Here is a 72,089-nt window from a genome sequence, read left to right as displayed (position 1 = left end):
CAATCCATTCTTGCAATCTATGAACACTCACTTTGATTCATAGTACGCCCAATAACTGCTTTTATAGCCTCCTTTTACGGCGCGACGTTTATCTAGTATCAAAGCAAAGTAATTCTCAGATGAGCAGACATAATTACTCATGTTCCAAGGAATGGTTCTAATCACCATTAATGAGAACTACTTATGACATGACTTTAATCTCTTAAATTTTTCTCATGGCCAATCCGATACAAGATCCAATAAGTATCTATGCAAAAGATTCTGACATCCAATCAATCTAGTTCAAGAAACCGAACTACAAATCTACTTGCAATCTAATCTTCATTAGTCATTGGTCGTCTACCTTTCAATGACCCGGATTAGGGATCCTTTGTGACTTTAATATTCAAGTTCACTTATGGGTGTTTATTTGTCGAAGAATCTATCTTGACATCCCATTTGAATTTTTTGAATCACATGGACTTATCATTTAATACTAAACCAAATTAAATGAATATGAAATAATAAATTTCATAAATATGAAATGGTTAAATCAATTATTTTAAACATAGATCTAACAGATGTTCTAAAACAAAACTTAGAAAATTGAAGCAATTCTCCAATATGCTTGATTCCCATGGTTGCTACATGTGCGTTGTGCTTCGCTTGTGGCAACGGTTTAGTCAATGGATCCGTGACGTTGTCGTCAGTTCCAACCTTGCAAATCTCGATTTCTTTCCTTTCAACGATTTCTCGATGTATATGAAATCGCCGCAGTACGTGCTTGGACTTCTGGTGGCTCCTAGGCTCCTTTATTGGAGGGGACAACCCCAAGTTCTTCGATGAACTTTCGAATCCAAACAGCTTCCTTTGCTGCTTCCGAGGCAGCAATGTACTCGGCTTCAGTTGTAGAATCCGCAACAATGCTTTGCTTAGCACTTTACCAACTTACTGCTCCGCCATTAAGGCAGAACACAAACCCAGACCGTGATGTGAAATCATCTATGTCGGTTTGAAAGCTTGCGTCCGTATAGCCCTTAACAATCAACTCATATGTACCACCATAGACCAGGAATTGATCCTTAGTCCTTTTCAGGTACTTTAAGATATTATTGGCAGTAGTCCAATGTGCTTCGCCTGGTTCTGACTGGTACCTGATCGTTGCACTGAGTGCGAACGAAACATCTGGCCTTGTACAAATCATAGCATACATGATGGATCCAATAGCCGAAGCGTATGAAATTCCACTCATCTTTCTACGCTCATCAGATGTCTTGGGACACCGAGTCTTTCTTAGATATGTGCCATGTGACATGGGTAGATGGCCTCTCTTGGCTTCCATCATATTGAACCTAGCTAGCACTTTGTCAATGTAAGTGCTTTGGCTTAGTCCAATCATCCTCTTAGATTTATCCCTATAGATCCTGATTCCCAATATGTACTGTGCCTCTCCTAAGTCCTTCATTTAGAAACACTTTCCAAGCCAAGTCTTTACAGACTCCAACATAGGAATGTCGTTTCGAATAAGTAATATGTCATCTACATACAAGACTAGGAATGCAATTTTGCTCCCACTGACCTTCTTGTATACATAAGATTTGACCTGATTCTTGATGAAGCCAAACGTATTGACTGCTTCATCAAATCTTTTATTCCAACTCCTTGATGCCTGCTTTAATCCATAAATGGAATTCTTAAGCTTGCATACCTTTCCTTGGTTCTTTTGATCGACAAAACCCTCCGGCTGTGTCATCAACACAGTCTCTTCAAGAACACCATTCAAGAAGGCAGTTTTGACATCCATTTGCCATATTTCATAGTCATGAAACGCGGCAATCGCAAGGATTATCCGAATAGACTTAAGCATCGCGACTGGAGAAAAGGTTTCATCGTAGTTAACGTCGTGAACTTGCCTGTAACCTTTTGCTACCAATCTAGCTTTGTATATGTATACAATTCCATCTTTGTCTTTCTTCAATTTGAAGAACCATTTGCATCCGATAGGTGTTAACCCATCCGGTGAATCTACCAAATCCCAGACTTGATTTTCAGACATGGAGTCTATCTCGGATTTCATGGCCTCTAACCAATTAGTGGAGCTTGGGCTCGTCATAGCTTGCTTGTAAATCATAGATTCATCACTATCTAATATGAGAACGTCTAAGTTTTCAGTCAAGAAGACGATTGTCCATCTGTCCGGCTGAACCTTTGTTCTATTTGACTTACGAGGGGCAACAATGTTTTGAGGAACTACTCCCACTGGCACTTCTAAAGACCTTGGAGGTTCTTCACCCTGAACTGCTTCTAAAGAGTTCTTGGTTCGTTGTTCGTCTCGAATCTCTTCGAGGTCTATTATTCTCCCACAAGTCAATTTGGAAATATGATTTCTTTCCAAAAAGACACCGTCACGAGCAACGAATACCTTGTTGTCTAACTTGTTGTAGAAGTAATACCCCTTTGTTTCTTTTGGATACCCAACGAAGAAAAATTTGTCAGATTTTGGTTCAAGCTTGTCCGAAATTAATCGCTTGACATATGCTTCGTAACCCCAAATCTTTAGAAAATACAACTTTGGAAGTTTCCCAGTGAAAGAAATAATGCCCTTGGTCCAAGTATGCATTTAATGTTAAGTCTAATAAATGCGGTTCAGTATTAATTAACAAGTTAATAATTCAGTGAGATCAAGTGAGCTGAATGCCTAGCTAGAGTCCGCTTCAGTTCAAGTGGAATTAATGATATTAATCCACAGCTTACTCTTGATTGAACCCGTAGGGTCACACAAATAGTACGTAAACGGATCAAGTATTTAATGGCATTAAATACTCCATCTATGGATATTCGGAATCGACGGATCTTGGTTTCAGTGGGAGCTAAGATCGTCAAAGGCAAACAAATGAATACTCCGATAACGATGATATTGCCGGAAACGGAAATATGGATCCTATCGGAAAAATATAAATATTATTCAAGTCGTAGATGTTGCCGGAAACGGAAACATGGTACGTATCGGAAAATATTATCGGAAAAGGAAATATTGCCGGAATCTGAAATATTGTCAGAAACGGAAATATTGTCGGAATCGGAAATATTATTGGAATCGGAAAAGAATTCCGGAAACGGAAATATTAAATATTTGTTCGAAACGGAAATTAATTCCGGAATCGGAAATGTTAAATATTGTTCGTATCGGAAATGAATTTCGGAATCGGGAAATTAATTGGAAGCGCATCGTACGAATTATCATCGGATAAGACTTGCTGGACGAAGGCCCAGCACGAAGTCAGGCCCGCGTCCAGCAAGCCAAGCGCCCAACACAAAGCTGCCAAGGCCACGCCAGGCCCAGCAAGGCCAAGGCGCGCGCGCGCGGGTGGGCTGACGCTCGTGGGCTGCGAACTGCGCCTGCTCGTGTGGGCCGCAAGGCTTGCGCGGGCTGTGCGGCATGCTCGTGGTCGTGCAACGTTTGTGTTCGATACGAATCCTAAAGCTAATGGAATTCGTTCTATGATTAATTCCTAATCCTAATAGATATAATTAGTTTAAAAGAGTTTTAATGAAATTCTAATTAAACTAATTAGTATCCTGTGAGGGGGTCGAAAAAGCACGAGGCTAATGCATGACCTCGTCCCTCGTGGGCGTGACGTTGTCAGATCAAGTGTAGTTAGATTTCCTGTGAGTTTACACCCAATCGACTAATGAGAAAAACTGACAAAACCCGGTTATCGTGACATAAAGGGAGTGCAATTATGTTCGACCACGACGGCCATAGGTTCCCTTGTGATCCCTGGTGTGGGGATCGCTCAACGTACACCTGCAGGGCAGAGATTGAGAGTTCGGGGGACTGTAACTACCGAGAGGAGTGCTCATCGATAACTCCAGAGGCAGGTTATCCTTACTAGCTCAGCATAAATAATTGAAGGGACATGCGTTAAACTATTAAACTATTCTGAATTGATTTTAGCAATATGCAACACATAATACTAAATCGATCGTGATTATCTTATTTAGATTGATTTAAGGTACCTAGCATGATAATTCAATTGTCCAAGGTATTATCTTATTAGGCGTGATAGATCAATCAAGTTAATAGTTTGACAATTTTATAAAAGGGTGATGAAAGCGATTAAATCATATGAGGGACACATTACGACGCACCCTTGAGAGGTGCGTCACAGTTCTCAGAAAACTAACCACTTGGCTTTGCTATTTCTCCTTTTATTTAAAGAATCTCGGGTTTCTAAGTAGTGTTCCAGTATTTAGGCGTAATTCATCAGCTACAAGGGACAGGATACGTTCTGTTCGACTTTTGGGTCGATTGCGACAGAACGTGGGATCAATTTCGCAGCGTGAGGCTTAGGCTTAGGGTTGGAGTCAATACTCAGATTATAAATTGTGTGTTCACTTCACGTCGGTTTTTAGGCTATATTTATAGGGAAAGAGTTTGTGGAAAGATAGATCTTTAGAATACGAATCCAAAAAGAATTCGGAGACGACACGGCCCCAGGTATTTTCAGCGCCCAGGGCTGGGCGCCGAAGATTTCGGCGCCTAGACCCAGGCGTTGAAAATAGGATCTGAGCCGAGCCTTCTTGTCAGATTTGGACTCTTAAACACGGAGCTTTTGAGACTTATCCGAGTTTCTTAGTGCGTATCAACTTATGACAAAATGCGTCTGGGCCCGTTACGAACTCTAGGTTCGTTAGGAATTTAATTAATACGTAACTCTTATTTTCGAATTATAGCAGGAATAGAATTCCTTTTGCCAATTCTATCTCTTTTAGGACTTATGTTGGAGTGCAACACCTAATTCTGACAGATTTTTATCTTTTATGACTTTGCCACTTTTAACAACTACTTCTTACGGCAGTTACTATTGTTAGCAGGTTTCTATAAATAGCAGTTTTGGCTGAAATGAAAGGGTGACCGAGATTCGTTATTTTATAGGAGATCCGTTGCCAAATGGAGATTTATGTTCTCATCATCGAACCTTCCCTTTCGGGAATGGGGACAAAAGTAGGTGTCTACATATCCTAATAGGATTCTAAATCTCTTTCCATAGCCCTATAAATATGTGCCTAGGTTCACAATTTATGGACGAGTTTTCAAGTATTCAGAGTGACATTTTGAGAGCAAAATTTAGTCATAAAATTGCCCATATTAAACGAAAATCTTAAGTACCTTAAGGGTGATTCTAGTTGGTCAATCTTAAGGCGGATCCGGATGTTGTAGACACCTACTTTTGTCCCCATTCCCGCAAGGGAAAGGTTCGATGATGAAAGCATAAAAACTCCACTTGACAACGCATCTCCTATAAAATAAACGAATCTCGATTCCCTATTTGATTTCACCCGAAACCTACTATTTATGGAAACCTGCTAAGAATAGTAACTGCCGTAAAAGGTAGCTTCTAAAAGTGGCAAATCATAAAAGATAGAAACTTGTCAGAATTAGGTGTTGCATTCCAACATAAATCCTAAATGAGATAGAAAACTGCGAGAATCCTATTCCTAATAGGATTCGGAAATAAGAGTTACGTATTAATTTAAATCCTAACGAGCCTAGAGTTCGTAACGGGCCCAGACGCATTCCGTCACAAATTGATACGCGCTAAAAGACTCAAATTAATCTCAAACTCTACGGATTTTAGAATCCGAATCTGACTAAACAAAAACTGCCCAGACCCTATTTTCAACGCCTGGCTCTGGGCGCCGAAATCTTCGGCGCCCAGGCCTGGGCGCTGAAAATACCTGGGTACGTCTCTTTTCCTAATTCTTTGCGGATTAGAAACTCTGCAATTCTATCTTTCCACAAACTCTTCCCTATAAATAGGCCCCTAGTTTCGACGTGAAAGAACACACAACAACACATAATATATTCTGAGTATTGACTCTAAACCCCTTAGCCTAAGCCTCTCGCTGCGAAACTGTTCACGCGTTCTGTCGCAATCGATCCATAAATCGAACAGAACGTATCCTGTCCCATAATCGAGATTCGTTAAATAAAAAGGAGAAATAGCAAAGTCAAAGTGGTTAGTTTTCTGAGAACCGTGACGCACCTCTCAAGGGTGCGCCGTAATGTGCCCCTTTTCGATGATTTAACTGCTTTCCTCGCCCTTTTTATGAACTGTTAAACTAACCTAATATGATTGTTCTATCACGCCTAATAAATATAATATTTTTGGGAAATCGGATTATCATGCTAGGTCCCTTAATGCTATTTAAATCAGATAATCACGATCGAATTAGTATTATATGTTGCATATTGCTAAAATCAATTCAGATTAGTTTAATAGTTAACGCATGTCCCTTCAATTATTTATGCTGAGCTAGTAAGGATATCCTGCCTCTGGAGTTATCGACGAGCGAATCACTCCTCTCGGTAGTTACAGTCCCCCGAACCCTCAATCTCTACCTTGCGGGTGTATATTGAGAGATCCCCACACCAGGGATCACAAGGGAACCTACGGCCGTCGTGGTCAAACATAATTGCACTCCCTTTATGTCACGATAACCGGGTTTTGTCAGTTTTTCTCATTGTTGTTAAAAACTGAATGGCGACTCCTATATTACTAGTCAATTGGGTGTATACTCACAGGAAATCCAATTACACTTGATTGAATAAAAAGAATCGTCACACCCACGAGGGACAAGGTCACGCATTAGCCTCGCGCTTTTTCGACCCCCTCACAGACGTGCTGTGGACTTTCTACGGAGGGACGACACTTGGAGTCCTAAAGACTTGTTCTTGTTCAGTTCGGGCGCAGCTAGGGAGGGCACGCTACAAAGTGTATGCATTCTAGACTAATTATTTGATTATGTACAATTAATATGAATCCTGGCATATAGGTTTTTCCGCATGATTTATGTTGTTCATATGTATCATAACCTAACAGTGGTATCATGAGCCTCTAATTAATTCCATAATAATTGCTTAACATGGTTAAATTTTGCAAATTTGGAAAGAATTAAAAAGGGGTGATTAATTTTCGTAATTATTAATTAATTGCAAATTGCATTTATTTAATTATATGTACGCAGTTTTTCGGCAGTTTCTTCGTTACTCAACCAAATCGAGTGATTTTTGTGTCAATTCCGCATGTAAAAGGCATTCTAAAATTTTGACAAAAATACTTATTTTTCGGCCGAACCCATAATTCCCAAATTCGAAGCCTAACTATGACTTTTCGGAGGTTTTAGTTTTTCGAACGCAAAAGTTTGTAATTTTAAGATGTTAAATTGAATATTTGCGATTCTTGTTGTTAAATCTTGAATTTTTAATTGACCTACTGTATATGTTTAACAAATTTGAATGCCTAAGCTTGTTAATTATACAACCTAATTTGTAATTGTAATTAATTTGTTGAAATTCGATTAATTTAGAATTTGATTTGATTTTCATAATTAATTGACGATTTAATTAGGTATCAATGATTAAAAACCACCATAAAAATTGTTAATTTGTGATAAATTTTAAATTTTTATGACCTAGATTTGAATCCATGTTAATCGGAAATTAATTGATTAATAAATTTTCGATTTTTCGCCTTAAAATTATGAAATTAATATGATTTATTAATTTGTCGTTAATTTTGAATTAAAAATTTTAAATTTTTATGAAAATCGCTCATACATGTTGCACGCACAAAGCAATGGACGCTACGTGTTACCCTTAAGGGGTGTTGTATAGTGCGGGCACGCGACGACGAGCAAGGGAGCTCGTCGCCCGTGCGGTACGAATGCAGCGAGCAACATAGCATGGCGCGCGTGCGAGGCATTGGTGTTGGCCGTGTGTACTATGCGATGGGCGAGGGCGACGAGGCAAGGCACAAGCGACGAGCAAGACGCGTGTGGGCACCGATGGTGCTGCGCCACAACGCGCCTGGCTCGCCCAAGCAAAGCAGCAGCAGACGCGACACAGCACAGGGGCTGCGCGCAGCGTAGCCAGCAATGGCTGCGTGTGCGTGTGGCGTGTGGTTGTGTGTGCCTTGTGCAGCGATCGATCGAGCGGGGCGCAACAGCCTCGTGGCTTGATGGGGCTTGGGCGCAAGCCCAAGTGCCTCGTCTTGCGACTATTGATACGTTTTATTTTTAATTTGAGATTTTCAGTTCGGAAATAATTTTGATTAACTTTAAAATTAATAATTTAAATTGTTTTCTCAGAATTTAATTTTGATTATTATAATTATTATAAATTTTAATTTATACTAATTATTTTACTAAAATTAAACCTTGAATTAATTTAAATTCGTTTAATTCAACTGAAAGTAAATTAAATGGATTCGATTATAATTTTATATGAGTTTTAAATTTTAATTAAACTTGTATGTTTCCGGTTAGACTAGAAATACATTTTTATGTTTAAAATTAGTAAAGCATATAAAGTTATTGGTTTAAGTGGGAGCCTTTAGTCATAAACTCTTGATTAGGTCTACAATCCTTTAATGTTAAACAACTTGATTAGAATTAACAAGGACTGAATAATTGGTAAATTATTGGTGCCCTTGATTAATTGCTGCAAATATTTATGTGATGCATTACAATGTGTTTTTACTAACCAACTATGTGGGCCATTCATGATAATGAATGGGTGAATGGTATATATTGTATATGTACTGTTTTGCAGGTTATTGAAAGTGACTAGTATGGGCCAAATAGGATAGTAAATATGGTCTGCGTACCATTAATTTGAATGTAATATTGGTCTAAAGTACCAAATTTTATTGCTTTTAAATATGGTCTGCGTACCATCAAATAGTTGTAATTAGTTCAATTATAGTTGATCCTATTTGAAGAAAATGGCGCCTCCCATGGTGAAATTCAAGACGGAGTTTCCAATCGTTTTTCAAGACGGACTTTGAAGTTGAGGCTTCAAGATGAAGTCGGGCCATACTAGATCACATTTATATCTTATGCATGTTTAAGTTATTTATTGCTTTTAAATATGTCTTAATTATGCATGAGATTATAGCTTGATTATGTTGCATGATTAAGGATTTTAGTTCACTTAAAATCTAACCAACATAGTAAGAGCCTTAAGTTCCAAACTTAAAAAAATTGAGTTAAAAGGAGCCATACCAAAATAACACTTACTTGGATAACCTTTACATCAATCTTAGTAATAGTTTTCCGCCATAGCGAGGTGTTACTTATTGATTCTAAAGGGGTAAGGTACACAAATAATTGTGAGTACATGTTAGTTTTGGTGAAACTCAACGATATAAGTAAGTAGTCATTTTATGTCGTGGCAAATTCGATAGGTTTTCCTAATAAGTTCTTAGACGTACCTATCAACCAAGAGTAGTTTCTAGACTATTAGCAAAAGGCTTTTGCTTACCTAAAATATTTTAGAATTGAGTCAGAATACATAATGTTCTTAATTCTTCAATGGTTTTAGGGTCTTGGAATCATTTTATTCACACCTGCCGGAACAATAAATTCGATTAAAATGCTAATGACTTGTTTAAATCGCATGATTGCTTTAATTTTCAAGTTAGTACTCATGATAAATGTTTAGACTTTGCATGCTTCAATGTATGTTTTAATTATTGTTTATAATTAAATATCTTGCACTGCAGTAAATCCTTTTAAAAAGGTAACAGTAAATTTCCTCGATTGGTAGTGAATCCAAGAACGATTCACGAAAATGAGAGAAAATGAGCAATTTAAAATATACGTTTCTTATAGCGACTTTTATGGTTGTTTTCGAGTATCAAAGTCGAATGGCAAACCAATTGGTGCTTGTGAATTCAAAATACAATGTAGTTTTGAGATCATAAAGCATTGAGTTTACACGCTCAGCTTTACCAATGGTTAACAACCTAATATCTTTTTCCATTTAATTCTCGAATGAATCTAGTCCCTAGACATTCGAATAGATCGATGCTTAGAGAACTTTAGAAGCTTCTGGTAAGATCATCTAGTTGAAACAGAATATTCAACATAAATTAAATGGTAAGAACTTTGATAAAATGACATTGGACATGTCTAACAAAGTATAAAAGTCAACACTACAGAAGTCAATTCTTAAGACTATAAGAAAGGATACAAGAAATAGGAAAACAAGGAACAAATGAAAGAAAGTTTACGATTTCGTTTCTACCCATAAGTTTGTGTTTAAAGAAAAGTAACCTAGCAATCAAACTTCCTTGGTATCATATACCGCTTGAGGTTCTTACTTCAGTAATAACTCAAACAATGGAAGCTAGGCTACACTAATGACCTACAAGTGGGAAATGAAGCATGGCAATGCTACATTAGTTGTAGGGTCATCTAGTTTGTTTTAAGTCCTTTCAAGGCTTGAACTTAATGGCTATTTTGTTCCATAATCAGCATACCTAAATTTCTGTTTCAAACACAGAAAGACTCACATTCAAGAAAAACAAAAACAATGTTTGTTTGTTTATTTGAATGAAATGGTCATTTACGGGTTGAGTCAATATGCTTGATTAAAACAAACAACTCTTTAACAATAAAAACTTTACTAGGTTCAAATCAATCACTTGATTTGAGTTCCACTAATCTTTGGCATTGTCAACAAAAGGTATGAACTATTGTTAGAACGCCTAGACAATAGAGTTCAAAGTTAAAGAAAGATTTTATGACTTTATTATTTCACCTATATTTGAGTGAATATTGGTTTATTTACTCAATGTGATATAAGTTTGAATCTGTTTGGCTAGTTCAAAGATTCAGAAGTATAAAATCCACTTGGCAAGAAATCATAAAGATCTAGGTTAGATCATGGCGATGATAACTTTAAGACCAAAATGATCATCAAATGATTGTGTGTTGTAATTTCACGATCTAGCTCTATAAGATATGGCATATCTAAGTTGGAATGATCGAAGTCAATTAGTACTTGATTCGATCAATGATGAATCATAAAGACTTTTCCTATAATTTCTAAAACAAAATGCTCAACTACCACTAAACTAAACCAAATTCGTCAAAGCTATTGAAAAATAATTTTAGAATACTTTTTCAATTCTATCTAAAGAGTTGCTAAACTCAGTGGGAGCTTAGTGTTTGTCATTCGATAAACTAAGGCCCAAGTATAGATATATGTTTCATTGTGATTTATTCAAATGAGACGCACGGGTATTGTTTCTACCACGAATTTTTGAGAACATAATGTTTGTTTGCTTGAAATAATGTCCTTTTGGAGATTCGTTTCCAAAATGACAAGTGGGAGAAAATAGACCTCGAAAGTCTTCGAGGCGAACAACAAACATAAACGAACATTCCGGAGGATTTTCGAAGTTCTTCAGAAAATCCGAACACTTATTCTTTAAGGATTAGAAGTGGCTTTTAAGAATAGACATCTCTTAGAAGACTTTACAAGTGCTTCAAGGAGAACGGAATATTCAAAGGACTTTCAAGTGGCTATTGATATTCTATTGTTTGATGTTCTATACCCAAATAGGCATAGAGTTCAAGTCACTGAAACTATGAGATTCTTCTATTAGATAGTGAAGAAACATATAGTTCAAGTCAATGAAACTATGAGATTCTTCTATTAGACAGTAAAGAAACCTACAACTTGCAGTCAAACTATTATATTGATTAATGAGTTTGTGACTTGTAAGAAAGCTATGATGAAACCTAGATTCCCTAAAATGGTTAGAGGCCAATATATAGACTCAATGTTTTAGACGGTTAAAGGCCATAAAACATACTTAATGTTTTGATGACAAAATTGAAATTTTGTTGATTTGCAAGAATAGATTAAACACCTATTGGTTGCAAATTGGTTTTAATGATAAAAACCATCAAACATGGACGTAGTTAGATTAGTTGCTAAAAGGTTACAAGCAAATTCATGGCATGGATTGTGTTGAAACCTCATGCATAATCATAATGCTCAAGTATATAAATCAAGCAATGATTGCATATTGGTACATATGGAAATTGGATGACAAAACGTATTCCTCAATCAAATGTTGGAAGAAACTATGTACATGGCATGTCATAGGATTTGTGGATCCAAATAAATGCTTGAAAAGGAAAGCTAGCTTATGAAATCTAAGTACAGATTTAAGCAAGCAATTGGGAATCAGAATTGTATTTTAGTGAAGCTAATAAGCATTTTAGTTTCATAAAATGTACATGATTCTTATAGATATATAAGAAATTTAGTGGGAGTACGTAAAAATTAATTGGTCCTATGTGTATCACACAAATATCTCTCTATTGTGAAATAACATTCAAATGCTAATAACTTAGGTTTGAAATTATTCATCAATGATGGACCAAGGAGAAACTTAGTACATACTGGGTATTAAGATCTATTTACAAAGATCTTATGATATTGTTTTGGATTAAGTAATGACATTTACTAAATCAAACACGAAAGACTCCATTGGAGAGATTCGACCCATGTGAATAAATCTAAGTAATGAATGTTTGAACTATGAATAAGCATTTACTAAGTTAAACATCAAAGAGTCTAAATGAGATTCTTAACCTATATTATATGTCAAATAATTTAGCTGGAATTAGTATCTACTGAAACTAGATGAGCTAAAGTTACATGAATAGAATTCAATTGGGAATTATTCTGCAAAAGAATTTATCATGTATGATATAATATGAGGATCGCCAAAAACGTATCGTATGGCTTTAGGCGTGACGAACATATACCAATCTCTATTGATCAAAGTGAAGATCAACTAGACGGTCAAAGTACTGGACGGAGTGCATCACACAAGCCATAGTGTAGGTGACTTGTTTTGCTCGGGTCTCACGAGCCCCCGAGTGATAACATTTGACTTAAGGGTCATCACTTGAAGTGTCGACATATCCCTCACGTGTCATTGGGATTTGTCAACGGATAGTATAGAAACTCCCTCACTTTGTCATTGGAAGTATCTAAAGAGGCGTAGAAACTCCCTCACTTTGTCATTGGGAGTAGCTACAGATGTTTTCGAAATCAAAGCTATAAAGTGTAATTGGGCCTGGCCAAGCCCAATCACGAGGTAAAAATGTTTTTAAAGATTCTCATTTTCAGGGTTAGCTAAACGAGAAAACCCCGTTGCTTTTATGGCACGTAAAACGAAGGAAAATCCAGCACATCGTTCTTTTTTGGAAAAAACAGAAAACCAATCCTTTAATTTTTGGAAAAAAGGAAAACTACTCACATCGCTCTTTTTTGGAAAAAATGGAAAACCAATCCTTTAATTTTTGGAAAAAAGGAAAACTACTCACATCGCTCTATTTTGGAAAACGGAAAACCAATCCTTTAATTTTTGGAAAAGGGAAAACCAGAAAAAGTTATCGCTGCATCGACTAAGGACCTGCGCGGTTAGTGGCGCAGACCCCGCCGGCTAAAGATGGCTAGCCTGTCCGCTAAGGGTGGACGCCCCGTCTGAAAGAAGTGGACGAATCTGTTTTGAAGTTTGTTTGCTTTTTTTGAAAATAAAGACCTACGCGGTTTGTGACGTAGACCCCGCCGGCTAAAGATGGCGAGCCTATTTTGAATTTGAAGATTTTATTTTTTGAAAACTGAGGACCTGCGCGGCTAGTGACGCTGACCCCCGCCCGCTGAAGGTGGGCGAGCCCTGTCCGCTGAGGGTGGACGTCCCTGAATTCGTTTTTTTTTTATTTGGAACTCGCGTGGTTCGTGGCGCGATCTTGCCCGATTGAGGTGGGCAAGTCCCTATCGTGATTTTTTTTCGAGAATTTCTTTTATTCATTCTTGTAAGAGCGAATTCTTTCGAGGGATGCTCGGATTTAGTTGTAACCTGAATGTGGGTTGACAACGTGCTTAGACGGACCGTTGTTTTGTGGTCATCTTCCTTCATGGTTTTGAGTTAGTTTTTACGGCTCGATTTTGCCACCACTTGGTTTTTGATCAGAGGACCATGTACAAATATCAACGGCCACCTTTACTCTGAGGTCGAAATCCGTTTTTTCTTTGAGATTGTCCAAACATGGGACCGTGTATAGCGTAGTCCGGGAATATGATTTTAACTTCGCACACTCTTCGTTGGAGCATATATTTTCTTTCGAGCCCCCAAGCACTCGTGCTCGACGGTCATTTCTTGCCAAGAAAGGTACGTATTTTATAACGTCTTTTAATCATGTTTGGGATCGTGCTCGTATGTGCGAGCGACCTTTATAGCGGTATGCTATTTTGACGAAGTCGTGGAGTGCGACTTCGTTTTCCGGGCGACAAAGTTTATTTTTCAATAATATTAGATTTAGCTTGGCCCGGAATAATCTTTTGACAAACAAACACTTTTTATTTGAGAAACCAACGACTTAATAATATTTTTTGGTGTTTCGAAGAATGACCTTGATATTTATTTTGCTTATATTTGTTTTGAAAAATGTACACATATATATTCCTTGAGACGAGTCTAAGTTTCGACAAGTTTTATTCATTTTCACTATTTGGGTGCTAATGGTACTTTTGGGCTTGATCTTGATTTCAATAGGGCCCCGTGTCTACCAACACGGTTTTAAGTCCTTTCCTGTTCTGCGTTTTGCGAGATCCGGGCGTTGGGCTGCATTTTCGGCGCCCAAGGCTAGGCGTTAATCATTTAGGGGCCCAGCCATGGGCGCTGAAAGTCTTATACTGGCAATTTTTGGTTTTCGGATTTCTTAACGCGTTTCCGAATGGGATCAGGATGTCACTTGATGTCTTCAGGTATATATAGGGGTTAGATACGTCCTTCTTTTCCACCACTCTCAATCTTCCGTTCTCTCGTAATTACTTAGCTTTAATTCTTCCTTGCTTTTGTCATGTCGATTCCTCCCTTCTCCCTCCAACGAGCTGTCAGGCGTTGGCTAAGAGCCCTTACTTCTACAGAAAAGGCTTTGTTGAAAGAATACCACTTAGAGGCACTTTTAGGCTTACAACAAATTAATATTGATTATAACTTTCTGTGTGCAGCCCTGAGCTTTTGGGATTCTGATCACCATGTTTTTGTCTTTCGGGGCAATGAAATATGTCCTTTGCCAGATGAGTTTGCTGCGATCCTTGGTTATCCTACTAATGCTACTCCTGCCACCCCTGGCACCATTGAAGAGGGTAAAACAACCATAGGGGCTTTCCTAGGACTAGATGCTAACATGCTTGCTGAGATTGTCGTGGGTGATGAGGTTAATTTGGCAAAGCTTGTAAAACATCACTTTAGACCTAGTAAAAATATGACCGAACAGAAATTGAACATTCGAGCCCTTGTATTTTGCTTGTTGAATCATTATTTGCTGTCGAATAACAATGGTGAGTTCGGTGACATAAGGTTGATCCACTTGATTAGCCAGATGGAAAGTTGCTATTCTATTATGCCGTTGGTTGTTGCCGAGACTTTGCTGAGTGCGGATGAGTTGAAGAAGAATGCCAAATCTGAATATTTTAAGGGGAGCCCCCTATTGCTGCAGGTAATCGACCTTTCTTTTGCGCACATATATATTTTTTTCATATTTTTACTCGTCCTGCCTGGAGCTGAGTTTCAGCGCCCAGGGTTGGGCGTTAGAATTTTCGGCGCCTGGTCCTGGACGTTGAAACTGAGCCCCAAGTTTCGTTTGCTTTTTTTTTTTATCGTACCCGTTTTTTGCAAATTTGGCTCATAGAACGACTTAGGATCTTAGAAACTCCTGCCGATCCTAAACATTATCGCCCTATAGCCTTGGGTAACCGGAAGTATTTGCACCGAGGCCAGGACGAGGCCGAGTGGACTTCCTTTTTTACTCATGGTATATGTTTTATTAAGTGGGTGGTACCGTGGTGGGGTTTGACTACTATGACGGGGGGCTCTGATGTGTCGGTTTATGTTTCTTTGTTGGGGCTATCTCGGCCCATTTATATCTTTCCTTACCGAGTCATGCGTCAATACGGCTTAAGGCAGACTATCCCCTTTTCTGATACAGTACCACCTAAATTAGCGACCTTTTCACAAGCACGGGTTCAAGCATGGGCTAAGTATTATGATGGTCTCCCGCGTTGGGCCGTGGCTACAAATGGCTTTGTGGGTCTTTCTGAAAACTACAAGTTGTGGATGAGTTTCGATAATAAAGTTGTGAGGACCGAGGCTCGAAATGGGGAGCCGGCTGAGCTTTTGATACCTCATATTCAGGTTAGATATGAGGGCCGTGATTCTGACAATCCTCGCACCCATGGTATTAAGACTGTGAAAGCTCGTCCTGATCGAAAGCGAAAGGAAGTTCCTCCCCATTCCAGTTCTAGGCCTAAGAAGATGCCTAACATGAAGGGGCCTGCCGTTGCTAAAAGAAATGCAAGCTCTCGCGGAGATCGTCGCCGGAACAATGTATGGGTTAGGAAAGCTCAGCCGCCAGTAGAAACAGTGACTGATCCAGTTGATGTTGATAATCCTTCCCCCACCATTGTCTGTGCCCTTGAGGCTGAGCGGGCTATAACTGTTCAAACTGAGAATGTTTCTGAAGCCTTGGCATCTTTGGAAGTTAGTGTCCAGGAACCGTTTCTTATGGAGATTGATATAGGGGCAGTGCAGAAACCTGTGGTGGTAGACCCCGCGAACATTGCCCTCTACAAGACTTTATTTGATGATCCGGAAGAACTAGAGTAGTGTAGTTCTTGCTAGGGTGTAGGTGCCCTTTATTTATTTCAGTTGTGTTTGTTTTTCATTCCTTAGCACTTTTGTTTTCCTTCTTATCATTTTTTAATAAAGGCGTATTTTGTTTTTACTTTCATTTTTTTGCTTCTCCTCTTTTTTCATTTTATATATGTCTAACACTTTCGCACAACGTATATATGTTTTACTTGATTGGACCGAATCTATAAATAGGATTGCCTACGTATCTTTGTTAAATTATCTTAACTTAGAATCAGGTCGCGCGTAGTTCTAGCTAGAATAAATTCTAGGATGCCGAATTTTAATAGATATGCTCTGAGGTGGAAACATATTATTTAATCGGTGAAATGAGTGAAGTATTATCATTATTTTGATCTGATGTTTTATTTTTTTGCCGTAAGCCGCGTATCTGTACATAAAAATGAAATTCCATGTGTTTTTTGTACGGCTATATTTTTTGGTACGCATATCTGAATACGTGTTGTACCCCCCAAGTGTTCGTTATTTTTCCGTTATGTGCGGATAAAATGACGAGCACTTCTGGAAAAAAATTAGGCAGGCAGAGAGTTTCAACGCCCAGGCTGGGGCGTCAAAGATTTCGGCGCCCAGCCCTGGGCGCTGAAAATGATTTCTGGGCGGTTTATTTCGACGCTTTGCTTCACATGTTCTTGCATTTATTTCTTTTCTCTTTTTTTTGTGTTTTACTTTTTTACTCGTATTGAAATCAATTTTGACGCTATTTCGGAGGCTTTTTTTACTGTTAGCGTGAGACGCATTTTTGTCCGGATTAATTTTTTCTATTCGTGACTCGAAACGGTTTTGAGAATGGGGTTAGTGTGTGGAAGATATGAAGATCTTTGTTTAGGCTTTTTGAGTGGGCTGAGGTGCGTGTCGATGCGGGGGGCGGTGTTTATTTTTTATGAGTTTTTTTTTTTTTTTGAGCAACATTTGCATTATTTTGATTTCTTTTTTGATTTTTTTAGGTTGCATGGGTTAGACCCTCATGTTGTGGCAATATGATAGTGTGGCTTATTTTGGGGATTCTCTCTTTTATTTTTTGATGAGTTTCGGTGTCACGATTCAAGACCGAGTGGGCCTTGTTTATTGGGCCTAGAGTGTTGTTTTTGTGTTTGCAAGTACGTTTGGTGCTTATTTAGTGTTAGAATAAAAGTTTTTAGGAGAAATCTTACGCCTTTATTAATTTGGAAAGTAAGGAAAACATACTGAAATAAAATTTGCCTATATTCTAAGGGGTTTTAGGACCATCTAATGTCTTTATTTTTTTCTATCAATCTAAAGAATTACTAGGCGTTTTTTTTTTACTAAGGTGCTCTCTATGGCTCAAGCCTTGGGTTTAGTCTCGTAAAACTTTGGTCCTTCACCGGTACTCATCTTGAATTCTATTCCCTTTGTGTTGACCCACTGATATGTCTTCACCCATCCGTTCTCGGCCTCTTCTAGTGTTGATGCAGGAGAGATTAACCGGGTTGGATCGAAACCTTCATCTTGTAAAGCTAGGGTAGTCATCACAGTCTCGTCCTCCATAGGCCTCGAGTCGTTAAACAATTTCCATAGAGCCTGGTTGTCCAATATTTCAGCTGTTTTGGTCTTGGTGAGGTGAGGTGCCTCATCCAAAGTATGACAGTCATGGGAAATTCCAGATCTGGGCCAAGTTTCAGTAAAGAGGTCCTGGCCCGATACTTGAGACAGGTAGACATCTTCAACATCATCATCCCACACACTGCACACTTCTCTCTCGATTTGATCCATAGGGACCATGGCGAGTGGTGCACCTTGGGGCGTAATATACGCCGCAGGGTCGAAGTTCATATTTTCTGGTTGGTCAAGAGAGATGTGACAAGAACCGAGTGGGCTCTTGTTGTTGTTGGGTTTGCCAACGTTGGGGAGAGGTGTTATTTCATCCTCTATCATGTCCTGGATTGTGTTTTTTAGACTCCAGCGGTTTTCAGTGTCATGCCCATTTCCTTGATGGAACTTGCAGTAAGTACCTTCGACCCAATATTTACTTTTGACAGGAGGGTCACGGGTGGGGCCTATAGGCCTCAACCTTCCTTGATTGGTTAGTCTTTCGAAGGCTTGCACCAAAGTCGACCCGAGTGGGGCAAACTTTTGATCTCGGACCCATCTTCCAGGGCTTCTCCGGGCTGGGGTTTCTTCCACAACATGGACCTCTTGGGCTTGGGGCGTGGGGCCCCTGTAGTAAGTGCTACTCTTGTATGCAAGTTTGCTTTGTACTGTTTGTGTGAGGTCATCCTCGATCTTTATTCCTACATCATAAACCCTCTTGAAGGTATCAAGGCCCAAGTATCTAAGATGTTGTTTGTAAATTGGGTCCAGGTTGTCAATGAATTTTTGGACTAATTCGGTTTTAGGAGGCCAAATGACCAGTAATGCAAAATGTTTGGCTTGCGCAGCCGCTAAGGATTCGTTTTCCATTTTCAGTTGGTTCATGAGTAGGGTCATTTGGGCCATTTGGTTATGTAGCTCTTCTATAGACATGTTTGAGGGTGCGAATCGAGGTTGGGGAAGCGGAGATCCTTGAAATGAGGGATGACGGACGGAACCTGGAGTTACTAAACCTTGTATGGGTGATGTAGCTTCGAGACGCACTAACCTTTGATTTTCATATCGGCACCGAGTGCCAGGACCAGCCCTATGCATAAGATAAGCTAAAGTTTAGGCCCCAAAGTTTTAAGCGTTACTTAGTCTAGACTTTTGACTCTCTCTATTGGGTTTTTTTTTTTTATTCTCTCCTTTGTTGGTACGCTTTTTGGGTTTTTTTTTTTTCTTGGTCATTCTTTGGATTTTCGAAACACTTGCCCGTGTGACATTCATAGTTATTAGCACGCTCAGTTTTGGTGCCGAACATTGTCGTCGTAGGAGGCCCAACAATGACACGAAGAGTTATTTATTACTATTATTTTTTATTCGCTTTTAGAATCGAGTACCTTTTCATACGCCCTCGCAGCAAATTTTTTTACGAAAAGTTTTTTTTGCTACGTATTTTCTTTATGCGCGGGCACCGAGGCTGCTGTGCCTGACCAAAAGGCCAGGCAGCAACTTCGGCGCCCAGCGAAGGGCGTTAGAAATATTGGCGCCCAGCCAGGGGCGTTGAAAATGCGTCCCTGGCTGGTGCTCGTTTTCTGTTTACGTATATTTTTTGTTTATGCGACTTTGATTTTGCGTGCTTACCTAATAACGTCCTTTACGCGTTGTGCAGCGTTTGTGGGATTCATTACGGGCCATCCCGAGCGTCGCTCATTTTTGTGGCGATCGTTCGGGTTTGCGGAACACGTGTTTTGGTATAACTCTTTGGCCAATTGGTTTATGAATGTTTGGGCAATTTTTTAAGGTCGTTGGTTTTCTAGCATTATTTGTCACACACAATCACATAATTCGCTACACATAACTAACATTACATCATGAGGCAAAATAATAATATGTCATGTAGTTTATGATAGGCTTCTATGGGTAGTATTTGCGCCGGCTTGGTACCGCTTCTATCGCAGATCCAACACATGCCCCGGTCGAGGTAGTGCCTTCAACAGACGAATTTCGCCCAGGAGGCCAATCACGATGTAAGCCAAGGGGGTATGCACCAATGAGAGGGACCTAGTGGGCGAGCGATTGGGTTTGGGACGGATGTACTACTAGCGAAAGTGCCGAGTGGACAACATTCGAAGCATATGCAGTTCCAACTCCCTAAGGGAGCCAAGATTCGCTATGCGGTTCTGCCCGTTCACATTAATATGCTGATTTTCAGGTCGTCCCAACTTGATGGGGAAATAAACGGGGGGTAGGATCGTTTCACCCTTCGGCTATTTTGATTACCTACGAGCACGAGTATTTCCTTCACTATCCCCAGTGGAGTCGCCACTGTGAGGGGGTCGAAAAAGCACGAGGCTAATGCGTGACCTCGTCCCTCGTGGGCGTGACGTTTCTTTTTGTCAAATCAAGTGTAATTGGATTTCCTGTGAGTTTACACCCAATTGACTAGTAATATAGGGGTCGCCATTCAGTTTTTAACGACAATGAGAAAAACTGACAAAACCCGGTTATCGTGACATAAAGGGAGTGCAATTATGTTTGCCCACGACGGCCGTAGGTTCCCTTGTGATCCCTGGTGTGGGGATCTCTCAACGTACACCCGCAAGGTAGAGATTGAGGGTTCGGGGGACTGTAACTACCGAGAGGAGTACTCGCTCTTCGATAACTCCAGAGGCAGGATATCCTTACTAGCTCAGCATAAATAATTGAAGGGACATGCGTTAACTATTAAACTAATCTGAATTGATTTTAACAATATGCAACACATAATACTAGATCGATCGTGATTATCTTGTTTAGATTGATTTAAGGGACCTAGAATGATAGTTCAATTTCACAATATATTATCTTTATTAGGCGTGATAGAACAATCAGATTTAATAGTTTAACAGTTATATAAAAGGGCGAGGAAAGCAATTAAATCATGCGAAGGGACACATTACGACGCACCCTTGAGAGGTGCGTCACGGTTCTCAGAAAACTAACCACTTTGGCTTTGCTATTTCTCCTTTTATTTAACGAATCTCAAGTTTCCGGGCTTAATTCTTCAGCTATAAGGGACAGGATACGTTCTGTTCGATTTTTGGATCGATTGCGGCAGAACGCGGGATCGATTTCGCAGCGTGAGGCTTAGGCTTAGGGGTTGGAGTCAATACTTAGAATATGAATTGTGTGTGTTTTCACGTCGAATTTGGGGCTGTATTTATAGGGAAGAGTTCGTGGAAAGATAGAATTGTAGAGCTCTAATCCAAGAAGAATTAGGAGAGAACACGTACCCAGGTATTTTCAGCGCCCAGGGCTGGGCGTTAAAGATTTCGGTGCCCAGCTCTGGGCGTTGAAAATGGGATCCAGGCAATTTCAGCGCCCAGGGCTGGGCGTTGAAAATGATGTTTGGGCCGAGTTCTTTGTCAGATTTGGACTCTTAGAATCCGGAGTGTTTGAGACTTATTCGAGTCTTTTAGTGCGCATTAACTTTATGACGGAATGCGTCTGGGCCCGTTACGAACTCTAGGTTCGTTAGGATTTTAATTAATACGTAACGCTTATTTTCGAATTATACTAGGAATAGGATTCCTCTTGCAAATTCTATCTCTTTTAGGATTTATGTTGGAGTGCAACACCTAATTCTGACAGGTTTCTATCTTTTATGACTTGCCACTTTTAACAACTACCTGTTACGACATTTACTATTTTTAGCAGGTTTCTATAAATAGCAGGTTCAGGTGAAATGAAAAGGGTGATCGAGATTCGTTATTTTATAGGAGATGCGTTGCCAAGTGGAGATTTATGTTCTCATCATCAAACCTTCCCTTTCGGGAATGGGGACAAAAGTAGGTGTCTACAGAAGTAAGAAAGACTAGATCACACAATAAACAAACTCTCTTATCATCCTATCTCAAAGAACATTCGATGAAAAGGATATTAAGATTGGCAAAGCATGATAACTAAACCTATGAAACAAGTGAGAAGCAACACTCACATTATAGCACTGGAAATCAAGCATAGCTTTGAATTCCATGAACTGTTTTAAAGATGGGTTTGAGGCCCATGGTTGTAAAACGTTGGGGTTGAACATTTATCATATATGAAATGTATTTTCATATTCCATTTATTCATGGTTTAGTATTAAATGATGAGTACCTTCAATTTGACAATATATTCAAGATAGACTGTCAGGACCAGTCCTGTGACTAAGAAATGTCTATCAAGTGAACTTGAATGTCAAAAGTTGAAAATGGTCCCTAGTGGGAGTTTTCTATAAAGATGGACGCATAGAAAACGTTATACGACTAGAATGCAAGATGACTAGTAGTTCTGTTTCTTGAACTATGTGGACATTGCAATGTCGCAATCATTTGCATAGATACTTACTTTGGGAAGACTAGTATCGGACAGAACTATGAAACTTTACTGTAAGAGATGAAAATCTATCATAAGTAAATTTTATTAAAATTATTAGACACTAATCCTCAATACCTGAGTGATTTGAGATTACTTGTTTGAGAACTGCTTACTTTGACGTTGTCAACCGTCGCACCGTAAAAGGAGGCTATAAAGGCAACGCTCAGGTAATCACCTATCAAACGAAGTCTAATCTCAAGATCGCAAGATTGGGATTGTCCTCCCATAAATCGGGATGAGATGCTGAAAGTTGTACAAGGCCACTCGGAGAGCTAGAAACTGTAAAATGCATGGCCGTGCTCAGATGAATCATAGGATATGATTATCTGTTTATTTGATCAGTTGAACTCTGAAACCGAGAAACACCTCTGGACATAATAAGGATGACAACTCTTACCTTATGTTCAAGAGCAAGCATCGAGCGACAAAGGAATTAGGAAATGCACACTTGTCCCTAAGGACAAGTGGGAGACTGAAGGAAATAATGCCCTTGGTCCAAGTATGCATTTATGAAGGAAATAATGCCCTTGGTCCAAGTATGCATTTAATGTTAAGTCTAATAAATGCGGTTCAGTATTAATTAAGAAGTTAATAATTCAGTGAGATCAAGGGAGCTGAATGCCTAGCTAGAGGTCGCTTCAGTTCAAGTGGAATTAATGATATTAATCCACAGCTTACTCTTGACTGAACCCGTAGGGTCACACAAATAGTACGTAAACGGATCAAGTATTCAATGGTATTACATACTCCATCTATGGATATTCGGAATCGACGGATCTTGGTTTCAGTGGGAGCTGAGATCGTCAAAAGCTAGAAATGAATACTCCGGAAACAATGATGTTGTCGGAAACGGAAATATGGATCGTATCGAAAATATAAATATTATCCAAATCGTAGATGTTGCCGGAAACGGAAACATGGTACGTATCGGAAAATATTATTGGAAATCGAAATATTGTCGGAATCGGAAATATTGCCGGAAAAGGAAATATTGTCAGAATCGGAAATATTATCGAAATCGGAAAATAATTCCGGAAACGGAAATATTAAATATTTGTTCGAAACGGAAATTAATTCCGGAATCGGAAATATTAAATATTGTTCGTATCGGAAATGAATTCCGGAATCGGAAATTTAATCGGAAGCGTATCGTACGAATTAGCATCGGACGAGGCTCGCTAGACGAAGGCCCAGCACGAAGCCAGGGCGTCGCCCAGCAGGCCAAGCGCAAGAAACCACACGCCAAGCTTCGACCAGGCCCAACGCAATGCCAGGCCCAGCCAAGGCCTGTGGCGCGCACGGAGCAGTCGTGGGCTGCGACGACAGGCTGCGAGCAAGTGCAGCTCGCGTGGGCCGCGAGGCTTGCGCGGGCTTTGCTCGTGCTCATGCTCGTGTACGGTTATGTGCAAAACAAAGCCTAAAGCTATTAGAATTTGTCATATGATTAAATCCTAATCCTAATAGATAAAGTTTATTTAATAGAGTCCTAGCAGGATTCTAATTAACCTAAACTAGTATTCTAATAGGATTATAAGTCCTTTTACATAACTCTATAAATAGGGGCCTAGGGTCACAAATTTATATATAACATTGAAGTATTCAAAGGTAAGATTTTGGAGCAAAAATCAGCCAAACACTTGCAACCTATTTAGCCGAAAATCCTAGGAACCTTAAGGGCGATTCTAGTTGGTCAAGCTTAAGGCGGATCCGGACGTGCTGTGGACTATCTACGGAGGGACGACACTTGGAGTCCTAAAGACTTGTTCTTGTTCGGTTCGGGCGCAGCTAGGGAAGGCACGCTACAAAGTGTATGCATCTGAATTATGCTAAATGATTATGTGTAAATAATATGTTTCCTGGCATTAAGGTTTTCAGCATGATTTATGTTTTGTCATATGTATCATAACCTAACAGTGGTATCACGAGCCTCTTATTATTTTCATAATCAAAATTGCTTGACATGGTTAAATTTTACAAATTTTCAAAGAATTAAAAGGGGTGATTAATTTTCGCAATTGTTAATTAATTGCAAAATTGCGTTTATTTAATTATATGTAATCGGTTTTTCGGCAGTTTATTCGTTACTCATCCAAATCGAGTGATTTTTGTGTCAATTCCGCATGTAAAAGGCATTCTAAAATTTTGACAAAAACCCTTTTTATCGGCCGAACCCAGAATTCCCAAATTCGAAGCCTAACTATGACTTTTCGGAGGTTTTAGTTTTTCGAACGCAAAAGTTTGTGAATTTAAGATGTTAAATTTAATATTTGCGATTCTTGTTGATAAATCTTGAGTTTTTGATTGACCTACAGTATATGTTTAACAACTTTGAATGCCTAGACTTGTTAATTATACAACCTAATTTGTAATTATGATTAATTTGTTGAAATTCGAATAATTTAGAATTGATTTATTTTTCATAATTAATTAATAATTTAATTAGGTATCCGTGATTAAAATCCACCATAAAAAAATTGTTAATTTATGTTAAATTTTTAATTTTTTATGACCTAGATTTGAATCCATGTTAATCGGAAATTAATTAATTAATACATTTTCGATTTTTCGCCCTAAAATTATGAAATTAATATGTTTTATTAATTTGTCATTAACTTTGAATTAAAAAATTATAATTTTTTGAAAAACGCCCATTAATGTTGCACGCACAAAGCAATGGAAGCTACGTGTTACCCTTAAGGGGTGTTGTATAGTGCGGGCACGCGACGACGAGCAAGGGAGCTCGTCGCCCGTGCGGTACGAATGCAGCGAGCAACCAAGCATATGGCGCGCGCACGAGGCAAGGGAGCCTGGGCGTGTGTGCTGTGTGCTATGGGCGAAGGGCGATGGGCGTGGCACATGAAGAGGCGCGCGCGCGAGGGCGAGAGCTGGGTCGCCCAGCGATCGCTGCTCCGCGCACCAACGAGCGCTGCCTCGCCACGAGGGCTGCTGCGATGCATGCGGGTAAGTAGGCTGCGCGCAAGTGTGGCTTGGCTTGCTGCGTTTGCGCGTGGCGGCTGCTGCGTTGTGTCATGGGTGTGCGATCGGTCATGCACACATTGGGCCTTGGGCGCAAGCCCAAGTGCTCGTCGTGTTACGATTGAGTCGTTTTGAATTTTAATTTAAAATTTTTAGTTCGGAAATAATTTTAATTAATTTTAAAATTAATAATTTAAATTGTTTTCTCGGATTTTAATTTTGAATATTATAATTATTATAAATTTTAATTTATACTAATTATTTTACTAAAATTAAACCTTGAATTAATTTAAATTTACTTAATTCAACTGAAAAATAAATTAAATAAATGGATTCGATTATAATTTTATATGAGCTTTAAATTTTAATTAAACTTGTATGTTTCCGGTTAGACTAGAAATACATTTTTATGTTTAAAATTAGTAAAGCATATAAAGTTATTGGTTTAAGTGGGAGCAATTTTAGTCATAAACTCTTGATTAGGTCTACAAATCCTTTAAGGTTAAACAACTTGATTAGAATTAATAAGGACTGAATAATTGGTAGATTATTGGTGCCCTTGATTAATTGCTGCAAATATTTATGTGATGCATAACATGTTTTACTAACCAGCTATGTGGGCCATTCATGATAATGAATGGGTGAATGGTATATATTGTATATGTACTGTTTTGCAGGTTATGAAGTGACTAGTATGGCCCAAATAGGATAGAAAATATGGTCTGCGTACCATTAATTTGAATGTAATTGGTCTAATGCACCAAAGTTTATTTTTCAATTCAAATATGGTCTGCGTACCATCAAATAGTTGTAATTAGTTTAATTATAGCTTATCCTATTTGAAGAAAATGGCGCCTCCCGCAGTAAAATTCAAGACGGAGTTTCCAATCCATTTTCAAGACGGACTTTGAAGTAGAAGCTTCAAGATGAAGTCGGGCCATACTAGATCACATTTATCTTATGCATGCTTTAAGTTATTTATTGCTTTTAAATATGTCTTAAATATGCATGAGATCGTGGCTTGATTATGTTGCATGATTAAGGATTTTAGTTCACTTAAAATCTAACCAACATAGTAAGAGCCTTAAGTTCCAAACTTTAAAAAATGAGTTAAAAGGTGCCATGCCAAAATAACACTTACTTGCATAACCTTTACATCAATCTAGTAATAGTTTTACGCTCAGCGAGGTGTTACGTATTGATCCTAAAGGGGTAAGGTACACAAATAATTGTGAGTACATGTTAGTTTTGGTGAAACTCAACGATATAAGTAAGGAGTCCTTTTATGTCATGGAAAAATCGATAGGTTTATCTAATAAGTTCTTAGACGTACCTATCAACCAAGAGTAGTTTATAGACTATTAGCAAAACACTTTTGCTTACCTAAAATATTTTAGAATTGAGTCAAAATAAATAATGTTCTTAATTCTTCAATGATGTAAGGATCTTGGAATCATTTTATTCACACCTGCCGAAACAATAAAATCGAATAAAATGCCAATGACTTGTTTAAATTTCATGATTTCCTTAATTTTCAAGTTATTACTCATGATAAATGTTTAGACTTTGCATGCTTCAATGTATGTTTTAATTATTGTTTATAATTAAATATCTTGCACTGCAGTAAATCCTTTTAGAAAGGTAACAGTAAATTTCCTCCATTGGTAGTGAATCCAAGAACGATTCACGGAAATGAGAGCAAATGAGCAATTTAAAATGTACGTTTCTTATAGCGACTTTTATGGTTGTTTTCGAGTACCATAGTCGAATGGCAAACCGGTTGGTGCTTGTGAATTCAAAATACAATGTAGTTTTGAGATCATAAAGCATTGAGTTTAAACGCTCAGCTTTACCAATGGTTAACAACCTAAAATCTTTTTCCCATTTAATTCTCGAATGAGTCTAGTCCCTAGACATTCGAATAGATCGATGCTTAGAGAACTTTAGAAGCTTCTGGTAAGATCATCTAGTTGAAACAGAATATTCAACATAAATGGTAAGAACTTTGGAATGACATTGGACATGTCTAAACAAAGTATAAAAGTCAACACTAGATAATTCAATTCTTAAGGCTATTAGAAAGGGTACAAGAAATAGGAAAACAAAGGAACAAATGAAAGGAATTTACAATTCTGTTTCTACCTATAAGTTTATGTTTAAAGAGAAGTAATCTAGCAGTCAAACTTCCTTGGTATCATATACCGCTTGAGGTTTTTACTTCGGTAATAACTCAAACAATGGAAGCTAGGCTACACTATTGACCTACAAGTGGGAAATGAAGCATGGCAATGCTACATTAGTTGTAGGGTCATCTAGTTTGTTTTTAAGTCCTTTCAAGGCTGGAACTTAATGGCTATTTTGTTCCATAATCAGCATACCTAAATTTCTGCTTCAAACACAGAAAGACTCACATTCAGAAGAATAAAAACAATGCTTGTTTGTTTGTTTATTTGAATGAAATGGTCATTTACGGTTTGAGTCAATATGCTTGATTAAAAACAAACAACTCTTTAACAATAAAAACTTTACTAGGTTCAAATCAACCCCTTGATTTGAGTTCCACTAATCTTTGGCATTGTTGCTTAGACCATATTAACAAGTTAACATTCAAAAGCTCTATTTTGATGAACTTTTGAAAGTTGATTGATTTCTAGATCATTCAAGACAAGCTAGTCTTACTTGTTGAAAGTAACAAAAGATATGAACTATTGTTAGAACGCCTATACGATAGAGTTCAAAGCTAAAGAAAGGTTTTATGACTTTATTATTTCACACAGATTTGAGTGAATATAGGTTTATTTACTCAATGTGATATAAGTTTGAATCTGTTTGGCTAGTTCAAAGATTCAGAAGTATAAATCCCACTTGGCAAGAAATCATAAAGATCTAGGTTAGATCATGTTGATGATTACTTAAGTCAAGAATGATCATCAATGATTGTGTGTAGTCAAATTCACAATCTAGCTCCATAAGATATGGCATATCTAAGTTGGAATGATCGAAGTCGATTAGTACTTGATTCGATCAATGATGGATTATAAATACTTTTCCTATAATTTCTAAAACAAAATGCTCAACTACCACCAAACTAAACCAAAATTCGTCAAAGCTATTGAAAAGTAATTTCAGAATATCTTTTCATAATATATCTAAAGAGTTCCTAAACTCAGTGGGAGCTTAGTGTTTGTTATTCAACAAACTAAGGCCCAAGTATAGATATATGTTTCATTGTGATTTATTCAAATGAGACACAAGGGTATTGTTTCTACCACGAATGTTTTTGAGAACATAATGTTTGTTTGCTCGAAATAATGTCCTTTTGGAGATTCGTTTCCAAAATGACAAGTGGGAGAAAATAGACCTCGAAAGTCTTCGAGGCGAACAACAAACATAAACGGACATTTCGGAGGCTTTTCGAAGTGCTTCAGAAAATCCGAACTTATTCTTTAAGGACTTTAGAAGTGGCTTTAAAGAATGGACATCTCTTAGAAGACTTTACAAGTGCTTCAAGGAGAACAGAATATTCAATGGACTTTTAAGTGGCTATTGATATTCTATTGTTTGATGTTCTATACCCAAGTAGGCATAGAGTTCAAGTCACTGAAACTATCAGATTCTTCTATTAGATAGTGAAGAAACATGGAGTTCAGGTCACTGAAGCTATGCAATTCTTCTATTAGATAGTGAAGAAACCTACAACTTGCAATCAAACTATTATCATGTAGATTAATGAGTTTGTGACTTGTAAGAAAGCTATGACGAAACCTAGATTCCCTAAAATGCTTAGAGGCCATATATAGAGTCAAATGTTTTAGACGGTTAAAGGCCATAAAACATAACCAATGTTTTGATGAAAAAATGAACATTTTGTTAATTTGCAAGAATAAGTTTCACACCTATTGGTTGCAAATTGGTTTTAAGGATAAAAACAATCAAACATGGAATTGTGTTCACACACAAAGCTAGATTAGTTTCTAAAGGTTACAAGCAAATTCACGGCGTGGATTGTGTGGAAATATTAAATATTGTTCGTATCGGAAATGAATTCCGGAATCGGGAATTTAATCGGAAGCGTATCGTACGAATTAACATCGGACGAGGCTCGCTAGACGAAGGCCCAGCACGAAGCCAGGCCGTCGCCCAGCAGGCCAAGCGCAACAAACCACACGCCAAGCCTCGACCAGGCCCAGCGCAATGCCAGGCCCAGCCAAGGCCTGTGGCGCGCTCGGAGCAGTCGTGGGCTGCGACGATGGGCTGCGAGCAAGTGCAGCTCGCGTGGGCCGCGAGGCTTGCGCGGGCTGTGCTCGTGCTCATGCTCGTGTACGGTTGTGTGCAAAACAAATCCTAAAGCTATTAGAATTTGTCATATGATTAAATCCTAATCCTAATAGATAAAGTTTATTTAATAGAGTCCTAGCAGGATTCTAATTAACCTAAACTAGTATTCTAATAGGATTATAAGTCCTTTTCCATAACTCTATAAATAGGGGCCTAGGGTCACAAATTTATATATAACATTGAAGTATTCAAAGGTAAGATTTTGGAGCAAAAATCAGCCAAACACTTGCAACTTATTTAGCCGAAAATCCTAGGAACCTTAAGGGCGATTCTAGTTGGTCAAGCTTAAGGCGGATCCGGACGTGCTGTGGACTATCTACGGAGGGACGACGCTTGGAGTCCTAAAGACTTGTTCTTGTTCGGTTCGGGCGCAGCTAGGGAAGGCACGCTACAAAGTGTATGCATCTGAATTATGCTAAATGATTATGTGTAAATAATATGTTTCCTGGCATTAAGGTTTTCCGTATGATTTATGTTTTGTCATATGTATCATAACCTAACAATTTAATGTTAAGTCTAATAAATGCGGTTCAGTATTAATTAACAAGTTAATAATTCAGTGAGATCAAGTGAGCTGAATGCCTAGCTAGAGGTCGCTTTAGTTCAAGTGGAATTAATGATATTAATCCACAGCTTACTCTTGACTGAACCCGTAGGGTCACACAAATAGTACGTAAACGGATCAAGTATTTAATGGCATTAAGTACTCCATCTATGGATATTCGGAATCGACGGATCTTGGTTTCAGTGGGAGCTAAGATCGTCAAAGGCAAACAAATGAATACTCCGGAAACAATGATATTGCCGGAAACATAAATATGGATCGTATCGGAAATATAAATATTATCCAAGTCGTAGATGTTGCCGGAAACGGAAATATGGTACGTATCGGAAAATATTATCGGAAAAGGAAATATTGCGGGAATCTGAAATATTGCCGGAAACGGAAATATTGTCGGAATCGGAAATATTATTGGAATCGGAAAATAATTCCGGAAACGGAAATATTAAATATTTGTTCGAAATGGAAATTAATTCCGGAATCGGAAATGTTAAATATTGTTGGTATTGGAAATGAATTCCGGAATCGGGAAATTAATCGGAAGCGCATCGTACGAATTAGCATCGGACGAGACTTGCTAGACGAAGGCCCAGCACGAAGCCAGGCCCGCGTCCAGCAAGCCAAGCGCCCAACACAACGCTGCCAAGGCCACGCCAGGCCTAGCGCAAGGCCAGGCCCAACAAGGGCAAGGCGCGCGCGCGCGGGTGGGCTGACGCTCGTGGGCTGCGAACTGCGCCTGCTCGTGTGGGCCGCAAGGCTTGCGCCGGCTGTGCGGCATGCTCGTGGTCGTACAACGTTTGTGTTCGATACGAATCCTAAAGCTAATGGAATTCGTTCTATGATTAATTTCTAATCCTAATAGATAGAATTAGTTTAAAAGAGTTTTAATGAAATTAGTATCCTAATAGGATTCTAAATCCCTTTCCATAGCCCTATAAATATGTGCCTAAGTTCACAATTTATGGACGAGTTTTCAAGTATTCAGAGTGACATTTTGAGAGAAAAGTTCAGTCATAAAATTGCCCATATTAGCCGAAAATCTTAAGTACCTTAAGGGCGATTCTAGTTGGTCAATCTTAAGGCGGATCCGGACGTGCTGTGGACTTTCTACGGAGGGACGACACTTGGAGTCCTAAAGACTTGTTCTTGTTCGGTTCGGGCGCAGCTAGGGAGGGCATGCTACAAAGTGTATGCATTCTAGACTAATTATTTGATTATATGCAATTAATATGAATCCTAGAATATAGGTTTTTCCACATGATTTATGGTGTTCATATGTATCATAACCTAACACCCATTCCATAATTCATATGGAATTTTTTCAACAGCTTTTGACGGAGCACGATTCAGTGTGAGTGCTGATGTTTGCAACGCATGTCCCCAAAATTGTAAAGGAAGTTCGGCTTGACCAATCATTGACCTGACCATATCGAGTAAAGTCCTGTTTCTCCGTTCCGACACTCCATTCCATTGAGGTGTCACCGGAGCAGTCAATTCAGAAAGAATACCGCATTCTTTTAGATGGTCATCAAACTCATGGCTAAGATATTCACCTCCTCAATCTGATCTTAGAGCTTTGATTTTCTTGCCATGTTGATTCTCTACTTCATTTTGAAATTCTCGGAATTTCTCAAACGATTCAGACTTGTATTTCATTAAGTAAATATATCCATATCTACTTAAATCGTCCGTAAACGTTATGAAATAGCTGAAATCACCTCTAGCTTTCGTACTCATAGGCCTACATACGTCCGTATGTATTAGCCCTAGTAGTTCGCTTGCTCTTTCTCCCACCTTTGAGAAAGGTTTCTTTGTCATTTTTCCAAGTAAACAAGATTCGCATTGATCAATCTTCTCTAAGTCGAATGATTCTAGAATTCCCTTCCGTTGAAGTAATTCCATGCGTTTTGTGTTTATATGGCCTAATAGACAATTCCACATAAATGTGAGATCGGAATCACCAGTTTTAGCCTGTTTAGTATTTATGTTATAAATGTGTTTGCTCGGATCTAGCACATATAGACCATTTTCTTGTTGTGCTGAACCATAAAACATTCCATTCAAAGCAAAAGAACAACTATTGTCTTTAAATTGAAAACTAAAACCTTTAGAATCCAAACTGGAAACGGAAATAATGTTTCTGGTGATACTAGGAACATAGTAACAGTTTTCTAGTTCCAAAACAAAACCACTAGGCAAAGAAATAAAATAAGATCCTACGGCTAATGCAGCAATTCGTGCTTCATTTCCCACGCGTAGGTCCATCTCGCCTTTATCAAGCCTTCTACTTCTCCTTAGTCCCTGCAAATTGGAACATAAGTGTGAGCCACAACCAGTATCTAATACCCAAGAAGTAGAATTAGCAAGATTACAATGTATAACATACATACCTGAAGGAGAAGCAACGTTTCCGTCCTTCTTCTCTTCCTTTGGTTCAGGGCAATCTCGCTTGTAATGACCAATTTCATTACAATTGAAGCATTGCGATGAAGATGGAGAACGATCCTTCTTCATTTTCCTCTTGGAGGGCGCCACTTGCCCTCCTAGAGTAGATGGTGTTGCACCCTTGCTTTGGATCTTCCCCAAAACATTTTTCTTGATTTTCTTACTCTTTAATTTTAGCAACGCTTGCTTATCACTTACCAAGTCCAATTCATATTGATGAAGCAAATAAATTAGCTCACTAATAGTGTTTTCCCTTTTCTAGGAAAAATATAGTAATTTGAATTTCTTATAACCAGGGTGAAGAGAATTCAAAAGTATTCCCGCAGCTGCAGAATCCGGGAATGGTTCACCAAGTAACTCAAGGCGGTTGAGAAGCCCAACCATTTTCTTTGTATGAGTTCTAATTGGAGTTCCTTCTGTCATTTCAAGATCAATGACCCTTTCCCTTGCCTTTTGTCTTTCGACATCAAAGCAACAACCCAGTGGAGCATTAAGCTTTAGATCCCCAAATGAATGTGCCAATTGAAAGACATTTTGGTCGACATATTGACCACCATGTTGGAATCTACCACGACATATATCCTTAAGATGCCTTAGGAGTGCCCATGGCTCATATGCAATGAACCTTGCACTTCAATCCTTGGGGATTGAGCCAAGAATAAGATCCATCACTAGAGACATGTGGTTCGCCCACGCACAGTGCTTTTCTGGAGTCATATCCTTTGAGTAAAGGCTGGGGATGGGATGGTCAACTACATATTCAATGTTATTCCACCTGAGGACTTGCCGAAGCTTCCTCTCCCAATCAAGAAAGTTTGATAGGTTCAATTTTACATCCAGAATTTCAGTTATGTTGAGTGTTGTTTTGATTGCGGCCATTTGATTATTACATTTGAAAAGAATTCGCAATAAATAACCATTCATAACTTAATAACTTTAAAATAAATGCTAGCATGCAATCATTAAAGCTATTAAACATTTCATTCATGCAAAAGCAAAACATGGTCCAAAATGAATGAAACGATTCCAAGACCCTAAAAGTCCTAAATCCTTAAGCAGCTTTGGCATGTCTCAAGTATTTTAAGATTCTAGGTAAGAAAAACCTATTGCTAGTAATCTCCAAATTACTCTTGGTTAATAAATTAATAGCATAATTTATCCCATTCCCACAACATAATGCCATTGTTGTTTGAGTTGAAACCACAATCAACGTGCTCCTTTGGGACGCCTTACCATCTAAGTCAACTAATATAGCACCTCACTTTGGCATAAACCTACTACGTTAGATCCTTAGATTATTGTTAGGGATGTCAACGAGCCGAGCCGAGCCGAGCCGAGTATTTGGATGTTCGAGCTAGGCTTGATAAGAAATTTCCGAGCTCGAGCTCGAGCCGAGCTTAACCGAGCTTTCATTTTCCCTGTTCGAGCTTGGCTCATTTAAGTTTTTCGTTGTTCGAGCTTAGCTCACGAGTAGCTTGTTTAAGTTCAAGCTCGAGCCGAGCCGAGCTATTAACAAACGAGCCTTAAGAAACGAAATTTTAACAAACAAGCCTTAATAAACAAGCAAGATCGAATTTAAATGATCATATTAATAAATGAAATATTATTTTAAAAAATTATAAAAACATAACCATACCCAAAAAAAAGTTAGCACAGTATACTAACTAATACTATTTTATAAATTATAATCTCCTAAAAATCAAAATCTAACAAAATAATTGCAACTTATATTTACTTATAAATAAAAATTTGTCATATTTTTTTTTAGAAATTTAATATAAACGAGCTTGAACAAGCTTTTAAACGAGCTTATAAACGAACACGAACGAGCTTGGAAACGAACATGAACGAGTTGTTCGCGAGCCTAAACGAGCCGAACACTAGGTTGTTCGAGCTAGTATCATTTATTAAACGAGCTTAAAATTTTTGTTCAAGCTCGTTTATTTATTTATTGAACAAGCTTTGACCGAGCTTTGACCGAGCTTGTTCACGAGTTGTTCACGAGCGTATCGGCTCATTGACATCCCTAATTATTGTAAGTGCTTGATTTGGAAGGCAACTATTGAACTCAATATTACTTTGGACCTAGTTGTTTCTTTGTTGGTTCGATTATTTAGTGAACTAAATCTAATCGAGTCATACAAACAACGCATTCATGCATAATATACATTCATTCAAGCATAATATATGTATAGTGCATAAATAAATTGGTGAACTAGTATGGCCCAAAACTTTTGTCTTGAAACATCCAATCTTCTTCACCATCTTGTTAGCTTGGCATCGTCTTGAATCTTCATTCAATGCTAAATTAAAGTTCTAAACCAGGAATACTTGAAATAATAAAATTACATCAAATTTTCAATGGTTCGCAGACCATATTTAAAACTTTACATTCAAAGATAAAACGGTTCGCATACCGTATTTAATTATCCTAGAATGGCCATACTAGTCACTTGGAGTACCTGCATTACATAAAATATACATATTCTATGCATTCACCCATTCGTATCCTAAAACGAATGGCCCATATAATTATGCAAGTATTTACGTGAATTAATTAAAATTCACGTTCACATAAACGCGTCCTAAAAGATTAATCAATTTCCAAATTATTAATCCTTAGAATTTATTCTAATTAAAATAATGCGACCTACGAAAATAATTAAAATAATTACTTTATTTTTAATTTCATTTAGCGGCTCCCACTCAAACCAATAATTATTCCGGATAATTAATTATTTAAATATTAAATTAAACTCACGGCCCGGCCCAAGTTAAAATAAAATAATTATTAATTATCCCGTTAGCCAATTTTAATGCAAACATAAATTTGAAGCCCAACGAAACAAAAAAAATTTGTTCAAGTGCAATGTGAGCTAGGCTTGCACCCAGCTCAACAATGCACGTTGCTGTGTGGCCTGCGAGGCACACGAGCATGTGCCCATGCCCTCGCAGCCATCGCGCCCCATGCACCGCAGTTGTCGCTGCCCCGTGCTGCTGTTGTGCTCGACGTTGCGCGCAAGGCAAGGCAGCCCTTGCTTGCTCGCAGCTCACAAGCCAAGGCTCGCCTGCTTGCTCGCGCTCTCCCTCGCCCAGCGTGCTGCGTGCCGCATCGCTGCGGCTCGGCAGTTATGTGGTAGCCCGCATGGCTCGACGAGCCACACGTCCACCCACACCCTCGTGTTCGTGCCTTTGGTTCGTGCCTTTGGTTCGTGCCTTTGGTTCGTGCCTACGGACCAACTAATTAAAAAAAAATCACGAACATTTGCATTAAGTTATTTTTCACAAAATTAACGATTTTTATTTTCGAAAAATAACGACTTTACGATTTAATTAATTCTAACAACAATCCAATTTCGTTAACTTTATTAAATCTAGGCTAACATTATTCAAATTTTAAGAACGAACAATTTCAACCAAAAATTTGAACTTTTAAATAATCGAATCTAAAACTTTAAATCGTTCTAAACATTTAAATTTCAGATTTTTACGAATTTGGTTTAAGTGTTGATTAAAATTAACGAATCTAATCAAAATTTTAATCCAATAATTTTTAAAAACTGCCACTTTACATGAGATTATATTCCCTTTCCCAATTAACCAAATTACTAGATCCAAATTATTTAAAAAATCAATTAGCGATCTAAAATTTACGATTTGGGGAAAGCAAAATCAGGGTTTATACTTAATAAAAAGGGCAGAAATTTTACCATAATTATAGAATATACCCAACAGCATTTTGTCAAAATTTCAATCATTTCCGAGTAGTTTAGGTTGACCAATTAATTGAAAAACTTTCCGAATTTGTTAATTTTAATACGAAAATTAACAAAAACGCCCAAAACCACATACTTCAAGGCCTGTTTTTGCAATTCCGTTCCCATGAATTGATCTTAGAAAATTGTTTTCAATCAGATTAGGGTCAGAAAAGTCGAAAATACGAAACTTTTTGAATTCAGAATCTATTACGCAATTCATCCAATAATTCATAATAATTCGAAAAATTCAACAAAAATTCCAAAAAGTTCGACAACCAGCAAAAACAATAAATCATGCTAAAAAATGCTTTGACTACATAAGGCTCATGATACCACTGTAGGGGAATACAGTTAACCATACATAACATGTGCGGAACATCCCCAAAGCCATGAAACATGTACAAAGCACAGTTTAAGCATACTTACATTTGAAGCGTGTTTTCCCGAGTATAGTACCAACGAACACGAACAAAGAACTCCACTTGTCGTTCCTCTATTTGGTTCACCGACACGTTCAGATCCGTCTTGATTATTGTAGCTTAGACAACGCACAAGATTTTTACTTTTCGGGATGAACAGTTTTTGAGCAGAGAGAAAAACTGAAGAACGTAATTTTGGAATTAGGTTTAGGTCACTTGGAAAACTGATTGTTGAAGCGTGTTGAAAATAATATAACCTAATTGTTATATTAGTGTAACCGGCCAAGACCAAGGACCTTGACCGGTCACACTCACACACGCGAGCATAGGCCCCCGCGCACAGCCACCACACTGCAGGCAGAAGCCCACAGCGCGCAGCCGAGCAGCATGAGCACAGGCCCCCTTGCGTGCTCGACGGGCAGGCAGCTCCGATGCGGCCCGTATTCGCGACTAACGTCTTACGGATATTATTTATCGTATCGTATACGACGAATCACCGTCGTACGACACGATTATTTGTTTCGCCCAGCTTACGAATATTCGCGATATGATATACAATTCTGACGCAAGGTCGTATCGTATAATACGTTTTCCAAACTAATTCCCGAAAAGCTATTAAATGAACTTCCGATTCATTTAATCCGGTGATCTGTTACATGTCATTGGTGTGGCCTTATAGGTTCAGTCAAGAGTAAGTTGTGAGCTTAATATAGATTAGAACTCACTGATCGGAAGCATTGCTCCAGCTAGCCCTTCCCATCACTTGATCTTACTGAATTAATTGTTCGCAATTAATCTAAACCTTGGTATTAGACTTAATACACCTTGGGTGAAGGACATATTTCCTTCATATTATAAATGGGGGAGATGATTTGAACGTGTAACCAAGACATACGTCTTGGGTTAATTGTTGTAGTATGTGTGCAGTATCTTGAAAATAAATAAAATATATTTATTTGTTTAGCCCCGTTTTTTAATAAAAATAAATTTTTATAAAATTATATCCGAATTGGTCTAGAAGCAAGAATATTGATTACTTTACTTTACAAACTCATGCAGGGCACATATGAAATTAATAAAATATATATATTACTCTGTATCATAGATTCATCAAAAGGTCTTGCACGCACAAGGTGTATAATAAATTCATTGTACACCAAGATAACTTTTATGCAGATATTTGTAACTTTAACTTGATTTTTTGTAACTTTTACATTATAAAAATAAAAAGTTGATAGATAAACATTCTAAAAGGTTAAATGATTAATTATACATTATTAGTGACTTTTTTGAAGAAATAACTTTTATTCAAATGAAAAAAATTTATCACTAAAAAAGTAGATAACTTTTGCATATATAAATGTAACTTTAAAGCATTTTGAGTCAACTTTTACTCTGTTGTACAATATTTATTGTACACCACCTTTAAATAAGAATTTATGTAGACTGATAGTCCCAATAGTACCGGTTGTAATGAACTGTTTTTTGCGATGTCATAAAGAAAAACTCGACTTCATACCACGAACTTAAAATAAGTCATAGCAATCCTTAGACCTGTCAAACGGGTTGGACGGGTCGGGTTGTAAAAAATTATTTTCGGGTTCGGGTTAAGTCGGGTTCGTCACTTCCGGGATTGGGTTTACAAATGCTTGTTCAAGACCCAGAACTTTCGGGTTCGGGTCGAACCTAACGGGTTGAGATTTTAAAGCGCTTATTATATATTCATTAATTTAGGTAATAAATATACCAAATACGGGCACAAAATTATAAATTTTCCTATACAAGTTTATATTTAGTCAAATTCAACCATAAAATGGCGAATAATTCAAATTAAAATCATATTACCCCCAACAATAATAAAAACAACGTATTTACTATGCTTAAAATTCCTCATAATCTCATTTATTACTATAAATTCAATGATTTTCAATCGGTGGTCAAAAACGGGTTCTTCGGTCGGGTTTCGACCCATTACTTTTCAGGTTGTTCGGGTTCGGATAAAATCGAATTACGGGTCACAAAATCTTGTTCAAGACTCAGTATTTTCAGTTCAGGTCGGTTTCGAATCGGGTCGCTTTCTGACAGGTCTAGCAATCCTGTTGATGATGATAATTGATAAAAAAAAAAAAGGAAAACTTAAAAATTCCATTATGTCCTTTTTGTTATAAATATATTGTATTGTGGATGTCCATTATACCCCTGACATCCTTATCCTATATAATACATGTATATGTACATATTATATTGATGGGAAGAAGATTATAACCGCTTGTTTCTCTCTTCCTCTCTCCCCCTTTCTCCCTAATTTCATAACACGTTAACAGCACCAAGATATGTTTAGTGGGTAGGTACAACTGCTCACACAATAGTTAAGAATACAATATATGCACAAATCAGGGGAGATACCTTTTAATTTTACAAAATAGTGATATATGGATTAAAATGATACATGGATGGTAATTGTGGTACAGGTTTTTGTTCATAAATTATGAACACGAGTATGAGTTTATGATATTGATATCATCCTGAAGATGAAGAAAGATGAATATGTTTATTGAAATTGATATGTACCACAATTGAAACGAATACTCCAGAAGAGTACAAGCTACCTTTCCATAAGTTTGTTGGATTGTCTTGCTATTACAAATGAGACACCAGTGTGTGTCGTTATGTCATATCACAATATGTTCAAATTATAGTATTTTATAATTACAGTGATCACTTTGGGAAGATAACCGGCAGTTATCGAATGAAATATTTTATATGATATTATATACGTACGATGTGATAATTCAGGCCATCCGGGTTTAAGAACACCCGTCATGAGAATTTGAAAATTCTTGTCAATAAAAATTTATGTGCTGACATTCCCTCATATGTTGTATATATATTCAAAGGCAAGACATAATGATGAGGTTGAGTTGCATTTCAATCAAATATTTATAATGAAGATTGAGAAAATAAATACAAGAGATATTAATTACTTTGAAAACTTGTATAATGATATGATAGGTGACTTGAAGTTCACCATGATAGTAAGTGACCCGAAGTTCACCATAATGATAGTAGGTGACTTGAAGATCACCAAGAAGTTTACAAGTGTTTTGTAATTGATTTAAGTATCATAAATCTCTTGATTAGGGCAATCATACGTCAGCACGAAATGAGAAAATATGAATAAAAAATACAACAGCACAATGTATCTACTCCCCATGAACAATGTTAATCTCCAGAGGAGAACGAAAGTATGAAACAATTATCAAAATACACATTGAAAAGTGTATTATTTAGTTGGTGAAGTTTTTATGCCCCATAATATATTGAAAATATTTTCCCAACTTAGGGGGAGACGAGCTAGAATAAGTTGGAAAAATTGAAAGATAATATATTGATCCCCATTTGAGTAAGTGTAAATGCCAACTTTATGTCCTCGAAGTATGTTTGGAAATAAATATATATGACTTAATTATGTTAAGTTTTACATGTCTAGAGACATAAAGATATATGTTAGTCATAGTGCTCGATGTTACACATAGTAAGTGTTGAGAAATATATCTTGCCAATATTTATTTAAATCTCTACACCTGAAGTGTAGATTATATATACGGTTCCAACATAATGATGAATTATAGATTATTTATATGAAAAGGCAAGATAATGCAGTTGATAATATTTTTGAAAAGAAAGAAAACACTATTATATAGTGTATGAAATACCCTTGAAGTGGTATAGATATCTGGACTATAACAGATGGCCCATGAGAAAAGGTGAATGGTACCTATTGAATAAGTATTCAGGTATCATTGATGAATAGCATGCAAAATGTATGTACGTTGAAGAATTTTAATGATACCGGTAGATGATGGAACCGAAATATAATGCATATTTGCGAGAAATAATGGATTAAATAGGGGATTGTAAATCTATGTCCCATTTCGATGTAGGCATCATTATAATGATCAAATGAGCTCATGGACCTGAAGTCCAACAAGTTATGGATTTGAAATATCCACACTGTACAATGTTTTGCATTTGAGTCTTACATTCATATACATGTGTAGTTAATAGGTAAATGCATCATTCATCATACATTTAGTTTGTTTTTATGTTTTATCATGGTATGATGTAGATTGTCCATTTATAATTTCATATTACATGTTTTAAAACTATTATGATGTCGTATACGAATATGCATCCAAAGAATGGTATGACAGATTTGCAACTTTATGAATATTTATAAAAGGAGATTCTTACTCCATTGGGCTAATTGTTGCGAAAGAAGTATATATGTAATATTGATTTGATAGCATGTTATGAATCATGCAAATAAGAAAAGTTTCTGAAGAACTTATACATGATGTTCTTAAACATCTAGCCCTTTAAGTTTTACATATGAATGTCATAACATTGATCAAATATTATCTAAACTCTTGAAGAGTGTTTTGAAATGTCGTCTCAACCAGTAGTTTGAGCACTTCAGAATTATGAAATATACATATTAGTTTATTCACGAAAGAATTCTTGTACAATATGAGTTGATTCAAAATTATAAGATAAGAGTATGTAATGTCCTTACATTGACTTTTATTTTATGGTCCAGAAGAACCATAAATCACATTATACCCTAAGTTGTATAGTGATATTATTATTTATCATGTATTGTCATGAAAGTATGACTAGAGAAATTTTGATCAACATTGATGATTTCCAGAAGAAGGTTTATATATATCCTCCAGAAGAAGGTTTATATATGTCCAATATGAAAGGATACATTTTGTAATATTATGTACAAGAAAATATATTTATTTCAGGTATTATTTTTAAAAGTCTGGTGATATAAATACTCATCTAGCGAGTACAAGTGAAGATTTGAAAATTCAACTCAAACTGTGGAGAATCAACTTCCAAGGAGCTTCATGTTGCTACATTTGGAAAGTTATCAACGGTATTAGATTCATTGAATTAGAAGATCTCAAGTGATATATTCATCAGGGGGAGAAAATACGCGTTGCACTCTTTTTCCCTTAACCATGGTTTTGTCCCATTGGGTTTTCCTGGTAAGGTTTTAACGAGGCAACATCCCAAGCGTATTATGATGAGGGTTGTACTCTTTTCCTTCACTAGGTTTTTATCCCATAGGGTTTTCCTAGAAAGGTTTTTAATGAGGCATCACCTCATGTATATATTACAGGGCCATTGTATTATTTTAGACAATGGACATCCAAGGGGGAGTGTTATAAATATATTGTATTGTGGATGTCCATTATACCCCTGACATCCTTATCCTATATAATACATGTATATGTACATATTATATTGATGGGAAGAAGATTATAACCGCTTGTTTCTCTCTTCCTCTCTCCCCCTTTCTCTCTAATTTCATAACACTTTTCATATTTTTAGTTTTAGTTTTCCATAAACGATGACAAATCTTCTTATTTAAAGCAAAATCTCATATTCAAGTTCTCTCAAAAAAAAAATCTCAAATTCAAGAATAATTAAATGTTTAATTCTTCAGCGCGTCTCTTGTGTGACAAGCCACAACATCAACTTAATGGTGTGACGCGCGTAGCTAATATGAAGAAAGTTATTGACGGGTGTTACTTGACTTTCTATGTTGGTGTTACTTATACATTATATTCGCTGTAACTTTCTTGTTTTTCTGCAGTTTCTTGAATTTCATGTTAGAGGTTCCTTGTATAGACTGGTATTAATTACTTGATTTTCTATGCTGGTGTTACTTATACATTGTATTCATTGTTACTTTTCTTGTTTTATTGCAGTTTCATGTTAGAGGTTCCTTATATATAGACCGATGTTATTTGACTTTCTAAGATAATGTTACTTATATGTTGTATTCGTTGTTATTTTCTTGTTATACTACAATTTCTTGAATTTCATGTTCGAGGTTCCTTATATAGACTGGTTTTACATGACTTTTTATGTTGGTATTACCTTTTAGTTATTGAAGTTATTCAATTTCATGTTAGAGGTTTATTGTATAACTGATGTTACTTGACTTTCTATGCTAGTATTACTTATACATTGTTTTCGCTGTTACTTTTCTTGTTTTGTTGCATTTTCTTCAATTTCATGTTAGAGGTTCTTTGTATATACTGATGTTACTTTATTTTCTATGCTGATGTTACTTTATTTTCTATGCTGATGTTACTCTATATTCTTTGCTGATGTTACTTTATTTTCTAGTCTTTAAACACGTTAGGCTTATTTATAAGTGTGAACATGTCACACCATCAAGTTGATGGTGTGGCTGGTCACATATAAGACTTGAGGTTAATTCTTACTACAACACAACACGCAAACAAACAATAATTTATGTTTCTTTATCCTCCTTAGGGGGTTGGTGTTGCTTTAAGGTGATCTTGTATTGTCTCACATAAAACTATTACATCAGTAAAACAGAACCACCACATAGCCATGCATCCCAATGCCAACAACTGAGACACTGGTTAAGGACGACAGTGGCTGTAGCAGTGGCTGTGACTGTATTCCACAACCTCTAGGTGGCGAGGTATCACAGTTCGAATGTTTTGACAATACCGGAACTGTGCGGCCCACTCTTGCCTATTGGCGGCAAGGATGCGAGCCTTGTGCAGAATGAGTGTCTTGTCACTCGTAGGGGCACGAGCAAGCGTCTGATTCTGAAAGGGGCGCTCTCGCCTATTGGCGACAAGAGCGAGGGACGAGGGTCGACCGGGGTGCTTGTGTGCGCACAGCAGGCACAAGCGGGACCGACGACGAGAGTTTATCTGTTTGTGGGACTTTTGAGGGATTTGGGATGCTTTAGAGCAAGTGGATGGCACAATATCTATAAAGGCCTACAACAAAACACAAGCAATAAAGCGATGGCATTGGTGAGAAGTAGGAATTCATTCATTCATACCCCTCATATAGGTTTATTTTGAATTAGCTACGAACTACCAGTGAACACTTGATTGACAGTAACATAATAATTCTATCTAGAGCCTAGAATACTATTAGAAAGATCCTAGAAAGCACTAGATAAGAAAAATACAAGTAAAGAAAGGTTGGATTCTAACACGAGGCCTGCATAAGTCCTTCCATGCCGTGTCATCTGATTGCCCACCACCCCAAGTCTTCAACACGGGTATAGTTGATAAAGCTGTTACAGACGATGCAAAACAAGATAGCACAGAGCAGTGACACACTGGCACCTAGCGCTGAGTGAGGATGCGCCTCCCTTGCAGAAAATTGAGCCTTTCAATTATGTACGTTTATGACCAACAGAAAACTGATAATTGATCTTTTATATTTTATCGAAAGCTATCAAATCTTAAGAAACAGATGTATCTAACATAGGAAACTACAGATAGAGTCATGAACCTCCTGAGAAAAGGTTCACTTTTGTGTACAACAGGAGGAGCGATATTAAGTACCTAAGTTAGTCCTAGTTTTTAATTACAGAATCGGTACTACTATTCACAACTACAACTACAATCACAAGCAGAAAATCTGACAAATACAATCAAAGGACAGGGTAAAAGACTTTTCTATGACTAACTGCAAAATTTTGCACCAACAGATCAGGTATCGCTCCAGCTATCATCCTCACCTTCATCGCTTCCAACAACCTACATGTAAAATTCAGTGACATTCATGATTAAATCTAAGAGTATAACTTCACGCGTTTGTGACTTCATGTCAAACAATGGAATAGCTGTGACCATTTGCAAAAAATATAAAGCAATTTCAAACTTCAGAAAGACCCAAGTAAGAAACACTCAGGAAGGCTTAATCACAGGCTTATATTATTATTTGCATGTGTTGATATATACTTCTGCTTGCTTGATTAAAGTACTTATCCTTATTCCTAACAGCAACTCTTGTTCAAAGAGGCCTCTACCAAGTCATCCACCTATCATCAAAGTTCTTATTTTCACACATGGCTGATGAGGCAGACCATGTAAGGATATTAATTTCAATTTTTGATACAGGCACCTATAGCTTATTAAGGAAAGGGTACAGGATATGTACTTCAAACTAAACTATGCAGTTCCATTGAATTTCCTGTCTTTCTACATAACAGCATTAGTGTTACACCTTAGAATATGCATGTAAATATTTAACAGCAATGTTTATGTAGTATGTACCCGATTATCCAAAACTAAATTTTATTAAGCATTTTCATGTCATGCAGACCATGTTGTTCATATCCTAGTAGAAAAGGTTTTTTTGCTATGATAATTTGAAACTGGAAACTATGATTATAGAGTGCTTTATAGAGGAGAACAACAATACCTTGCGAATTGCACTTGCCTTTTGCAAGATTGCTGTAATTTTATTACTGGTGGCAGGGGTAGGTGTATACGTTGACCGTGTTGGTCCTGTACGTTTAAGATTGAAGGACTGGATTTACAAGAAAAAAGGAAGCGTCAGCTAAGAAAAACAGAACTTGTCGTAGTTGAACAATTAGAGAGCTGTCTTTGCTGCACAAATTCAGTAATTCATCAATTAAGGTGCTACTGCAGACGTTAAAGTCCAAGTATCAAACGTTGATACATGACCTTCTAAATTATTGGCAAACAATACGAGATAAATAATAGATTACAAGTTGACAAAATAATAGATTACAAGAACTGGGAGTATGTTGGCAAAATAATTATCAAGTGTATTCTTTTGAGGAACCGATTTCATATATCCTAAAGAACACATTGACCATTTCAAAACAAAAAATATTGTAAGAATGTTTACCACAAAAAACTATTGCATCTAACAATATAAGATACCTGTTATAACATCATAGCTAGTGAAATCAAATTTCTGACATATATGACTCAATTTCCTAATTACAGTTGGAAAATTATCTCCTGCTTTACACAGCCTACAGGAAGGTTTTAAAGCAGCAAAATGAAAGTATGTATTTACATTATGATCATCTAATTTTAGTGAACCTGCTTGCTAGATCAAGAGTCATGTAAAGCAACAATGCTAAAACAACGGCACCACAGTTGGGAAATATGGAAGCACCCTTTGACAATAAAAAAGTTAATTGAATGTTTCAGCATTTTTGCAATTCGACGCCTTTATACCTCAACATGTATCCTACAGAATGTATTCAAGACACAAAATATCTAACAAGCTGTTTTTTTCTTTTGAGGGGAAATATCTATCATCCCTGATCATCAAAACAAGTAGATATGTATTGTATTGACGATATCATAGATTAACAAGAAGAGTTATCTTAGTATCTATGCACAGCTTCTGGACTATTTAAGGGTGAAGCTACATGAAAATATTTTGTCTCCAATGAAGTGGTGATATCTTCAACAAACATTATGAAGCTCGCTGATTTCAGGAAGAGTTGATCCATCTAAAGAGACTGCTCTATCAATTTACCTATTTTCGTATCTATGTGTAGCTTCTGAACTATTTAAGGGCTAAGCAACTGTGTGCATACTTGACGAATCTACTTTCAAGTACATTAGCTATGTGGGAAAAAGGGAAAACTAAAATCTGAGTGTTTAAATATATACGATGATATGACCAGTAACTAACTGAAGCAAAAGGGGGGAGGCTGCAAAGATATACTCCCTCCTTTAAAATTCCATACTTCGTATATGATCTCAAACCAATATTACAGATAGCTGTAAGATGTGAAGTTGTGAACAAAAAAATTGATAGTAGATGACAAGAAAAAAGGAAAAGTTCACTTTAAATGGAAGTATGAATATTTTCGGATAATTCAAAAGGGAAAAGTGTGAAATTTATCAAAGGAACGCATAGAGTACCAAAGCTAGATAAGCAGGGTAAATATGTGTATGCATAAAAAAATTAAACATCAAAGAGTTGAGCTACTCTTTAACTTAACTTCTAATGATGATCAATTTATTAGGTTTTTAAGGCATTTGAATCTTTAACTCCTTTGGGGTTTGTAATTGTTTGGTTTAGAAGATATTAAGTTGAAAAGCCTGGTTTACAAACATAAAACTTTGAAGCATCTTATTAGGTTGCAAGTGCAGTCAACTCTAGGTTAACTTAGGTGCTCCAACTAACATATATCATAAATCCTTTGCAGAACTTTAATTTTGATATTGATCACTACTTCTAAACATTTTAAGTCCACTGTAGCTATAATTACTGCATTCAGGCACTTTTGTCAACTTGGTCAAGGGTCAACGAATGATAAAAGGTGTTATCAAGACCTTAAACAATCTTTTACAAGTCAAACTAGCAATTCAAATTTAGAATGATGTCCTCTTCAACAAGCTGTTCTACTGAATAAACATACCGTAGCATTAATCACATAGACGTGTCCGAAGGCAGTTAAATCAGAATTTTAGACCAAATTATTAGGTTTCACTAACCCGCTAAATCTTTCTTATGTCTTATGGATTAATAACACATAATGATATTTATTTCATAAAAGAAATCCTAAGCCTGTTTATTATAATACAAGTCCAAAAATGTTTAAAGTTTCATTATCCTCTCTGGTCATAGGGTTTTATTTGAGATATTGATGTCAGAAAGCTGGACTTACTTTAGTTCTGATTTGATGTAGAAAATCTCCTTTGTCATCCGTTTCTTTCTTTTTTTCTGCATGATAAGTTTGTTCCTGTACAAATTTCTGATCTTCCACCTGCAGGATACGCCAGGAAGATCATCATAATCACATAAGAAGACCAAGTCCAAGGCTCCAAGTAATTTGAAGATATGTGCATTCGCACAGCAACATCTATAAATGAAGAACCAGATAGTGTAAAGCATCATAATCACCTTTTTGGGTTCTACAATTGTAGCAGACTCATGAGCTGTGCTAACTAGCTTAGCTAAGTCCACCTTAGCTGGCTGAGCAATGGCAGAGTTCAAAAGCCTAGGAACAAAAGACTGGCTCAGACTATCAGATACCTGGTTTTGCTTAAGCATTACTTCATCGAATAATCTTGAAACCCGCCACTGCATAGGTGGAAGAGGTGGTGGTTCATGTGTTGGCTCCTGAAGATGGGAAGAATGTAGTGCTGGACTTACGCACGGTTCTACTTTTTGGCAACCAAATGGACTTTTAGCATTCAAAGTTGGTAAGCCAACCAAAGGGTTAGACAGTGAATGTGCATCGCTAAAAGATCCAGACCCAACATGTATGCTTCCATGATCTGCTTCTTCAAGCTGCGGAGAGACTGAAGCTGATTCTGCTGAAGAGATTCTGTGCAATCCATCATAAACTGTGTGGTCGTTACTTTCTGCGGAATCACCAGACTCCCACTGATCAGAATTCGAGTCAGACATATGGCTGTGGGACTCATCTGACATGCAGGCATATGAACGGCTAAAAGTATCATCATCAGAATCTGAACCGATATCATGCTGCAACATAATGGACTCTGGAACTAACTGAAATGTAGGAAATGCATCTAAAGTGTTTTCATACTGATCAATCCCCTCTGGATATTTGAGCTTTAGCCTGGATGTATCAAAGCTATCAACAGGTTGGAAAGAGATCTTCATATGCCCAAGAGGTGGTGAAGGTGGTGGAGAATTTACAGGAGAGGTCAACTTTTCTTTCAAGTTGGTCTCAGGTACAGCGTGCGAAACATCATCTTGGCATCTATTTATACGTTCATCAGCTTTCAAAGGGACACTATTTTCATGTGTTTCATAATAACCCAATGATCCACTCCTGCGCAGACCATTTTTCAGCAAACCACGACTGAGCACAGATAACAGTGACGATCTATCTTCGCTTGCACCAGTAGCTTCGGATGACACATTTTTCATATTGGTACCTCGGGGAACTTTACTTCCAAGAGGCATGGCATCACCATTACTCAGATCAAGGGTCACTGGATGATCACTAAAGTTAATCTTATCATGGCCTACAGATGTATCACATGTCTTCTCAAACCTTTGATGAGACAAATGCTTAGAGGAACCATGCTCAGATTCGTTTACTGACGCAGCCCGTGTTCCTTCAGGATCAACCTTCTGAACAGCATCCAGACCGCATTGGCCAACTTTACCACCATTACTTGTAGGAGCAGAATCCACAGAATCAGGCATGCTAAACACGATAGGTTTTGAAGGCGCTAATCCAAACAAAGTTCCATTTGTCCAGAAAGCAAGTGGATCAGAGGTGGATGACCCAGCTGATACTTCCTGAGGCATATGCGGCGCACAGGTAATCCTCTCGTCACTGGCAGCGTCAGAACCAAATTTTGTGATTTCACAGATTGCAGGATCTACGATTCCCGCAGGATCATCAACACAAAAATCAAGACCCTGGGGAACATTGGAGAGCGTGGCTGATTGGATGGTTTGCAAGGACTGTTCTTCAGACAAACACGTTGGAACATCCCTTTTCTGGCCTGTTGCTGATTCTGACTTGTCATGGGATGACCAAGTACGATCTGGAGACCATGTATTGGCTGAAGACATCGAAGTAGCTGACCTCTCTAAATCGTCTGAGTCTTCTTCTTGAACATTGTAGGATGTAGTGAGACATTGATGTTCCGGTTCTAAAGGACTTGTTATTTCTGATGTTTGGTCATTAACTGCATTTTCTCCTATTTTATCTGTAGCAAGAAGTTGATGTTTTGGTTCTATATGACTTGTTATTTTTGATGTTTGACCATTGACTGCATTTTCTCCCATTTCAGCTGTAGCGAGATGTTGATGGTCTGGTTCTAAATGACTTGTTACTTCTGATGTTTGGCCATTGACTGCATATTCTTCCTCTTCTTCTTTAGAGCCTGTTGATGGTACTTCCTTAATCATTTCAGTCTCAAAATCACTTTCAGATTCTGACTCGATAGTATTAAGAGCATCAACAAAGTTTTCTGTTCCGCTGTCAATATCATCAAACTGGCTCCACTCGATCACTTGCACACTGTTTCCACCTTCAGAAAAAGTATCCAATTGACTAACATTTTCTGTATTTGGTGTTACCAGTTCCTGTTGGTTCCATTTAATTAGCTTCACGCTGTTTACACTTTCAGAACAGGTATCCATCTCACTGACATGTTCTGTAGTAATTGTATCTGATTCCGGTCGTTTCCATTCAATAACCTTCACATTGTTTCCACATTCAGAAAAGGCATTCACTCTGTCGTGTTCTGGATTAACTGTTTGCAAATCCCTCTCGCTCCATTCAATTATGTTTAAATGGTTTACACGTACAGGAAAGGCATCCACTTGACTAACAAGTTCTGCATTTACTGTTTCTGGATCCTGCACATTCCATTCAATTGCTTCAACATTGCTTCCACCTTCTGTAAAGGCATCCACTGCACTAACATGTTCAGAATAGACTGTTTCCAATTCTTTCTCAGCAACATCAAAATTAGCCTCAAGAAAATATGGCGCTGCACCTGTTTCCAACCTTCTGTACACAGGATCGTTGTCATTAGTATTTGGCTTTGGAGATTTGTGGACTTCAGATGAGTCCACCACTTGAGTGCACGATTCTAAATGAGGTGGCTCCAAATAATGCTCTTGGAGGTCAAAGTTTATCTTAAGAAGATCTTGAACTTCATTCATCCGACAACTCAATCCTATTGGCTCCATGAAGTTCTCATCACAAGTTGTTCTCAGGTGCCATGCGTCAGCTTTTAATTTTGGATTACTTCCTTGTTCAGGTAAGTCGTTTACTTGATTGACGCATATTTTATTGACAAGCTTAAGCTCCAGCTCATGAGGGGAACAGTTTGTCGCAGGCATTTGTCGAGTATCCTCAATCTTGTAAGTGACATCTGTAGGCTCAACTATTTCCAGAAGCTCGTCCCAAGTGGCATTAGAAGAATGAGGGACGATTGTCTCCGCATCATTACTGCATGGTTTATCATCACTGGCTACGGAAATCTGCTCATCAGGGTGTATTGATCCATTGTTGTTTACTTCTGCTTCTATTAATGAAGTAGACAATCCCTTATTCTTTGTTTCATCAGGCCGTGTAGATATGCTTGGACGTGAAACACATTCCATAAAATCCACACCATCCTTTGAACCATGCGAATCTGATTGATCTCCCATATCTGATTTGAACGTCATGTCAAAAGTGGAACCCGTATGTGACAGAGAAGACTGCCCGTGGCCAGTAGAAGAAAATTGCATCCTGAAAACCATGAGGTGTGCAAGTTCAGCTCAAACAAAGAACAATAATGGCAAAAAATTTAGGTCTAAATTAGAATTTCTTCCTATAAACACAGATTTATACTGATAGGTACCTGCTACTGCCATTCAGATTTGGTGTAGACTTTGGCAACTGTCCACTCTGTTGCCATGATCTTCTTTTCTGTAGAATGTGGATGTCCAGTTAGACTCCTATACATGCTAATTGATAAAATTGTATGGAGTACTGCAAGCAGATCAGTCAGTTCCAGACAAAACGACAGCTTTTGAAAAGTTTCAAATCAAGAGGCAAAACTTTTGTGATAATCTGGCGGCAAGCTAAGAGTTCATGAAATAGCAAGAGTATCTTCATATACAATGGTAAATGATTATCACTGAAACAAGGCCATATAATTGAAATTTCATCAAAGACAACATGAATAAATGAGCACTTTATACCAGCTTGATTTTTATGGCTCCATCTTTACCTTAGTTTTCCGAGTTTTTCTTTCTCTTTGACATGTCTCACTGTTAGATACTTGAGAACAGGATGATGCCCTTTTGAAGAAGGTTGGATCTGAGTATCTCTTTAAGCATGATCCAGGACCACCAGAGTCAAATCTGAAAATAATAGACTATGGGTAAGACGCACAAGATACAATAGAAATCAGGACAAGCAGTTTCTTAAGCGAATTCCACCTGTCAAGTAACTGCAGATGTGGAGGTTCTCTGCACTCTTCATATGAATCCATGATGTAATGTGGAAAGTCATCACAGATAAATAGGTTTCGCTCAGTTCTGATATAAGCATGCCGTTCAGAGCCTGCAAAACTGCAACCCTTGAGACAAAGCATTTCAGAAGGATCAAGTTCACAAGAGTACTAGACAAACCTTAAAACACAGTGAAACCTGACAACCAATCAAGGAACTATCCTCTATTTTTCTTGTTCATTTACATGATTTTTGTGGCAGGGTTATCAAAAGACACAATAGTGAAAACAACAACAATAAGGTAGTACTAAACCATGTTGGATTAGGTCTGTGAAAAAGGTCTGACTTTATTGGAGAATGAAAAGCAGATGCTAACTTTTGATGCTGAGTTTTGCAGAGTTATTGAAACCTATAAGGTCTGTGAATATAGTACTTCCACCTTTTTCCCTTTCATGAAGGTCAGTTTGATGAATTAACTCTCAAGCTGAGGGATGTAATTCTTGTTGCAAACTATGACTGTGCACTCAATCGAAAGTACATATCTTCAAATTGCTTGTACTCTTTGCAGTTATATATATTGAGTGATGGAATAAAACCCTCCGTAGGGATTCACACATAATCTAGCAGTAGAATCTTACTTTTACTTCTGGGGAAAGAGTGAAATTTGGGCAAGTAGACAGACTTCCTCACAATTTTTTTGACAGTTCCTTAACCTTCTTTACCTTATTGCTAAACTCAATCCCTTCCCCTTCTCCCCCCCCCCCCCTCCCCCCCACAAACACAAACACACCCCTCCCCAATCCGCCCTTGGCCCATTCTCTGTGCAACACGAGAGGTAGCTCAGTATCTAATGGTAGGATCATTCTCACTTTCCTCTCTCAGCTTTTGCTTCAGAGTCATCATCAAGCCATGTCTGACAATTGGTGAGCCAACTTAGTTCATGGTGCTGTGCACCTTCTGTCAATTGGGATCATTTTGGGCCCCAAGTTATCAATGCCAAGTTTCACCCAAGGTTCCAGAACGAGGTCAGTCACACATTTTCTGCCCAGAAAGTTGAGAGTTGAGACCCCCTTGGCTGACAAAGACACAAAATACATAAGCTGCAAAACCACAGATCTTTGACCAAGATGATTAGGGGGGCTTTCTTTTTTGGGAACAAACACCCCTCCCTCACCCCTAAGCCACTAAACAAAAGAGAAAAAAGCAAATAGAACATCCTAAGGTCTCTTCATTTCAAGAGCTACAAAGAATGAAATTAACCAAAAGAATGGAAGTAACAAAAATCCAAGCTATTCTAGTGCAAAAAACTATCAGTTATTATTTGGTGACCTCCTGCCCTTTGAAGCAGGGCTATTCAGTGCGAAAAATCCTGTGAAAGCACAATAACCTGTCAGTTGAAGGATTTCCGCGTCCAGTCCATCTACGCAGAGTGAAAATAGACCCCCTATAAAGTAAAGTCACATAACCAGAGTTCCTATGTGCATATTCAGATAATAAAGCGGAGAGCGGAGCGCCAAGCTCTTGCTTTTAGCACAGATTGATGGTCAATTTAGCAATGAATTTGACATGAAACGGTCCCTCCGAATCCCCAAGATTCGAGAAAGACTTTGAAGCTAAGGCCTTCACCCCATACTGGAAAGGAAAAGTGAGAAGGACGGACACTTTCAGAGGCGAAAGGCCATTGGCAAAATCCATGTGTGATCCATGGATAAGCAAACGGGCCTTAGTCAAGAAGCCTTCCTACACTAGAAACTACGGAGCAAGCAGAGGTGATGGATTCAGACCAAGATGATTAGGGGGGGCTTTCTTTTTTGGACACCAAACACCCCTTCCTCGCCCGTAAACTACTAAACAAAAAAGAAATAAGCGAATAGAACATCCTAAGGTCTCTTTGTTTCCGGATGTACAAAGAATGGACGTAAACAAAAATCCAAGGTATTGTAGTGCAAAAAACTATCAGTTAGAGTATTAAGTGACCTCTTTTAGAGCAGAAATTGGGGCAACAAACTTCCAAGTATATTGGCAAAAATATTTTGAACATATTTTTTTTATTAGAAAATGTAATTCAACAAAAACCACCTCTCAAAATTTATTTTCTACTCCCTCCGTCCCAAAACATTCTTTACGTTTGATATTTTGCATGCGATTTAACGACTAATTATTGTGCATTGTGATTCCTCTATTTTTTATTTAAACAAGGCAAATTACGTTTATTTATAATGATTTTACTTTTATCAAAAACCTGACATTGGGAAAATGGAACAGATTTATGGCCCAATGAAAAAGTGTGAGAGATTAAATACCCAAATGAATTTAATTGGTTAAAATAATCCTTGACACAAATTTTGATAGAATATTAAAGCATTTATGTGATAATATAAAAGGAAATGTAAAGAACATTTTGAGACACCCAAAATGGAATACGTAAAGAACATTTTGGGACGGAAGGAGTATTGTTTAGTTCCTTGCCCGTTGAAATTTGAGAGGGAAGTACATCATGTGTCGGCATACAAGAAAGGATCGTTTGAGGAATGAGATTATTAAGAAGAAAGTAGGGGTTGCACCGATTGAGTTTAAGATGATGGAAAATCGCTTAAGATGGTTTGGGCATATAAGCAGAAGATCAAGTGATGCACCGATTAGGAGGCTAGAATTGTGGCAAAGTGATAGAATTGCAATGGGTAGGGGAAGACCTAGGAAAACGTGGAGGAAGGTGATTGAGCATGATATGAGCCTACTTGGGATTGAGGAAAATATGGCGTTGGATAGGACAGAGTGGAGGGAGGGAATTTACGTTGATGACTTCATTTGATTTATACATCTTCCATTTTAACTCTCTTACTTCTATTTCTTGTGTGGTTTTATTTTATTTTATTTTTTAAAGGACAAATTATTTTTTACCACCTAAAAAAATCAAAATATTGTTTTACCACCTATAAAATTAAAACTTGTATTTTACCACCTAAAAAAATATTAAAACTTGTTTTTTACCACCTGAAAACGAAAAAATAGATGTAACATTTATGTACGGCTACCTAATTCATTTTCCCTTTAAATGTTTTACACTCTCTATGTGATTTTCTTCAACTCTTTTACCTTTCTCTCTTTACTTCCATTAACTTTTGTCAATTTTGTGAATTAATGATGGCGAAAAATTAAGTGAATTCATGGAAAAATAAGGGAACGGGAGAAAACAAAAGAGTTAAATACACGAAATCGTAGAAAAAGATAAGATATTAGAAATATTACCGTTATTGTGGCGCCCCACCTAACATTTTAATCTATTTTCCAATTTTCAGGTGGTAAAAAAACAAGTTTTAAACTTTTTTTAGGTGGTAAAATACAAGTTTTTGTTTTTTTAGGTGGTAAAAAACAATTTTTTGATTGTTTTTAGGTGGTAAAATACAATGTCTTTTTTAAATGCTATTTTGAAATGTACTTATTTTTACTTATTTATACTTTACTTATTCTTATTATCTTTTATAATATTTTTTTCTGTAATATATATATATATATATATATATATATTATCTTACTTTCAATCATTCCACTTTCTCCCTCTTCCTTGTTTGTTCTTTTAACTTCTCGCTCCTTTCTGGTTTGATTGGTCACAATGATGATCTCCTATGATGATTCATGTTAGCCGACCCCAAAACATTTGGGGACTAAGGCTTTGTTGTTGTTCTTGTTGTTATTGTTGTTGTAGTAGTAGTACAGCATGGGTGGTAAATGTAGCACTCCTAGAAATAAGAAAACTACTTTTAACATTAGAAGAGCTATTTTGAGTGACTAAAAATAATTTTCTTCTTTACAAACCAAACTGAGAAAATTCATTAAACTAGTTTCTAAAAAGGATTTTCCCTTTACCAAACACAGCCTAATGTTTCTAGGCTTCTAGCGGGATGGCAATTTGGGATTGCAGGATGGACAGAGGCAAGCAGGGTTGGGCAGATGGGGTGGAGCAGTACGATATGGAATACGTACTATCTTACGTATACCAAAGAACTAGAGTCACGATATTTTTCGTACTGGATATATTTCTAATGTACTGGATACCAGCAATCAGCAGTTAAAGAAAAAAATGTGGCAGAAGTATGCCACCAAAGAGAGTTTGCAAAAAAGTATAAATATAAGAAGTCAAACATTCATAAATTGATGAACACTCTAACATTTATTTTAAAAAATGCATGAGGAAGATCCTCTTATATTATTTCAAAAAAGAAAAGGAAAAAAGAAACAGATTTTTTTCTCCCATGATAGTGCACTTATGCTTAGGCATTCATACGTCCACATAAATATAAGGGAGATTTGTGAAAAAATACGTTATAAAATTGGATTTTTGCGAAAAACTATCTTATAAAAAAAAATGTTGTAATTTACTACCTTACAAAAACTTTATGTTTTAAGACGCTATATTTTACCGGATTATGAATGTTGAACCCAAATTCCGCCATTGACTTTACCATGTGCGTCTCACTTGCATCTCACGGTAAGGGGGTAATTAAATGGCACGTATGCACACGGAAAAGCCTACACCATAATTTTGGGTTAACGTTCATAAATCCGACCAAATGTAGCATCTTAAAACATAAAGTTTTTATTTAATTACAACATTTTGTTTTATATGGTAGTTTCTCGCAAAACTTCGATTTTGTGAGATAGTTTTTGACAACTTTTCCTAAATATAATGATTTAAGAATTTGGACCATCATTCACATCAAACATGGAAAAATCCAAATCAGCAGAGTACATAGATGATAGATCCAGATAAGCAATTAAAAACAGATATGATATCAGAAGCAGATCTTTTCCGATGCCTAAAAGACCAAAAATATGATTACAAGGACTCATGATATACCTAAAAGTATACAATTTTTATAAAAGAGAATCATACCAGGTGTATAGGCAAAACGCAGATGATCCGTTTGTGAGAGTATAGCCTTCTCAAGTGATGGCAGTGAAGCTTCAACCCGTTGTACACGATTAACCAGTTTACGACTTCTGGATGAGGTAGAAGCAACCTGCTCTTGCAATCCATGAAAAACTTCAGCTGCAAATCTACATATCCACAAGGACCACAACAAATGGAGAGAGAGAAAGTCACAATCTAGGAATAAAAAGTATTTACATACTTTAGCAAAACAAGTAGGTGATCCTGCCTTAATGTTTAAGGCATACGTCTGTCTCTTCTGGGTGAATGTTCCTAAACAACACAAATAACTCAGCACAAAACACTAGACTACTTGGGAAGAGGCAGCAAATGATCCTGTTTAGTTTTCCTTTTTTTCCCACTTAAAACAAAAATGAGAAAGTAATCAAGTTTCAATTTGTTAGGTAAAAGTCTAAACACATGATTCCATTAGGGGGGGGGGGGGGGGGGGGGGGGGGGGGGGTTCTGTAGCAAAGAATAACACTTTAAACAGATGTTAAACATAAAAAATTAAAAACCATCCCATGAACACAAGGATTTAGAGATTGACTTTAGCCAAGTTTACATCTGGTCAGAAGCTGTGAATGAAGGCAGCTAAACAAAAGAAAGAACTCAGAACAACATGATAGCCAAGGTGGCCAAAGAACCGATGGAGCTAACAACTCAATATTTGCAAATATACCACAGGACCTTTTTCAGAGAAACAGACTCCCTACAATTTTAAACAGGATAAAAGTAAGTTCACTGCTTCTGTATGTCTTGGCTCCCCAAGCTATTGTCTACCGGTGGAAATTAAGCTAGATGCTAGCTATAGTTGTATATTAGAGACCCTTTCTCTTACCTTGCACTTGGTCGTAATAACTGTTGTGGGGTGCAAGGAAAACTTTTGTTTGAGATTTCTTACTTGAGGAATCATTACAGCTCAAGACCTACTATGATTCTGTTAAGGCTTCTAGGATGAAGTACCTTATTGTTGATGACTGGCTTCAGCTTGTGAATACCTCGCTGTGTATGATAAAGTGCTTAAGCGTTGAAGCCCTAAGCGCTAGGGTAAAGCGCTTAACTAGTCATAAGCGAAGCGTTATGGAAGAAGAGCATGAAGTGTGCGCTTCACTAAATTACTTTTTCTGTTATTATTTTATGTTGGAAACTTCTTTTTTAGTTATTTACTGTGTTCTGACCACGCCATATAAATTATTAACAATAGAACGTGGGCCAAGAGTCCAAAAGAAAAGGAAAAAGAAGAAAATATAAATGATCAACCAACCCTAGATAGTGCATGATAAACACTATGTTATATGCTCTAACTTTTGTTAAATCATAGAGTAATTGGGAAGAAAATCTTTGTATGTTATTGTGGTTTAAATACTCTATTTTAGTCAGACATATATGCACAATAGTAAAGAAACCTGTAATTTTGAAAAGTGAGCTTCACTTCGAGGCGTGCGCCTTGCGCTTGCGCCTTACGCTTAGGCTTTAGGACTCTTATTGCTTTAGAGCGCCTTGCGCTTTTTATACACTGATGCCACCTGTAACAAGAATTCTTGAACATGTTTGAGGTGTAGTCACCTCCTTCGTTAAGTACTTTATATGCATCCAATTCATAATGCATCCAATTCATAACTCCATGAATGCCTTGAACCGTGTAAAAATAGCCAGTGGTGATAGTTATTCTTTTAGCATATACACCCTGATTTCTTGCTATAGTCATCAATGAAGCAGCTTTGCTCTCCATGACATACCTTTCTCAAACGAAACTCTAAGTCTAATTTGCTTCCCAAAATGTGCATTCCTCACATACATGCTTCAAATCTTTCATCGCTAGTAATCCTATCAGAACTTTTTATTTCTGCAAAAGTTTGGGGTCTTGAAATTCAACCGCCAAAAAGAATACTATATCCATATCTCATTCTTCATGAACCTATAGAAACACTTCACTCCTCAGTGTTAACGTGAGCCGCAAACATGTGATTCTTTGTTAAATGCGTTTCAGCAATAACTTCTCCAATTATTGGTTTTAGGATAAATACAATATCCTTCCATGTACATAACATGAATTCTTCATTTCCACTCGTTACAAAATTATTATTCATCATTTTTGTGCAAGTTGTAGTTTGGACTAATATCCGATACTAACATTTCCTTGGATCTTCTCATCAAGTTGTCGAAAAACTCCCTTTTGCCAAATATGTGATTACTTGGTCCAATATCAAAGAACCACAAATTTTTGTCGTCATGTGCTAACAACAATCTGGGAATTTCTTTGTTGTGTTTTAATGATTTAGCCATATTCAAACAGCGTCCATGCTGGCTGAGTCTCTATAAGTTACGGAGTTGCATAATGCCCATATTTCTTACAATTAAAACATTTTATGTATTCCACGTTCAAGGTGAATCTTCTGTCCACTTACGACTCGTCTTCCACAACCAAATTCCTAAAAAAAAATTGGCCACAAATGTGATCATCTTCACAACCTCTATCACATCCAGAACTACTGCCTCTCTGTTGTTGACCTCTTTATTCATGGAGGGTTGATTTTGATTCAAGTGCTTGCCCTATTACCATTTAACGTAGAGCCACTCTTCTGAATCCGTTGTTAACGCACTAGAAGTAGAGGTGATCGAACAGCACCAAACCACAAACTTTTTATGTTGGTTTAGTTTGGTTTGCGCTTTCAAAATTACGGTTTTGTTGCTAGTGGATACTTTCCCTATTAGCCAATATAACAAAAATGAAGTTTGTTTCCCTCGGAAGAAAATTATTGACTTCCACATTTACTATGTGAAGCTATAATTCCTCTTCAGAAATTATCATTTCCATTTCAAGACCAAACCACATTTGGAAGATGTCCAATAACTTAGTTGTAAAGTCCTAATACACTAAAAACAAAAACTCCAACTTCAATACCCTCACCTGTAACTAATTCATGTTAGTTACTCTAAAATGCTTCATAAACATTCAAGTAAAAATCCTACAAAATAATGAATGAAGCAGAATAAATCATCCACTTCAAATTTTAATCAACTTCCCAAGCTATACATGCTTAAACCTTTCTAGCATCTACTCTACTTATTCTAAAAGCAGTAAACAAATTTATGAACATGAGAAGGAAACAAGCCTTAAATCCTTAGGAATAGAGCTGAGTACATGTTCACAGCGACTGGTAATGAGTTGACTACCTCCAGCACTCATACCAAATCTATGCAACTTCTTGATATCAATGTTAACACGCAAACGCTCCACCTCCTGTTTAAGTTTTTATTCAAGCAAATTAACAATTGCTAACATCTACTCTTGTCTAGAATAATCATCCCATAGACCTAGCAACTTCCGTGAGCGCAGTAAGAGCACGTACATTGGTTGGCTCTTCAAAAGAGCTATTGGAGGGCTCTCCACTCTCTACCTACCACTATCTCTCTACAAGATACACTTAAGAATTCATTCTTAAAAACACTCAACATTTGTTGGGTCCTCAAATGAGCTCGCCAATATTTTTTTTTACCATTTGGTGGTCCCATGTCAATTCTTCATTTATTTTATATCGATCAAACAATGTAAATGTTTATTGGTAATAACTAATAAGTTGAGTAATTATGATAGAAAATTTTAGGTTACTGCAATATTAACAATAATTATATTTCAAAATTTTGAGTAAGTTCATCCATGGAATTTGAATGAGGTTTTGACATTCTTGTATTTGGGTTGTTTGAGCTTTTGGAACTTGACTTAGTTGATTTCATTTTTAACAAATATGAGGAAATTTTATGGGTTAAAATGAGGAAGACAAAATAATTTTAGTTGCAAATAAATAGCCCATTATTAGGCTTGTTAAATAGGGAAGGAAAAAAGAAAAAGTAAAAGTAACCATTATTGTAGATTTTCCGTAAAAATATCTTAAATATATTAGTTTTTCATTTTATTGAATCGTAAATATTAAATGTAAAAAAGTTACTACTTAATTGTATTTTTACCCAAAGTTACTATCCACTTTTCAAAATTACTCCTCAATTTTCAACAAGAATCAACTCTTGGGCAAGAGCTATCTTGAAGTAGCTCTCCATGAAGAAGAGCCTCTCAAGAACCACTCAAGATCCCCAATGTTGGCCAAGAGCTAGTTCTTGTTGGAGAGCAACTTGGAGAGCTACTTGAAGAGCCACTCCAAGAGCCCCAATGTACATGCTCTAACGCAGTTAACCCTGCAATGTTTTGCAGGATTATGGTAACAAAATACTCCCTCCGTATAGAATTAATTGGTGCATTTTGACCGGTGCGGAGTTTAATGAAAATGAGTTGGTTTATTAAAATAAGATGTAAGTGGGTACATGGTGAATAAACAATTGTAGTAAAAGATAGTGGGGGTATTAATGTATTTAAAGGCAAGAAAAGACAATGAAGAAATGATAAAGATTACTAGTGGGGTCCTTGGGGTAAGAAGGAAATTTTAAAATTAAGGGGGGAAATTTCCATAAATGGAAAGTGCACCAATTAATAAAATACGGCCGATTATGAAAAGTGCACCAATTAATTCTAATTCTATACAGAGGGAGTAGTTGTTTCTAACTCCAAAAAATTATGTCTATACCAAAAATGCAGCCTCCCATACTACAATCACTAACAGAATAACAGGACCACCAATCACTAACAGAATAACAGGACCACCAGGGATCAAGTAAATTCATAAAGGGAACAATGGTCACTCATAACTTCAACCACTAATGCTTCAACAAACCACAACTGCGAAATTCCCATACCTTCAATAATCCAAAATCTATGCAACTTTCTCACTATCAATGATACCACGCAGAACTCAGCTTCCTACGTAGGCTATTGATTCAAGTAAATCAACAATCTCTTACTACTCTTGTTTGGAATTATCAAAACCAAGAGCCAAGCAACTTCCATAAGCTCCGTTGCAGTCACACTGTAATGTCTTTGTAGAAATTTAACACTACAGCAACAAAATAGTATATTCCTGAAACAGCTGTCTATTCCAAAAATGAAGCTTCCCATACTGCACCAATCATTAACAGGACTAGCAATTGCATGCAAAAGGGACAATCAATTGCTCATAACTCCAACCATGAATGCTTCAACAAACCACAACTTCCAATATCCACAAATCCCCTCCCACCCACCCAAAAATAAATACAAGCTGAAAGAAGTATACCAAAAAACATTAACCACTAGAATCTACAGAAAATATGAAGCTAAAATTTTCAACAATTGAACAGAAAGTTAAAGTTCCTCAAAGAGAAATCATCATGTCCACTTCATAAACCCAGAATTTGAAGATGTATACTAACTAGGGCTGCAAACAAGTAGAGTCGAGACGGTTTTAGTTTGTTTAAGCTTGGTTTATTAACTTAACAAACGAGTTTTGACCGAGTTTGTTCACGAATTCAGTGGACCAAAAACCTCCCTTCTAGACAATACCAACTAACAAAAAGGCAACAATTAAACTAAACCCGGTACACATCATATAACATGATTAATTTCCATATTTATACCAGACTAGCAAAATCTAACATAAAAGGGAAAACTGGAAATTCAAACTCTACAAAACAACCACAACGCCAAAATAGGGAAGAAAAGCATTAATAAAAAGGCAGGAGGAACATACTGGGCAAGATCCCCTAACTGGCGAAGAAGACCAACAAGTCCAGCAACAGCAACGCCATCAAGAACAGCTTTGGGGTCTTCAGACTCAACCCCATCTTTGTATAGCTCTCCAACACCCAACCCATACTCATTTTTAATTGCGAATCTCACCAACGGCATCGTCTTCGACGCCAGAAGACGATGATAAAATGGAGTACCCCAGATGACTTCAATGGCAAGATTCAGGAACTCAACTAACCCCAAATGAAATAATGGGAAAAACAGAAATTGAACTGAACTAATCCCAGATAATAGTATAAGTGAGGGAAAACAATAATATTTAACTAACCCCAAGTGAATTTATGGGGAAAACAGAAAACGAACTAATCCCGGATGATTTAAATGGAAAACCAGATGTTGAACTAACCCAAGATGAATTTATAAGAAAAAAAAACAGAAATTTAAGCAACCTCAGATGTATTTATGATGAAAAAGAAGAAATAGAACCAACCTCAGATGAAACTAATATGCGAAAACAGAAATTGAAGAAACCCAGATGAAATTCAATATGCAAAACAGAAATTGAATGAATTAAAGATTGATTAAGATTGAACAGACAGTGAAATAAATGTGGGAAGAGGAGAGAGAAAGTAGCAGGTGGGTGAGAAAGGAGCAGCTGAACTACAAATAGAAATATGGGTTTGTTGGTTTATAGAATTTGGAAAGAACAGAATCAGCAAAAGAAATAATAGTAGAACAAATTCCTACTCTAAAGCTACAGCTTGCTGATGAGCTGATTTAATGGGGTTGTTGTTGTTATTGCCAACTCTACAAGGTACAAGGTATTCCTTCTTAATCAAAAAAATTTTGTTTTTGTTTTTTAGTTTGTTTCTGGAGCGTTTAATTTGCAGCAACTGACAATATTACATGCCACTATAAAAGTGGGGTAAGTTAAAGAGACAGTGATGAAAAGTATTGCCCTTAGCTCTAATAGTGAGCTTCATCTTTTTTGTGAAATTATGACTGGGAACATTTGCCTTCTTTCGTGTGTCCAAGGGAATCTGCTTATCTTTCGAAAAGATTTTACGGTCTATTGGTTTTTGCGGGTCCAGAGTGATGATGAATTCATGAGTTCAACCGATTACGAATTATTTGAGTTTGGTTTGAGATTGAGATTTTAATGAAATGCGGATATTGTTGGAAATTCTCATTGGGAAACACAAAGGAAAAAAAGAGTGAAAAGTAAGAGAGTTCCAGATGGAAAAACTCTTCATAAAGTGTGAGAGTGGTATGGGTGGACACATCACACACGCGCGCGCCGGGCCTGTTCTGGCCGGGCTCGGGCCTTGGTACTTGGTACTTGGGCGTGGTTAAGTTATTGTTACAGGAATCTGTATGGATTACGTAACCGTTGGATTAATTACCATTAATTGCGTCCGTTACAACATTGATTATTTCTGATTACTTAAATCAGAATTTCGGATTCCTCAAAACCCAGAATATCATTCAAACACTCATTCACAAAAAATCGAAAACACATTCTTTTCTCTCACTAAAATTGCTCTCGGTTTTGGGCATATGTTCTGACTCCATCCGACTTTGTGAGTGCACACAACGTCAGAGTTGCGCTAATCCTAGAGGGCGACCGCATTCTGTTCTACTGCAACGGGAGGTAGCGCGGAATCGTCTTTTAGGACAGTGGGTGTCCACGACGCAACAATTGTTCTTCATTAAGTTCATCGAATCAGATAAGTTTGTTCTATTTATTGGTTTATTATTGGTATAATCGTAACAATCTAAAAGACGATTATTATGGCTTTGACTTCGAAATTCATGATTCCTGATATGTCTAAGTTAGAACCTCTTGATGGCAAGAATTATAAACGTTGGGCTGTTAGGATGCGATTTTATTTAGAACAAATCGAGATTGCTTATGTGCTTGATGATGTTGTCGAACCTGGTAATGAAACTGAATTGCATGCTTTTGAGTTGAAATTTGCTAAAGATGATAGGACATGTAAGGGCATCTTGCTGCATCATATGTCGAATGCATTGCTTGATATCTATATGGGGTTTGGTCATGCTAGGGATATTTGGGATGCATTAGAAAAGAAGTATGGAACTGATGATGCTGGTACTAAATGTTATTGTGTTAGTAAGTGGTTAGGTTTTCAAGTTCAAGATGATAACCCAATCATTGATCGGATTCATGCTTATGAGAATATTTGCATTGCTATGGCTGTCGAGGGTTTGGGTATTTTTGATATTACTCTTGCTATAGTTTTAATTGAGAAACTCCCACCCTCTTGGAAAGATTTTCGTAATCAGTTAATGCATAAGAAAAAGGACCTTACCTTAGAGGAGTTTGTAGGTCACCTGAAAATTGAGGAGGAAAATCGTATTAAGGATAAGGGTCAATCTGTGTTTTCCGGTTCCGCTAAGGCTAACCTTGTAGAACCTAAGCCTAATGCATATTCTTAAAAGTTTAAGGGAAAGGGCAGTCCTTTCAAGCCTCGAGGGAAACCAATGAAGTATAAGTTCGAGGGGAAATGTTTTGAATGTGGGAAAACTGGTCACAAGTATGTGGATTGCAGATCCAAGAAGAAGCCGGATCAGAACCAAGCCAACCTTGCTGAAGCTAATGACGTTTCTGATCCTAACCATTTTGTTGTTGTTGTTTCAGAAGCTAACTTGACCGGTAATGTTGCTGAATGGATCGTTGATACTGAAGCAACGAGACACATCTGCACCAACAAAGACATGTTCACTACCTACGAAAAAATTGATGGTGAAAATGTCTTCATGGGTAATTCAGCTTCTGCAACTGTTCAAGGCAAAGGGAAGATCGTTCTCACTCTTACCTCTGGAAAACTTATTACTCTTACCAATGTGTTGCATGTTCCAGAAATGCGCAGGAACTTGATTTCTGGTAGCTTGCTAATGAAGGCTGGATTGAAGCTTTCATTTGATTTCGATAGGCTTGTTATTACTCACAATGGGGAATTTGTGGGAAAGGGTTTCTGTAATGGGGGTTTATTTACTCTTGATGTCAAACTTGAAATTATGAATAAGAATGCTAGTACTTCTTCTGTTTATATTGCCGAGTCTATTGATTTATGGCATGCAAGGTAGGGTCATCTCAACATTGCTTCAATTAAAAAGCTTAAACAACTTAACTTGATTCCCAGTTTTTCTAAAACTGATTTTGCAAAATGTGAAGTATGTGTTGAGGCTAAGTTTGCAAAGAAGCCATTTAAATCAATAGATAGACAAACTGAAGTACTAAAGCTTGTTCATAGTGACTTGGGGGATTTTAAAAATTATGAGAGCAGGGGTGTTAAAAGGTATTATATTACTTTTGTTGACGACTGCTCAAGATTTACCATGGTTTATCTTCTCAGGTCAAAAGATGAGGCTGAGGACATGTTCCTCAAATACAAGGCCGAAGTGGAGAACCAACTTGATAGGAAGATCAAGAGACTTAGGAGTGATAGGGGTGGTGAGTATGACCCTAACACTCTTAAGGCATTTTGTGAGCAGAATGGGATCATTCATGAGACAACGACTCCCTACACACCCGAGCAGAACGGGATTGTTGAAAGGAAGAACAGAACATTGAAGAACATGATGAATTCTATGCTTATTAGTTCTGGGTTTTCTGATAACATGTGGGGGGAAGCTATATTATCTGCTTGTCATGTTTTGAATAGGGTACCTCATAAGAAGCTAGACAAGACTCCATATGAAATATGGAAGGGTCATGCACCAAAACTAAGTTACTTGAAAGTGTGGGGGTGTCTAGCAAAGGTGGCTATACCCAGCTTCAAAAGGGATAAAATTGGTCCTAAAACTGTTTATTGTATTTTTATTGGTTATGCTTACCAAAGTGCTGCATATCGTTTTCTTGTTAAGGGTGCTAACAATTCTTATGCAGGTGGTAACATCATTGAGGCAAGAGATGCCGAGTTTTTTGAAACTGTATTTCCTTTGAAAATATCTTGTATCAATAATATTCATTCTTCTAGCACTTGTTCCAGTATGCATGTTGCTGCTCCTCCCACCTCTAATGTGAATTCTGAATTGGAGCCAAGGAGGAGCAAGAGGGCAAGAAAGGAAACCAGTTATGGTGATGATTTTATTACTGCTTTCTTAACTGAACCTTACTTGATTGATGATGATTTTGTTTATGTCTTTATTTTGGAAGATGATCCTAGGACCTATGAAGAGGCTATGAAATCTATTGATGCAGTGTTTTGGAAAGAGGCAATAAATAGTGAACTTCAGTCAATCCTAAGTAACAATATTTGGGAGTTGGTTTATTTGCCTAGGGGTTGCAAGCCCATTACTTGTAAATGGATCTTTAGCAAAAAATTGAAATCCATTGGATCCATTGACAAGTATAAGGCTAGAATTGTGGTAAGGGGATTCACCCAAAGGCATGGTGTTGATTATTTTGATACTTACTCCCCTGTCACTAAAATTGCTACTATTAGAACTTTGATTGCTCTTGCTTGCATTTATGATCTTGTTGTGCATCAAATGGATGTTAAAAACTGCATTTTTAAATGGTGATTTGGATGAGGAAATTTACATAGTTCAACCAGAAGGGTTTGTTGTTCCTGGTCAAGAGAATAAGGTTTGTAAATTAGTCAAGTCTTTGTATGGGCTTAAGCAAGCTCCAAAGCAATGGCATGACAAATTTGACAAGACTATGACAGGTAATGGGTTCCATGTAAATGAAGGTGATTCTTGTGTTTACTCTAAGCATGATTCTGATGGTTGTGTGATTATTTGTCTTTATGTGGATGATATGTTAATTTTTGGGACTAACTTGGATCGAGTAAATGAGACAAAAAGTTTTCTAAGTTCTAAATTTTAAATGAAAGATATGGGTGAGGCAGATGTGATTTTAGGAGTGAAAATCAAGAGAACTCCAAACGGCATTTGTCTTAGCTAAACTCACTATGTTGAAAAATTACTTAAAAAGTTTAACTCTTTTGACGTCGATCTAGTTAGGACTCCCTATGATCCAAGCATCCACTTAAAGAAAAATAATGGTGATCCTGTTAGCCAATCTGAATATGCTAAGATTCACTAGTAGAAAAAGGCACATTTGCGTCGCTAATATTGTGTCGCTCATTATAATGAATGACGCAAATGTACCAATTTTAATAGAAATATATCGATTGCGTCGGTGATTTATTAAGTACTGACGCAATGTACGTTAAAACGGTCATCTTAATCATGTGCGTCGCACTTTAACTATTCTGCGACGTAATTTACATTTCATTTGCGTCACAGTTATACAAATAAGCGACGCAGAACATTTAGTTGTCCGTATGAGTAATTAACCCTTTCGATTTCACCGAGGATCTCTTTCCGCCTCCCCCCCCCTCCCCCTCCCTCTCTCTCATCTCTCTCTCTCATATCTTCTTTCCAAATCTCCACCAACCCATCCAAATCTCTCTATCTTCTCTGAAAATTCAACCTCTTTCAAACCGGCTGGAAGAGGCAAAACGCTAGGTTTCAGAACGATGAATAGGGCGACATCTCAAAGGTGGGGAAATACATTGAAGTGCCGATGTTTTGGTGTTGGATCTTTGGTTTACCTCACCGGAGTCGCCGCCGTCCTTTAGTACCTTGTTGCTGAGGTATTTCTCTCTCCCTATCGTGATTTCCAAGTTCAATCAACTTTGCCCGTTTTTTGTATTGTTTTTGTTGAATCTAGGGTTTATTTATGTTAGTTCGTGATTTTTTTATTTTTTGAACTTTTAATTGAGGATTTTGGTTTTTGATGCCAGTTCTTTGTTCTTGATTCCTTTGGATCTTGTGTCTCCAGCATTTTTTCTACAAAAAACTTCCGCATTTTTTTCCTTCTGAAAATCGTCGTTTTTTCAGCACTTCTGGAGCTTGGATGGCACTGTTGAAGAGGAAAAATCATGTAAGCAAAGTCTCTCATTTTTCTGGGTTTTATTTATTATTGACTTTTCTTAAAATAGGGATTTTATTGTGTTGTTCTTTTGTTCGTAATTTGAGCTGTTGATCACTGATTGTTTGAATTTTTGGATTTTGATTTCAGATGCTTCTTTGTTGTTGATGTTTAATCTAGGGTTTACACACTTCTGATATGTTCTCCAAATAAGGATATGAATTATTGTTGTTTTTCTATGATTTAGCAGGGAATTTCAATTTCCAAATGTAAATTTGAAAGCGGTTTCGATACACTTGAGGGAAGCAATGATGTTTGGTGAAGTTGTGGACATGGATTGGAGTAAAAGACCCGGGAGATCAGATATTTGTGTAAACGTAAATGGCATTTCAGATAAGTCATTGTTGAACTCTAGCAACTTTATTATTGTTCATGGAGCTTGTTAGTTGATTCATCTGGAAGCCCTTCGGTTTTGGATGCATTATTCATTTGGAAAATTGGATTTGTTTGTGATTGTAGTTACATTTTGCATTTGATTTGAATTGTTGCATCCTGAGTAGGTTATCCAGCTTGTTTTTAGGACAAGCTGGAACATGAATCCACTTGGCAAAACTGAACACAGATAATTCTTGATTTCCTAGTTTCGGTGTGTTATAGCTTTGCTTTAGTAATGTATTATGCAAGAGTCACAAAATAAAGACACTTTAACAAATATAAACTCTATATTAAAGTCCCAGAATAAGGCTACATTCATGAATCATGGTAGCTTTTTGGATGCAGAAATCTGATCTGAAGGCAATCTGAAAATAACTGTTAAACAATTTAAAGTTAACTAACCATCAATTCAAATTCTGTTATATTCTCACAAACAGGAAGGGACTTCCTCTGCTGCAGCAACTCTAAGATATCCATCAGGCCCATCCTTAAACCCCAGTAAAGGTAAGTAGGTAAGTCTGATCAAAAGGAGACGATCAATCCTCCACCAACTGCCATCTTTGACAATTGCTGCTAACACAAGCGAATATTTTTAGACAAAACATCAGACATCTTTGACGATTCCTGTTTTTATTTCTGATTTCTGTGGTTGGATTCCTAGAAAATGAAATGGTAAATAGAATGCTATGTATTACCAGAATTGTACCAATGCTTTTGAACACTTGTAGGTGTTTTCAAGAACACCAACTTATTCACCGGAGGAAATTACCGAGGTTAAAGATATTTGGATTGATTACTTTATGAGCAATATCGATATTTAGCTTTGTACTTAATTTGAACTCCATCTCTAGCTAGCTAGTTTATTGTAATATTTAACTTAAACTTTTATGTTTAAAGTGTAGTTAGGTTATCAACATGTTGGTTGATCTATGGTGAATTTGCCTTTTATTGGGTTGTAAACTGTTTTGACAGGTATATATTAATGTATTTTAACATTCCCATGCATAGGGGAAGGTCAAATTACAAAGAAAACATTGTCGAAATTTTCACCTAGTTTACTTTTATTTTTATGCTCTGAATATAAGAGTACTGAAAGCTGCTTATTTTATTTAATCTGTGGATTAAATAAAATCAGCAGCTCATTTTTTTAGAATATCCAAAAGTCATTTGCGTCGCAGATTAGCTAAAACTGCGACGCAAATGACCTTTTTTTTTAACATGATGAAAAGTCATTTGCGTCGCACTTTAGCTAATCTGCGACGCGAATGACTTTTTTTTAACATATTGAAAAGTCATTTGCGTCGCAGTTTAGCTAAACTGCGACGCAAATGACTTTTCAATATGTTAAAAAAAAGGTCATTTGCGTCGCACTTTAACTAATCTGCGACGCAAATGACTCTTATTTGCGTCGCCTAAATGTGCGACGCAAATGACTTTTTTCATTTGCGTCGCAGCCAGTTGCGTCGCACCAATGTGCGACGCAAATGAGCTTAAATGACCGACGCAAATGACTATTTTTCCACTAGTGATTATTGGTAGTGTTATGTTTTTAATGAACTACACTAGACCTGACATTGCTTATTCTGTGAGTAGATTGAGCAGGTACACTCATAACCCAAGTCATGAACATTGGGATGCTTTGAAGAGATTGCTTAGGTACCTTAAGGGTACCATGGATTGGAGTTTGCACTACTCTAAGTTTCCAGGATTTTTGCAAGGCTATTGTGATGCCAACTGGTTTTCTGGAAATGATGAAATCACCTCTACCAGTGGTTATATTTTCACCCTAGGGGGTGGAGCTGTGTCTTGGAAATCTTGTAAACAATCTTGTACTGCTATGTCTACTATGGAATCTGAGTTTATTGCTCTTGAATTGGCAGGTCATGAGGCAGAATGGTTGAGAAATGTGCTTGCAGATGTTCCGTTGTGGGGGAAGCCAACTCCTTCAGTTGCACTTCATTGTGATTCGCAAGCGGCTATTGATGTGACAAACTACCATGCCTACAATGGGAAGAAAAGGCACATTTGTTTGAGGCACAAGGCCGTCAAAGAATTGTTGTCAAGTGCGGTGATATCACTAGACTATGTAAAGTCTGAAATGAACATTGCGGATCCGTTAACTAAAGGCCTGTGTAGAAAACTAGTTTTGGAAACATCGGAAGGGATGGGCATGAAGCCCATTGAATGAATTGTAAAATAATGAACTCCTACTCACAGAGTTCAAAGGACGACATTATGTTATAATTCAGAAGCACAAAATTTTATTTTTGTCCATCCCCTAGATGTTATAATGTGCTTGCTACAGTCAGAAAGAGGTTGAGCATACGGCTCTCAATGAACCCATACCATATGTTTGGTGGTGTGAAGGTAGCTCACACTTGATGGGATTCACCTACGTAGGTGTGGAAGAGTGGCCGTTTCCTATGAGAATTGCGATGTGGGCTATTCTCTAGAGCACCTATGAGCATATCCAGGTCGGACGAATGGCCAGTATAAGGCGTCACTTTATTCGCGAAGTCAGAATATCATACATATTCAGTTACATGCTTTAAGTGACGGGTTTCTAATGAAAGGCTAAATCGCACTCCTATCAAAGATAAACCTAACGTTCACCAACTAAAAATATAGCAAGGGAAGCAGGGATCGTATCCACAGGGAAACAGGCGTTCTTTCTACTATTAAATTATTAATCTAGACTACTGGTAACAAGAGTTGGATTGGTTTGTATATTAAACTAAAACAAGTAATCAAATCGGAAAATAACAATATTAAAAGAATCTAGGGCAGCAGTTCACCATAAATGCAGACCGGGATTGGACAACGGACAATAACAATCAATTAACAATCATAACTAGGAAAACATGCATCTCTCGAATCTTATGAATTCCTTAGGATAGAACAACTAGCGGGCTCTCGCTACGTACTAGAAATAATTCCTATCTAATAGCCACAGACCAAAAACATCAGATTTATACCTCTCGGCGCATAATCTAAAGTTAATCAAACTCAAATCAAAATAGTCCGGCCGAACAGAATTGACGAGCAATAATAATAAGCTATAGAAATTATAACCAATCAATCAATAATCAAGTCCACATATAATCCCAATCATGCATTCATGGATCCCCTAAACCCTAGAAATTGAACTACTCACTCATGATAATAAATAACAACGCAATTAACATAATGGAAAACATGATTAAAGCAATGAATTAAATTAGAGCAAGAAATAATACCGAATTAAAGGACAATGGAATAATAAAGCTTGAATCTTTGATTAAAATTAAAACTAAGTGTTTTGAGAAATAGAGAAAACTAGAAATAAACTAAGTATTCAAAACTAAAATAATAGATGTCACTAAAAATATAAGGGGCTAGTATTTATAGTTTACCCAAAATAGAGCCC

The 72,089-nt window shown here is 37.2% G+C and overlaps 1 protein-coding gene across 2 annotated transcripts; it reads right to left on the bottom strand.

Annotated features, from left to right (window-relative positions):
* Positions 1-44,260: 44,260 nt before the first annotated feature.
* LOC110783649 (protein SCAR3) lies at positions 44,261-63,354 on the bottom strand. Of its 2 annotated transcripts, XM_021987996.2 has the most exons (9): positions 62,342-63,354; positions 56,685-56,848; positions 51,779-51,902; positions 51,568-51,700; positions 51,196-51,263; positions 47,753-51,083; positions 47,517-47,615; positions 45,278-45,385; positions 44,261-44,610 (listed from the first exon to the last, which is right to left on the bottom strand). In XM_021987996.2, exons 1-9 carry the CDS (start codon positions 62,497-62,499, stop codon positions 44,563-44,565), a joined length of 4,233 nt encoding a protein of 1,410 aa, XP_021843688.2. In that variant the 5' UTR covers positions 62,500-63,354; the 3' UTR covers positions 44,261-44,562. The 2 variants fall into 2 exon arrangements, with proteins under 2 accessions (XP_021843688.2, XP_056684991.1); XM_056829013.1 differs by lacking the exon at positions 62,342-63,354 and having other exon boundaries at positions 51,779-51,910; positions 56,685-56,821.
* Positions 63,355-72,089: the final 8,735 nt, after the last annotated feature.

The sequence above is a fragment of the Spinacia oleracea genome, chromosome 5, assembly GCF_020520425.1.
Source record: "Spinacia oleracea cultivar Varoflay chromosome 5, BTI_SOV_V1, whole genome shotgun sequence".
Taxonomy (NCBI): domain Eukaryota; kingdom Viridiplantae; phylum Streptophyta; class Magnoliopsida; order Caryophyllales; family Amaranthaceae; genus Spinacia; species Spinacia oleracea.
Note: the sequence above shows the minus strand (reverse complement) of the source record. Positions and strands in the feature narration are given on the sequence as shown.

Bases quoted from the DNA above. Each gene is read 5' to 3' on its own strand.
- LOC110783649 (XM_021987996.2), bottom strand. From the start codon at position 62,499: ATGCCGTTGGTGAGATTCGCAATTAAAAATGAGTATGGGTTGGGTGTT. The intron at 51,264-51,567 runs GTAAAGATGGAG...CACATTCTACAG, and splicing joins GAAAAACTCGGAAAACTAAG to AAAAGAAGATCATGGCAACA. The intron at 45,386-47,516 runs GTAAGTCCAGCT...TTGTAAATCCAG, and splicing joins TACATCAAATCAGAACTAAA to TCCTTCAATCTTAAACGTAC.